This window comes from Micromys minutus, assembly GCF_963924665.1.
Source record: "Micromys minutus genome assembly, chromosome: 4".
NCBI lineage: Eukaryota > Metazoa > Chordata > Mammalia > Rodentia > Muridae > Micromys > Micromys minutus.
Window position 1 is genome coordinate 67,373,078 of NC_137973.1, and position 72,089 is coordinate 67,445,166.

Consider the following 72,089-nt stretch of genomic DNA (forward strand, 5'->3'; position numbering starts at 1 on the left):
GTCTCTTCCGCCCAGCTATTAGCTGTTGGCATCTTTATTTAACCAACACTTTTAATCAAGTAGCAAGGTCGCCTTGTACGATTCTCTCCTTCCTGGGAGCAACCAGACTTTGGGGGCCAGCAGTTATCATTACAAAATTTACCAAAAGAGCAGACCTCAGCAGGTGCTTGCTGCCAAGTCTGAAAACCTGAGTTCAATTCCCAGGACCCTCATGGTGGAAAGAACCCGCAGACTCCGAAAGTTGTTTCAACAACAGTGACTAAAGCATTGTTTCTTAATATGCAGTGCATCTGAGCATTTAACCCCCTACCCAGTGAGAGCATCCTTAACGAACAGTATACAAATGTATGCCTGCTAGTAATTGTACTGCATCTAAAGACTGCTTAGGCTTCTGCAAAAGATAAACTAGTTGACATGTTGAGTAAAATAAAGAATCAAGCAGTTAAACAAAGAAAGCAGCTACAAGGTATCCTCCCTAATCCAGTCTGGGTGCACCAGAGACAGGGAAGCAGTCACGGAACAGCTGCAAACGTGGCTTGGTAACAGGGCTTTCAATTGCCCCCTTAGCAGTGAACATCCTGCCTTCTCACATTACCTGATGCAAATTTATCATGAATTCTGACTTGTAGAATTTGATCACAGGGATGTCCCTAGGAGCTGTAGTGCCTTTCCTTTTCAATTCTCACTCCTTTTTGTTTGTTTTGCTATTTCTCTGGTCAGCAGTCACATTTTATTGCTTACCTGCCTCTGGATAGAATGTTCTTGATACAAGTGTTATGTTTAAGAATAGAAAACAGATAACCAAACTTACTGAAACTTGCTAAGAAGGAAAAATAAGTGAAGAAAGAAGGGGCTCAGGCCCTGGGCCACCTGAGCAGTTCCCAATCCCTAGGCCTTTTCATATTGGTGATGCAGCCCCTGGCGGATCTAAGTGAGTGAAATTAGTTAAACTTGTTGGGTAGGTACCAAATGCAACAGTCACCTGTTTTTGTTTTTGAGTGGCGCTTTGCAATAGTTTAGGAATACAGTCTGACATTTCTAATCAAAGACTATGAAAAAAATTATACAGATCAGCAGCTACCTTAATTGGCTTCCTATAAACTTATTAACAAATTAGGTTACAAAACACAAAAGCACCTCAGTGAATCATCAGGAGGCAGCAAACTCACAGGTGAGTTGTGACGTGCTTTCCACAACACAACTTAATTATCCACACAAGTGAGTCATTAGGCCAGCCACCTGCTAATGCCCCTGTGCTTCCTAGTTATTTTCTAAGGCTGGTGCTTGTTTGCTGAATAGGGAATGAGCAGCTCTTAAGTCAGCAGGTTAGGTGGCCCTCGTAAACGTGAGTCACATAAGAAAACTGTTTCTTGAAGGTTCTATCTAGAACACTCACATGGTTTATCCATTCATGTGTGTTTGGTTATTCGGTGTCTGGGTAAAATGCACATGATAGAACCCTTTGAATTTACAGATGATGGCAATTCTAATATGCTCATGAGAAAGCTTATTAAAACCCCAGCCTGCTACCAGACGTGGACTTCCGGGCATAATAACAGTATGTTTTAAAGTGGAAAATGTGGAGGGGAGGGAGCTACCTCCTTCTCAGGGGACTAGAATTACATTCAGAGAATTTTCACTTTTTTTACTGTTCTTATTTGACAAAATTAAAGGTTGACCATTTCATTTCAGACTACCAATTTCCAATAAGTTGCCTTCTGTGAAGCCCCGAGTATGGCAGCAACTAGAACATTTTTTCAGATTGCTGCCGTGAATTGCAGCAATGGTTCTGCAGAGAAGCAGAATGACTGCAAACAAGGCATCCGTTCTTGTGCTGAGGACGTGAACACCTGTGGGAAGTACCTGGTTAATCTGAGAGTGAAGGCGCGCAGGGGCACCCAAGGGTCTCTGACCTCCTCATGGCCACAGAACTAGGCTCTACTTCTCCCCCTAACTCCACAGGAAGAAGAGTTAGGAGTTGGGAGCGCAGACCTTGTAAATCTCCCCCCGCACGGATACTTTCCAACTCTAATTTCAGATCTTGCCGTTGGTCACGGGAAAGGTAAAAATCACAGTAGAATTCCCTGAGTTTAGATATTTATGATCCCCGTACCATGCTTGGTGTAATATATGATATACATACTCTGTAATTCTTAGCTTTATTACCATAAAGATGGAATGTTTCGTATACCTACATGGGAAGACTGTGGGTGCTAGAGATGGACAGCTCACGAGAACCTGAGTTCTGGTCCTTGGCACTCACTCACTGGAGTGCATAACTGTGCCCTGAGTGCCGCAGAGGCAGAGACATGCTCTGGGGCTCACTAGGGGTCAGCCTAGTTCAATCTGAGCTCCAGAGTCAGTATGATGGCTTGGCCCAGGGTGTGGCACTATTAGGTGTGGCCCTGTTGGAGTAGGTGTGTCACTTCGGGTGTGGGCTTTAAAACCCTCACCCTAGCTGCCTAGAAGTCAGTATTGTGCTAGTGCCTTCAGCTGCAGATGTAGAACTCTCAGCTCCTGCACCATGCCTGCCTGGATGCTGCCATGCTCCCACCTTGATGATAATGGACTGAACCTCTGAACCTGTAAGACAGTCCCGATTAAATGTTGTCCTTATAAGAGCTGCCTTGGTCATGGTGTCTGTTCACAGCAGTAAACCCTAACAAAGACAGTGAAAGAAAGACTGAGGAAGACACTGCACACTGACCTCTGACTCTGCACCCTGACCTCTGACACTGTACGCTGACCTCTGGGGTCTCCATGCTCCCATCTGCAAACCCATGTGTATATACACATACATAAATAAAAAAGAAAACATCATGAACCAAGTGGATTGTATCTTTAATATTTTAAGGATAGCTATTACATGAGACTTGTAAAATAAAACTAGAGACTCCTGATAGTAGGCTAAAATTACAAATAATTCAAAAATTCCAGTAAACCTATATGGAAAACTTTCTTGTATTTTATTTATTTATACTGTTAAAAAGATACAACGTAAGACAGAGCTCAGTGTAAAGGGCTCTGGCCAGAATGTGAGGCCCTGGGTTCCATCCTTAGTACCGTGAGAGTAAATGTGCAAACACACACAACTTTGTACCACCTTTACCTTTCATAATATTACGACTCCTTCCGCATTTCAGTTGCTACTTTAAACCAATCACAACCTCTTTTATTAAAAGTTTTACAGGGTTAGAGAGATGGCTCAGTTGTTAATGGCACTGGATGTTCTTGTAGAAGACCAGGGTTCGGTTCAGTTCCCAGCACCCACATGGTGGCTCACAAATGTCTGTTAATTCCAGTTCCAGGGGATCTAGCATTCTCTCTGGCTTCCTCAGGCAACAGGCATGTGCACAGTGCACACACATTCATACGTACATACATTCATACAGACAAGCATTCATACACATAAGTCTAAAACACGTCTGTTCTAACATTATTTACACGTCACAATACACTAAGACTATACAAACTGTGTCAGTGTAACTGAGTTATGTGACAAGCTGACTTTTTAGCTTGCCATCACTGGTCTTTCTCGAACTGCTAGATAGGAAAGCTAAAGAAAAAAACAAACAGAATGCCCATGAAGATGGTCCATCTATCCCAGCACACTTGACAAATGAGTGTCCCCAAATTTCACTGTCTTGCTGTTACCTTGCTTCTGTGGCAGAGCTGAAGTACTTACTTAAATCTCACCTTCTTTATATATCCTATTTTGCCCTTGACGTATCATTTCACTTAGAAGACAGAAAGTGAAACAAGTGTTAGGGTTTTTTTTTTTTTTTCTTTTCAGGATTTGTCATGTGACACATGCATGGCTTCCTTTCCTGCCATGTAACAAATGTGTGGCTTCCTTTCCTTGCACAGCCACTGTCTAATCCAGCTGTGATGATGTTTCTTGTAATGCTGACCCCACCCTACCTTTAGAGTCAATCAAAGGTCTTATCATATGGACCTAAAGAGCTTACATGTGCTATGACAGTTTTATTCAAAGCCAGGATAAAAAAAATTAAAATTAAAAGTACATAAATGTTTGTTGGGGGGAAATGAGAGAAGTGGAAAGTAAAAGTAATAACCTTGCTAAGTCCTTGTCCTTATCTATGTGGGCAGATTATGCAGTGTCCTAGGTCCTTCCAGACTTTTTTCTGTCATTATGCATACCCAAGTGTTTTATCTATATTCTGTCAAGTTAAAAGAATATAATAAAGGAATTATCTCTTTTAAAAAAGATCAAAATATTTCCCCTCAGTATGTACAAATTCAATACATTAGAGTACAAGTAACTCACTAGCCTGTTGCCTTTTCTCTATAATTAACTACAAAAAGATAAGCCATAAATTTGAGCAATGAACTATGCAGCACTTTAATGCAGATTCAGACATACTTTATATCTTATTGATCTTTAAACTGTAGCTCATAAGGGCTCTTGCCACCCAGCAGTCACCAAATTAAGCATCTCACACACACACACACACACACGTACGAACACACGCACGCATGCACACAGAACAGGGCTTTTGTAAGGTGAATCTTCTATGATGAAAATAATTGTTTCTCATTGGAAATTTTTATATCTGATTTACTTTTTAGAAATATGGATAATCATGATAATAAGATAAAATATCTATAAAACAAGAGGTTTTATTGCCTCAGAGAATTCTTAATGGCAATATTTTTCAAAGTTCTAAAAGCAGCAGAGTTCCACAAAAGGCCAAAAAATGGCAAATGACTTCAAATGAGCAGAACAAGATGATATGAAGATACATTTAACAGAACAAGGGAAAATTTTTTAAAAATATACATTCTGTTGAAATACTGATATACAAAGAAATAATTTTGGCCCACAGTCAAACTTTAAATTCCCAATTATTTAAAATCTGAAGTGCTGACTTTGATTTCAGAATGAGACTTGACCATCTGATTTCTGTACAAATGACCGAATAAAGTACCAAATACAAGCAGCAGTGCAGCAAGAAAACAGCGTGGCAGGAATCGTTATCCAACCGGTACCGAGAGTTAGACTCCAAAGGTTTTTCTACGCACAGCAAAGGCAGAAATGTTCCGTCAGAGTTTCATCTTAACTGGCTACACTTCTTTCTTCTTCAGGATGAGTGGGCCCACGTTATCGCCCGTCAGTTCATTATGTTTATTATGGGACCCATCACAGGCAGGAAACTGAAAGAAAAACAGAATTGCAAATGTTATTTTACAGCAGGATTCATGAACAAGAGACATCTGTGAAGTACTCATGAAGCCAGAGTGCCACCACAAAAGTTCATCAGAGATATTCCCCACAGACCACACCCACCACACCATGCAGCAGACAATGTGAGGAGGGTCAGGAGGCAGAGGCAGAGGCTGGCAGATCTACAGAGATCCTTCTCGGTGACTACAAAACTTTAAAAAGAGCTCAAAATAAGCTTTCAGTTTCTATGAAGCTCTACATTTTGAGCTACTTTCTCTTTTAAAATGTACATGTGTACATGCAAAGTAAATTTTATAATGTTATAAAACTCACACTGTAAAATATGTGAAAATATTAAAAAGTGTGTTATAAATACTCACTCCATCTGATTATAGTTATAATTAGTATTTTATTACATGTTTTCCAATGAATTTATTGTGGCATTCTTTTTTTTTCCAAAGATTTATTTAGTTGTTTTATGTGAGTACACTGTTGCCATCTTCAGACACACCAGAAGAGGGCATCAGATTCCAATACAGATGGTTGTGAACCACCATGTATTGCTGGGAATTGAACTCAGAACTTCTGGAAGAGAAGGTGGTATTTTTAACTGCTGAGCAATCTCTCTAGCCCCGTGGCATTCATTTTTAAACAGTAAAATTACAATCTTATTGTAATATGTTTTTCTTGTATTAAAGCAGGACCTCATGTCATTACATGTTTGGGCGCCTGAACATAGAGTGTGTGTGCTCACGGGTGGGGGGGGGGTCACATGTGGTGCATAGAGTGTGTGTGCTCATGGGGGGGGGGAGGGTCACATGTGGTGCATAGAGTGTGTGTGTGTGCTCACCAGGGGGAGCACATGTGGAAGCCAGAAATTGACATAGTAATCAATGTCTTCTTCAATTGCTTCTTCGCCTTAATTTTTAAGGGAGGACCTCTCATTGAACCTGCAATGTCACTGCTGTCTTGCCTCCACATCCCCCACCCCTTGTCCCCAGGAGCCCACCACCATGCTGGGCTTTTATAGGTACTCTGAGACCAGAATGCAGGTCCTTATACCTGTGCAGCAAAACTTAATCTACAGAGCCATCTTCCCAGTAAACATTTCACTGAAAGCATGATTTATATCCAGTCCCCAATATCCCATGAGTTGCAGTTTCCTGTACGATAACTGAGGCCTAGTACACTGTTTCTAAAATTTTCCTGTCACAAAGAATATAACAAAACATCGTACTTAAAGTTTCAAATAACTGTCTTCAAACACAAGAAAACAGATTTTTATCAAGTAAATTACTTATCACCCCCAATTCATTTCCCTCATTAAAACTTACGTTATTATGGCTACATTTACTAGCTTAGTCTATGTAAGGTATTTTATATGTATCATTTCACTAAATCTTCAAAAACATCTGCAATACCTATAGAGAACATTGAAAAACAAAATAAACAAAAGCAAAAACAAAACAGCAAAAAAAAAAAAAAACAACAACAACAAAAAAAAAAAAACCTTCCATAAACCACAGATGAGATGAGACCCTGGTGTGTGAGAAAGGAAGGGAACAGGGAGAGGAAGGGAGAGAAGCAGATATACAGAGAGAGAGAGAGAAAGAGAGAGGGAGAGACAGAGACAGAAAGAGAAAGGCCCAATCCAAATCAAAATGGTAACTGGCTTAACCTGCCCAAGTGACAGATTACCATCAAATTTTAGTAATTATTTAGACATCAAAGTTTAGGCCCCTTTACATTAAATCTTAAATTTCCTCTCCCTCCTTCCCACACACTTCTCCCTACTCTCTCTCTCTCTCTCTCTCTCTCTCTCTCTCACACACACACACACACACACACACACACTATTTAAAATACGCTGCTCTGGACAAAGGCAAACAGCTGAAGACCAGCAGCGTCCAATGCTCTGTTTTCTACTCCAGGAACTATCCAGTAAAACAGGGCAAACCTCAACATGGGACTATCAGCTTTGAATATTAAACAGTATAGAAAAATTCCTAATCAAAATCTCAAAATCGGGCACTGAAGGGGCAAAACCATGGTAACCCCACAACATTTTATCATATGCATAAATAAATATCTTACCGTCTTGGAACGCCAACACCTACAATAAGCTGCTTTTGTAAGACACAGATCTTCAATGTTTATTTCGTTCACCACTTTGGGATTTTCCTTCTGTATTTTAAGATTAATCAAGCTATCCTTCTGTTGTTTCTTCTTCGGGAAGAATGGACGAACTGCAAGGTAGCCAAGAAGCGCTAGGACACCAAGGAAGGGCAGTAAGCGGAGCCATTCTGAAACTAAACAGAGCGCAGATGTCAGGATCCACAGTGCTCCTGGAAAGAGCGGATGGTCCAGCTCAGCAGTGTGCGTTTCCTGTGCTCCTCACCTCCTACCTCCTCACTGGTAAGCTATGTACACCACAGACCCAGACCAGCTAGGATCATCTAATTTTAGCTGTAGGCTAACTCCACTTGTGAAACTGAAATTTTTGGAAACTAATACTATTTTAAATATCCTATCTCATTAGATCTGCTAAATATCTAAAACCACATAACGGAATTTCCACAAAAATTTTACTACTGATTTATACTTTCAGACCAACACAGCCACAAATGTTTAAACTTACTTTTCTTTATTGAAAATAGATTCTTCTCTCCTACAATACATACTGATCAGTCAGCTTTCTTTCTAAGTAAAAAAAGACAATCCTTTAAAAAAGTACTATTTTAATTAACTGAATCCTTTATACACTGAATATTCCCATTTTAAGTGGCTTATTAAATACCTTTTAGAACATCCAGTCAGTCTTTTGAACACATGAAATAGAAACAATGCAAATGAAATACCTCTCCAATGTCTGGAAGTGCTCGAATTTATCTCTGGGCACCCTCTGACTGCCTGGAAGCCTGCTGGGCACTGCAGCCTAGCTAAGAAAAAACTGTCAGAGGATGCTAACAAATGCTCAGGGTAAATGACGGACTGTTCTTCAGAATGCAACTGAGCCAACTCCTCAAACCCTGTTAGCTTTGAGAACTGAATGTTATCATACATGTAGATTAAATGTAGTTCAGCAGGACTAGTAGGTCATCAGCCTAAATCTAAAGCCTGTTCTACGGCACAACATGTCAAATTCTACAGATCTAAAATGAAATGCTTTTCTCTTAATGGAACTATTCTAAAGACATACTGCCACCTAACCATTAAAACCCACCGGCTTACAGATACTCTTCAAGCATGTAGCTCAGTGGTAGTGTGGGCCTACCAAAATGCAAAGAAAATTGTTTTGATTCAACAGTGTCTGAGAGAGAAATGAAATAACTTATTTATGTAAGCAAAAAATTGCTGAATATAGAAAAATATTAAGTATTACTCAATTTAGTATTTAAAAATCACTAAAATTTTAAATATGGGGCACTCTCCTAAAATCCTAGCTCTTGGGATTTCTGTGGTCTATGTGTAAGTTGTGCACTCAAAGCCAAAATAAACTGGGTATCTTCCTCTCTTGCTGTCTAACTTATTGCCCTGAGACAGGGTCTCACTGAACTGAAAACTTCTTTTTGCTAGGCTGACTGTGCCTGGCAAGCCTCAGGGTCTGCCTATCGCTGGCCCCTCACAATAGACTTTTCAGATTGACGATGAGCCCCAAATTCTGGTTCTCACACTGGCAAAGGGAAGTCTTAGTACCCAGCCACCTGCTCCTAAATAATATTCCTAAGTATGCATTATTTATTTTATTGTTATTGTTTTGTAAAGTAACCTCATCAGGGAACAAATGCCTCTACCTTCTGTTGATAGGATTATAGGTGTATACCAAATTGATTTATACAGTACTAGGCACTGCATGCTAGTCAAGCACTTTTCAAACTGAGCTGTATCTCCAGTCCTTCAGAAACTGACCTTATGAAGAATTAATTTCTTGGTAATCTATTGCTCTACAATAATATGGGTTATTGTCGACTCCTATAACAAACTAACAACATATAAAATCACTAAGTACATTTTTAGGATGTTTTAAGTCAAATATTTTATAAAGTTAAATCAATACAATCTATAAAGCTCAATTTAAATTGCCCTAAGTATATTTAATAAGATAGTCTTTCTTTGTTTCCTTTTCAAACCTTATTGAGACAGGATTTTTCTGTGTAGCCCAGAGTGTCCTAGACTAGACCAGGCTCTGTAGACCAGGGTGGCTACTAACTCAGAGATTCAGTTGCCTCTGCCTCCCAAGTACTGAGAATACAGGCTTGGGCCACCACAACCTGGCTAAAATGATTTTTCTTAAAGAATATAAAATACAAAAAATTCAAACAAATAAAAAACCTTGTAAGATAAGCTATTTGCCTTGAACATTTTTTATACAGACTAGTTACTCTGGTATCATCACTAATTATAAACAGTACACACACTAATTTGAAGAAATGTACTCTTTATAATACATATTTTAAATTTTATTGTTTTAGAATTATAAAACATGGATAGCATGCAAATATAATTTAGAAAAAATAAAGTTATTAAAAAATTATACTAGTAAGAATTGGCAACACTTTGTTATACTTTTATTATCTATACAGTCTGGATCCTACATTATAATATGTATGATTATTTTTACCATTTTTCCAACTCCAGAATAACATTTGGAAAAGTTTCTATTAAGAATTAAAAAAAAAAATTATGCATATGGCTGTTTTGTTTACCACCCGAATGTGTGGTGCCTACGGAAGCCAGAAGAGGGTGCCAGATCTCAGTCACAGATGGTTGTGAGCCCCAGTGTGAGAATCAAACCTGGGTCCTCTGGAAGAACAACCAGTGGTCTTAACTGCTGAGCATCTCTCCAGGCCCTAAAAGCATGAGTTTTACTGGCTTCTTCCACACTTCCCAAGTGTCCTACTTACATTCATTTATTATTAGTGTGTATGATGTTTGGGAATTTACTGCCGGACACATGTAGTCAGGGAACAGACTATTCAGACTTAGTTATCTTCTTCCTCTGTGAAATAAGCAGGTCTAATTCAGGCTGTCAGGTCTGTGCAGCAAGTGTTTTTTTTACCACATGAGCCATTTCACCAGTCCACTTCTGTTTACTGATTTAAGGGCAGGGGTTTAGGGGATGGCTCAGTCTGTTAAAATGCTTGCCCTATAATCGTGAAAACCCAAGTCCAATCCCCAGAACCCACATTTAAAAAGCCAGGCATGGTGGCGGGTACTTGTAATTAGGCAGACAAGAGAATCCCCAAGGCTCAGTGGCCAGCCAGTCTAGCCTAAGTGATGAGTTCCAGACCAATGAGACGATGTGTCCCAGAGTAGGCGGACCACATTCTAAGGATGACACTCAAGGTTGTTGTCTAGGTTTGCATGCATGTGCATACTGTGCATCCACACATATCCATGTGAGCATGCATACATGCATAAAAATGTAAGTGCATAATGAGTGCCTCCAAATAAAATCTCATGAACTTCCTCTTGTAAATCAATACACTTCCATTCTTTTCTGTCTACGTAGTACCCACTTTGTGGAGAAACTGTGAAGTATAAAAACAGTAGCTGCCTGCTGTTTCTTTCCTTCTTTTTAAGTATTTTTGCATAAAACTATATGAATATATTTTTGTCAGTACTTGAGTTTTTTAAAGGTTTGATAGTATGCATTAAAATCTTACTAGTTACAATGAGCATAAAGTACATGTAAAACAAAATGTAACCTGGAAATAGTCAAAGTTTTCTTGGTGTGTAAAGATTAAACATAATGATTTTTAAATACCAAGAATTGCCACAAGCCTGCATTCTTAGCTCTTGAGTTGTTAATGATTTAAGGTCTAGGTGCACCTACGAATGTGGTGCACAGTGCAGGGCCTGGGGCAGCAGAGGAATGCACCAAACAACTTAATCACTGTTTATCTTTAGTCTAAGTCCGGGTTTCATTTGTCTGTAAAACAGGAATAGTAACCATTCATTCTTTTAATCAACACCATTTACTAAGCACCCTATATTCCAGTTACTGCATTCGGAACGGGGTGCTCACTGATGGAGAATGAGGGGAGAAGGCAGACAATCAGGAAGCAGAACACAGATCATATAGTCACGGCTTTACTAAGAGCCATGAAGCAAACAAACAAGGTGACGTAAAATTAACAAAACAAATCAAGCAAGCAAGCAGCAAGCAAGCAAGCAAGCAACAGCCTGGTGGCATGGTAAGGTGAGAGTCAGGAAGCTAGGCAGAGACCTGATGTGTGAAGCCAAACAGAGTTAAGTCTTCAGGACAGAGAACACATTAAAACCTCCCAGCCTTTGTCATTCAGCAAGTACTGTGCAACACTACTTGAAAGGAATCTATTGACACATTCTACCACAAAGCTCCCGTTTTGTAAATGTCCATCCCCTCTCCAAGAGATTCCAACCCCCTGTCCTTCACTAGACTTATATAAACTAATAGTACAATAAATTCCAGTTAAGTTGAGCTTAGTCTTCATCAAGTTGACATTTAGATCGTTCCCACTGGGTCTGTTTACTTTTCTCCCACAGCTTACAAAATGAAGATAGAGAAAGGCTTTAAGATGTTTCATAAATATGCTTCTAAAACTAACAAACCCTCTTTAACATGTTAGCAAAATGATATATTTTCATAATATCAAATTTATAGACAAATGAAGTGCCACAAAAGAATTCCTATTTGTATAGAATAGAGACATAAGAAACGATTACAATACTGTAAACTATGGGCAACTATCTACCAGCAGTGTAGAAGAGACGTGATAATTCATTGCTGAGATGCACGAAACCTTCAGCTTTGACACTTGTAATGGACCTTTAAATGATGAGTAAGAGAAACAGCTCTCATACAACTAAGGGAGGCGCTGTATCCCCGGCAGAGCTAACTGCAGGCGAGGTGCACACAGGATAAATGCCTGGGCAACTCAGTGCCATGGTATCTATGGGATACAGAGGAAGAAGTATTAAAGACGTGAGAAATTCTGATGTGCGGTAGCTAAGTAGGAATCTGCCCTGGGCATGATAGGTAAACACTGAGGTATGTAAACGTGCTTAGAGAATTACCTGTTTACAAAGTCAAGCTAGAGTCTTGTGAAGATGGATTAGAGGAGGGTCATGAGTTAGATCAAGAAGGATGAGGCTTAGAGAACGCCACTGGTATGGCGGTGCAGGCTACAACCCAGCACGCAGGGGACTGAGGTAGGACCTGACCAGCATATGCTACAGATGACTCAAAAAAATAAAATCCACAAAGACTAGTCCAACAGAAATTAATCCCATGTGAGCCTAAAGTAGCAGATTGTCAAGACAGAGAAAGAGAAAATTCTGAGAGATAATCCATCTCGGGGGGGGGGGGGGGGGGGGGGAGGTCTGTAAAACTTGATCAACAGCCTGTGGCCATTTGCTGAGACCTTTGAATAACTCCCAACCTCTTTTAAAAACAAAACACTGTGATCTGACCCAGGCACTGACTCTGAAAGGCAGGCCGGGCTGAAACTTGCTATGTACTGTGTTGTTATGTGACTTCTAGGCTGCTATCAACCTTCCTGCCTCAGCCTCCCGAGTGGCCGGGACACACCAGACTGGTTCTCTGGATATGTGACAACCATCGGTTTACAGAGTGAGATCAGGAGGTTATGGTGGTCGGTTAGTTACTGGACATGCTGAAGAAGGGACGCTTTCTCTTCATTTTAGACTCCTGGTTTTATTTTATATGTGGAAGGGAGACTCTGGTACATGAGATGATCCTTCTTCCCCAATAAAAGGTACAAAGGGGCAGCTGAGTAGTGGGGTCAGCACTACTCCAGAATGTGGTGGAGAGTAAGGCAGACAACAGCAGCACTGGTTAGACTGTAGCAACGCACAGCACAGGTTTTAGAGGAAGACAGAATGGAAGGGGCTGTGCAGGCCAGAAATATCCACTTCTCTCTGTTTCACTCATCCCAGACAACAAGGAAAGGTAAAAAGGAATGCTACACTGAGGGGCTCTCTGCAGAGGACACTTTGTTTTTTTTTTGTTTTTTTTTTTTTTTTTTTTTTTTTTTTATGGGGTGGAGACACCTTTGTAAGAAATATCACCGGCTAGGAAACAAGCCAGGATTGAAGATGGAAGTCTAAAGATGGAGGTGGGAGAATGCACTTCGACTATAACTAAGTTACCCTCTAACAGACTGAGTGACAAGCAGCTATTTGTTGTTGTTGTTGTTTCTAATTTAAGTCAAAGAAAAAATTTCTATTTAGGGATGTACTCAGAACATACTTAGACTGTTACTGAGCAGGGTCCTAAAAGTTATATGACTTTTATAACCAGCAATCATGATAACCAGTAAGATTAAGACAGAAGAACTGGCATCACCAGAGAAACAAAATAAAGCAGGAAATAAACATGGAAAACAAGTCATGTTACATTAAGAAAGAAAGGAAGGGAGGGAGGGAGGGAAGAAGGAAGGAAGGAATGAAGGAAGAGAAAGAAAGAAAGAAGAAAAGGAAAGGAAAGAAAAGAAAAGAAAAGGAAGGAGGTCAAAGTAGCTCCTTAAGGAAAAATAATTAGGTTTACTATGATGTTGCTGATCATAATACAGAATTATTCCTTTCTTTGTAGGACTGGAGTTTGAACTCTAAAACTCACCCAGTAAGCACATACTCTATCACGGAGTTATACTCTCAACCCTAACCAACCACTCACTGTAAAGCCATTTCAAGTATAAAGTACACACTGATCTCAGGAAGGAATGGGTGTATGTATGTGTGTATGTGGAAAAGGCAGCTTTATATCTCAGGCTGGTCTTGAACTTCTAACCCACCTGTCTGTACAGTGTGAATGCTGAGACCACAGGCATGTGCCACCATGCCAGGTTTATGTGGTAGTGAAGATTTAACCAGGGCGTTGTGATACTAGGTATTACCAACTTACCTATACCTCCAGTCCAAGGTCAAATATTCTAAGAAACAAGGTCAGGCCCTCTTCACAGCCACCTCCTCCTCCTCCTCCTTCCCCACTGACATCACTATCAGGTTCCTGACTGGATTTACTTTGGGCAATGTGATTGGAATGTATCTGGCTCAGAACTATGGCTAAACCTGGCTAAAAAACTTGAGGAGATTAAAAAGGACTTTGAAGTCAAAAGGAACGCCCCGTTCCGATGCCCGAGTCAGCACAGAACCCTGACCCCCTGACTCCCTCTAGAGGCCACACCCCAAAGCCACATCCTTTACAGCCACATCCCAAAGCCTTGTGTTCCCCTTTAGTCTTAGACACTGTGTGTTGCCTCAGAAACAATATGGGCCAGAAGACTCACACTACATATTTCCAGCTGCCTTCCCTCTTCTTGTATCTTCTGTCCAGCTATTTGGGAGGTCCTAAGACTGGAATTATAGCAAACACAACCTTTCCTCAGTACCTTCTACCACCTGTTGTCAAAAGAAAAAGCAGTGAGCGGATCAGATACAAGGAATGGCAACGTCACTGACAGGCACTTATGACAAAAACTTGCTAGGTGTTTATTACTAAATTTTGTCGTCAAAGGAATTAAAATTACTACCCCCAATCCAGATTCTGGTGAATTATCTACTTAGTTCCATAACTGATAATTCAACCAACAAATTATTTGCTATTATTAAAATGAAAAGAACAACTAGGACCCTTTTCTCTTTTCAAGTTTACAAAAAGTTACATCTAATGCCATAAAAACCCTGGTTACTGTTTTCTTTATGAATTTTTTAATGCATTATTTATAGCAAAGATACATTAAAAACATTCTGTTGCTGGGTATGGTGGGCCATGACCTGAGGCAAAAGGACAGCTTGTGAATGTGAGAATAGCCTGGGCCGCCAGTTCCAAGTCACTCTCGGCTACAGTGACCACAACAAGAAGAAAGGGCTATAAAGCCGGCTCGTCTCGGAGGCCCAAGGACTGGCTGCTCTTCCTGAGGATCTAAATTCAATTCCCAGAATCCACATGGTGGCTCACAACTGTTTGTAATTCCAGTTTCAGGGGACCCAGTGCCCTCTTGTGTCCTCCACACACACCAGGCACACATGTATGGTTCACAGACACACATGTAGGTGAAACACATACAAACTTTTTTTTTTTTTAAAGAGAGGGAGGGAGAGAATAAAAGAAAAGGAGGAAAGGGAAAAGATGACAGGGCGGGATATTACAGAGGTTCCTATTACACAGACCTAGAACTCAATTCATATAACCCGTCTAGTCTTAAAGTACCAATCCTGTCTCAATCTCCCTAGTGCTGGAGAAAGTTAGTAATATCATTGAATAACTTTACTGTTATTACTTAAAGCCTCATATTAACTATCTCAAGATTGAAGGGCCAATAAATTTAATAAGCTTCCAAAAATTTTCCCCATTCTATGATGAACGAAATATCCTAGTACCTAGAAAGTTACATGGCCTATCGCAGGTACTCAATAAGTACGTGATGACTTGAGGAAATTTAAATTTTGAAACAGCTATATGGCAGAACATTTCTGAGTCCCAAACACTGTCCACAGAGGCTAAGTAGTTAACTCTTACACACACACACACACACACACACACACACACACACACGTATATAATTTATCTTACTTATATGTACATTAGTGTTTTGCCTGCCTGTATATCTGTGTGAGGGTGTCTGATCTTGGAGTTATAGACACTTGTGAGATGCCATGTAGTTGCTGGGAATCGAACCTGGGTCCTCTGGAAGAGCACTCAGTGCTCTTAATCATTGAGCCATCTCTCCAGCCCTCTAAGTTAAATCTCAATTACACTGGCTTTTTAAAGGAAAATTTATAATCTGAAAATATCTATATATTTCCCCAAAATCTCAAAAAGATTTCTAAAGTCAAATTCTTATCTTTTAGAGATTTACATGTTAATAAAAACAACTCCCTTTTATTTTTATTCCTGCTTTCTTATTGAGAAAACTCACCTTTGTCCCACTTTTTAAAAACTGAGGTGTAATTTAGAGTAAAATAAACACATTAAGCAGTTAATTCTGTCTTGTGACAAGTGTTGGTACCCACATAGCCACCACTAGACTATTCTGTAAATATGTGTTTACCGAAGGACATCCTTTTCCAAATCTTTCAAGAATATTCCTCTACTGTAGACTTCTGTAATCAAATGTTCTTTTACACAATGTAAAGCTGTTAAGATTCATCCAGTGGATTAGTGATTCACTTTTTAAAATTGCTGACCAATGTACTACTTTATAAACAAAACTGGTTTTCCTGTTGGTAGGTAGGTATTTGGGTTGTTTCCAGTTTGAAAGAACATTATAAGAGCAATACAAATACATGAGGAAGGCCTTATTTGGATGTATGTTTTCAATCTCATCCTCCTTCTAAATTATAGGCTTAAAACTTGTCCCTTTGGGCAAAAGTAATGGGACGACCTTACTGCAGGCTCATGTGCTTGTATTGCCCTGAGAAATATTTTTTTTTTTTTTTTTTTTTTTTTTTTGAGACAGGATTTCCCTGTGTAGTCCTGTCTATCCTGGAACTCACCATAGAGACAAGGCTGACCTCGAACTCAGATCCAGCTGCCTTGGCCTCCCAAGTGTTGGGATCAAAGGTATGTACCACCATACCAGTGAAAAAAGCATATTAAAGTCTCACACTTGCTGGTTTTAAGTTAAGTTTTTTGTCAAGTTTCAAAGAATTGAACAAGTTCTTGTGACCAAAATTTCCAGGCTAATTTATGAACCTAGAAATAAACTGTTTTCTGACTTTTCTACAGGAACATTTTTCTTCCTACATTTTTATTTTTAAAGCTTTATAAGATGATAGAAAATAGTTTTTAAGATCAGTGTATTATATTTCTAAAGAGCAAAATTATACCAGTTTACCTTAGACATTATTCTTGAGAATCTGACAGAAAGAAAGATGGTTTCTAACAGATCAAAACTGTCAGTATTTAAATCCTGTGTGGTAATTTAGAACTGACATGTTTTCTAAGAATGCAGACTCATCATGAGAGAACTGTGGGTTGGGGATGGGGAAGAGGTACATGAACTACAACCTTTTTTTGGCTGATACACAAGGAAGAAAATAATACATTTGGTCTTCTAAGCATGTAAATAAACTTCCTTCTAAGCTTTTACTTCAGTGAAAGTCTATATCAAAGATTCTTCAAATAGAAAGAAAACACAACATCATACTATTACAATGTCCACTGAAGAGAGACCAAGTGAGGAGTAGCTTGGAGGTTTCCGCCAATCCTTCAGAACAGACTGGACTGTTACTGTCAGACTCCAAGCAATGTTTTCAGAAATGTTTCCACTACTACTGCACACAAGCTCACGTTCCTTGGACAAGTTAGCAATTCAGATTATGATAACTACATTTGTAGACGCTGTGTTGGGGCTTAAAAGGCTACAATTAAACTGCCACACACATTTAACCAGACCTATAACAGGGAGGCGAAGGCAGAAGGATCAGGAGTTCGAGATCATCCTCAGTTACAGTCGGAAGCCAGCCTGCATTACAGGAGACCCTGACTGAAAACAAAAAATGACATCAGGGTGGTTGTTGTTTTTAAGAAACACTGCTAACATTAAATATTTCACCAATTTTAAAGAGAAAGCTACTGTACACTATTGATCGAGGAAGGGGAAAGTTATGGCTGAATTTCCTTAATGTCTTTACTAAGGATTAACTGTTTACTTACAGAATAGACCTATAAAGAAAAATGCTTATAAGGTTTTCTAGCCACTAAACAAAGAGTCCCACTGTCTAACCTGTTTCAAGAACATTTCAACCATAAAAAAATTGAAACTAACACAAATGCAGCCACAGTCATAACCAACACATGTAAGATGCCCTTCAGTGGGGTGAGAAAAAATGGTTTCCTTCATTGACTGTCAAAAACTTAATTAATATGTATTATTAGAATAGATTGGCAATGCAATACAATGCCACAAAATGGCTATGCCCCTTTGGCTTTGCATTACCAGTTTAGTGAATACATTCAAGACTATACAATTCGAAAGAGAAAAAAGAAAAACTGGCTTATGCATATTTAACATTAAACTACGACAACTCACTTATTTAAAATAAAAAACTCCAAATTTCAAGCCATAAAGGGCCGCAAAGGCAGAGAACAAGATCAGTACTTGTTAGAACTGCAGGGGGATTGTGTTAAAATAGTGCGGAGGTAAAGAAATGGGGAGGGGGGAGTCAAGCCTTCACATACTTGCTACAGTTTTTAAAAAATGAGGGCAGAGAACAGAGAGATTGTGACATTTATAGAGAACTGACCATTTGGATTTGTCACTTTTATGTTACTTTGGGTGTCTACATGTTTCCTTGGTGTGTACTAGTTAATACAGTGCTTTCTAATCTATTTCATACACTCTACTGGATCTCCTGACCTTTAAACACACTAAAAGCTTAATATCTACTTGTAAGCAGAGCAGCTGTCACGTACAATAAAAAAAAAAACAAAACTAAGTTTATTAAAGTCTGTATGATATAAGTTTATCTAAATACATGAGTCTGTTTTCACTTTTTATCCCTCGGAGGGACTAACATCAAATCTTGAGGGACGCACTCAAGTAAAACCAAACAGCAAACCAGATAATTTCCTTGGAATGGAGCTGACACCCATCTCCAAATACTCCTCATCCACTTGTTATGGATTCCGTCTTCCGGTACACAGGGTTACTTTATTTTTCTTCCAGATCTCCCAATTATTATATTTTAAGTCAGATGTCTCTAGAATGCTGCAGGCCAATCAAGCCTACTCACTTCAGAGTTATCTAAATTTATGTTTGCACTTGCTGATACTGGGGGCCTCAGGTTCTGCTGATTTTGTTACATCTTATACAGTCTGGATCATATGCTTTAGGAAATTTTAACCCATTGTCATGCTCCAAACTCCAATCTTTCATATACTGAGTGCCTTCTGTCGACTTTTATTGTCAAGATATTTATTACTCAGTTGTGGGAAACTTTTTATACACTAAACTTCATGTCCCAAAATCATTGCAGCCTTGGAATACATCTGGTTACTGTTTCTCCACCTCAACTTGCTCCAGGACCTGTAGTTATGGAGGTGACCTCAAATGCCTCCATGATAGGTGACTTCAAGCCTCCAAGTGCTGTCGGGAATGGAGGTCACTGGTGGTTTCGTTAATATATGCATCATACGCGCATTGCGTGGAGGCAGTACCCACCCTACGCGCTGGCACCAGAGACAGCAAGTAGTTTATAAACTGCACGCGGCAGTGAGTGGAGGAAGGAGACCGGCTTCTCCTAACTCAGCATCTTCCCTGCTTTAACCTGCTGGGTCTCCTGGGAAAGAAACCGAGGCCGCCCCGCGCCGCGCAGGCGCACACGGTCACGGGTCACGTGCTAAGGCCTGGCGCCCCGCCCTGCGTCGGACTCTCCGCAACTCCCCCCACGGGGCGGCGCGCGTGGATGGGACGGCTGCGGGAGGGTTACCTGTGAGGCGGGCGAACCCGGTAATGCTGTCGGGGACCGGGAGCTGCTTGAGGTAGGCGGGCAGCTGCACCTTCACGATGCGGGCCACGCTGTCCAGGACCATCCTGCCGGCGGCGTCCGCTGTCCGGCTGCTGCGCTTGCGTGAGAGCGGAAGCGGCCGGCCGGCTCGCGGGCTCGGGCGGGAGGTGGCCCGCCAGGCCGCGATTGGCGCACGGCGAGTGACGTGCGCGCTGCGGAGCGGAGCCCGGCCTGCCCTCCGCTCCGGTGCGGAGATGGGCGCCCGCTTTAGACCCTTGACGTCTGCAGAAGCCGGTGGCCCGCACTGCGCTGGGCTGAGGCGAGTGAGCTTTCTCACCGGAAGCCGCCTTTCACAAGTGAATTTGTCCAGGTCCCCTCAGCTCTGTGCGGTCCCTTTCCTCCCGGGTGCGGGCCCCCGGCCTTGCATCCTGCGTAGTGCCGTTCCATGGCCTCACCTTCCCTATAAGTCGGGTTTTAGAAGAAATTAAAAGCTTACTTCTAATTTTTTTTCTCCGCAACTTTAGTCAGTTCTGCTAAAAACTAGCATTCTAAGGCTTTTTTTTTTTTTTTTTAAGAAGGAGGAAAAATGAGTCGTGCCCCCCCACCCCGCTTTTTATAAACAGTCATGTAACCCAGGCTGAGCTGGCGTTCAGGAGGCCGAGAACTATGAGTAGCTTCATCATCAAAATGCTGGGATAACCACGCTTGTCTTGTGGAGTCTCTTTGATACAGGGCTTACTTCTTGTAAAATTTTAAAATATTTGAGTAGGTTTACTTATCTTGGCTGAGGTTAGAATAGCCAGGGTAATGCACTCGCTGTGGGATTTAAGGGCTTCTTTGGACCCAGCAGCCTGTTAGGTAAGCAGGCTTGAGATCACTGAGGATGGACCCCTGTCCCCCCAGCTCAGTCTGCAGCTTACAATACTAGGAACTGAAACTGCAACTCTGATTATCTGATTACTGGTCACAAAAAAAAATGTGACCTAAATCACATCTCTGGCTTTGATAAAAACGTAACATTCTAAGCTAGCCAAAGATCTTAAGTTTGCTATCTGATGCTGAGGAGGACTTTCTGGAATAAAGATATAAATAAAGAATAAAGATATAACCATTGTTCTCCCCCCACTTAAGAGTTCATCCAAATGAGTCTGTCAAAGAAATAGGAAAGTTGTCTATTCAAGAAACTTAAATAGTACAAAGCCTACTTAAAAAACATGCCACAACACCATAGTTTAGCTGTTGTCCACTGTCACCTCATGAAATTGTTCACTTCTATAGTGTTCCTTTGGTCACTGCCTACATTCACCTTTTGTTAGTACCCTACTTAATAAACTCTTGTTATCTTCACTATCCTGTGTCTTGTCTAAATTTTTTCGACCGATCACATGGACTAGAGCTGAGGGAAGGCCAGAGCAAGTACTTGGTAAACGTATCCGGAAACTTCATGTCAGTGTTCTGTAACATACAGCATTTGGTATGCCATGTAACATCAAGTTGTAATCAGCTTTATTTTTTATTGATATTTTGAAGTTTGGAAAAGTAAACTGTCCTTTGAACCATTTAAATTTAACTCTGATCATTTTTTCACTAAAAAGAAAAGTGGTAAGTAATGAAAAGTTATTAAAAATTACTTTCTATCATTTTTAGCCAGATCAGATTGTCCAAGTACAGTTGGGGAAGTGAAGGTATTTGGATATAGAACATGCTCATGAACTATGGTATAGCGATATAAATGATAAAAAGTGATGATTTAAAAGATCAGTGTTTCTACTATGATTTCCATATTTCCATTCCTTTTGGGAGCTTCATTTTTTGTTTTTGTTGTTTGTTTTTGTCTGGAGGAAAAAGAAGACCCAAAGTTGTCTTAAAAAGAATAAAATTTAAGCATTCTTACCTCTGGAGTGTATCTAACTGCTAATCAGGTATACCACCTGTGGAAATGATTGAACATAGGGTACATTAAAGAATGTTTGAGAAAGGACATTGGATATTTTAATTCATCCTGACAAGGAAAAAATATGCTATGTTGAATGACATTCTTAAGACCTCTACAGATTTTCATTTGGGATAAAAAGTTGAAACCTCTTAGAAACACAGTAAGATGTTCAAGTGGCAGATTACCATTCAGAGGACCCAGTACTCTTGTCAACATATAGGATATGTCTAATACCCAGAGAGACTATTCTTTATAGCACATTTGGCAACACCACCACTGCAATAGTTAGTTGTTTTGCTTTGTATGTTTTTGAATTTTATATGAAAAAAATTTGTGTGTGTGTGAGGGAGTGATTAGAAGTATTTGTAGATACTGGTTTGATATTTTTAATGGAAGCTTATTTCCCTAAAACGTTTTTGCCTTGAAATTTAGAAAAGTGTGGATCATAAATTAGCTGTTATTGTTAAATAGTAAGAACTATGCTAAAATCTTAGAGTCCCTTTGAAATTCATATCCTATTTCGCCTTTTAGAATATTTTTTAGTACGTTCATATTTTGCCTACATGTATGTCTTGTGTCCATGACTGATAGTTATGAAGTCCAGAAAAGGGCATCAGATTCCTAGGGGTTGGAGTCTCAGACTGGTGTGAACCCCTGTGTAGATGCTGGAGATCAAACCCAGGTCTTCTGGTGTACTTAGTCATTGACAGTTCACCCTCTTCTATTTTTTTTTTTTAAATTGTTGCAGATAGTCCAATATAATCTTGCATGCACACCCGGTACATTTCCAGTGTTTTTCACTTCAATAGTCCTACTTTTTTGGGTGTGATGGCTATTTCTTCGTTGTCAGCTGGACTATATCTGAAATTAACTAAAACCCAAGCAGCTGGGTACACCTGTGAGGGTTTTTTTTTTTTAATTAAATAATTTGAAGTGGGAAGGCTCAACTTTAATCCAAATCTTTGAGTAGGAAGATCTACCTTTAATCTGGGCCACACCTTCTGCTGGTAACCTATATAAAGGACATGGAGGAAGGGAACTTTTTGCCTGTTTGCGCTCCCTCTCTCTGGCAAGTCCATTCCTTTACTGGCTTTATAGCCCACTTCTTTGGGATTCAGGTGTATATTGGAGACACCCAGTTTCATAGACTGAATAGCTACTGGATTGTTGGACCATCCATTGGTAGACAGCCATTGTTGGACTAGCTGCACTATAGCCTTAAAATAATACCCTACTTAGAGACAGACTGAGGAGAAAGATGGGTGATAGCAATATAGATGGGTGGACTGATGGACAAAACATATTTATTCTGTAAGTCTGTTCCTTTACTAAATTCTAAAACATTGGGTATTCATAAAACACACAACTGAAAATATGTTCTTAAGAGAAGTGACATGCTTATCTGTGTTATGACACAGTATGCAACAAATTCTGGTTTTATTGGCTCTGAAATGTCACCTTAAAAAAAAAAAAATCCCCAAGAACGAGTTGGAGAGATGGCTCAGAAGTTAAAAGCACTGACCATTCTTTCTGAGGTCCTGAGCTCAATTCCCAGCAACCACATGGTAACTCCTAGCCATCTGTAATGGGATCCAAAGACCTCTTCTAGTGTGTCTGAAGACAGTGACAGTGTACTCACATACATAAAATAAATCTTAAAAAGAAACTATTTAAGAATGTAGCCCAAGCTGATTTCAAAATCACGAGAGCTACCTTTACCTCCTAAGTGCTAGAATTTTATGTACATACCAGCTTTTCTTCTGATTTTCACATAGACAATTGGCAGTCTGATTATTATAATCCACATGTCAATACTTGGTATATCTATTGGGCACTCAAGATTTTGGTAAGTATAAAATTCTTAAAGAATCCCCATGCAAATATCAAGAAATATTTGTATCTTCCATCTCTCCAGCCCTTAGATCTACTAGTTCTTAACCTTTATGTAAATTAAATTATACATAGTACATTTTGTGTCTGGCTTTACACAATTTAACATTGTGAGATTTATTCATCTTAGTACTTGTAGCAGCTGTACATTTGTTTCACTGTTGTACACTATTCCATCGGTACACCACAATTTATTTTATTCTTAGTGGGTATTGGATATATTTTTATTATTTAGTTGAAGGCATCCTTATAGGAATGAGAAATTCTCATACATATTATTCTTAGTGTGCCCCTATTTGCATTTTGTTGGTGGTTCTCTTAGACCTAATAAGTCACTGGTAGAATTTTTAGGTTCTTGTAACTCTGGAGGTCAAATATGAAAGTGAGGAATGCTTCCTATGAAGCCTGGCCTTAACATATTTACTGGCAACTTTGGGCTCTATGTGTGTTATATATACATGTTCCTGTGAATATGTTCCTCTCTGTGTTATGTGTGTGGTGTGGTACATGTAGAAGTCAGAAATCAACTTTGGGTGTCTCCCCAATCCCTCTTCATCTTATTTTTGAGACAAAGTCTCTTACTGAACCTAGAGCTCATGGATTTGGATAGGACTGCTGTGCAATGAGCTTTAGGAATCTGGATCTCAGCACTGGGTCACAGATACATACCCAGTAAATGGGTCTTGTACTTATCAGTTGAACCATCTTTTGAGCTTCAAGTTTGGGCTTCTTACAACAGGAACACTCAACTGGCAGGAGTGGGGGGATCCCAATTAACATAAGAAACCTGAATTGCTACTATTCAGTGGAATGAATGATATTGGGATGTAGGACTTTTAACCAAGATTCCTCTTTATATTCTCTGGCCCAGGCTCACTAATACATAGGCATGTGGGGGAGGGGAATAGAGTAATCTCTTGAGGGCCTTGACTATCACCTAGATCATACAGCAATGCATGTTTCAGTCAACCTACCTTAATAAAAAATTCTATTTAACTTAGCTGGCAGAGAGAGAGTGCTGGTATATGCAGTAAACAAAAGCAACTATGCTTCTAAGTCTAGACAAATGACGAGTTGAAAAACAGGATCTAGAAAACCGTGATTGGCAGGGTGTGGTGGCCCAAACCTTTAGTACTAGCACTCAGGAAACAAAGGCAGTTGGATCTCTTTGAATTAAGTGGGCAGCCTGGTCTACACAGGGAGACCCTGTGTCTGGAGAGATGGTTCAGTGGTTGGGAGCACTGACTGCTCTTCCAGAGGTTCTGAGTTCAAATCCCAGCAATCACTTGGTGGCTCACAATCATCTGTAGTGGGATCTGATGCCCTCTTCTGGTGTGTCTGAAGACAGCTACAGTGTACTTTATAAGTACTTATATATAATAAGTAAATCAATGTTAAAAAAAAGAATAACGAGATTATTTTGTTTTTCTTTACCATGTGTGAGGCTAAACTAAAGCCATTAGCACACTGTGCCCACCAGAATTTAGTTGGGGCTTAAGATGATTCAGGCCCTAAAAGCTCTGGTCTATTTTTGACTATAATAATGGACCAAATAGGAGTTGATGAGAGTCATCATAGAGAATGAAAAGAATGCTGATGTTAGAGTCACAGGGCTGATAATTATACAGATCTGTCACCTCTGGTAAGTCATTTAGCCTGTCTGATGCTGCTTCCTTATTTACAACTAGTCACCTCATAGGTCCTCAATAAATATTTGGATAAAATATTAATTCTAGTTAACCTATAGAATTGTCATATTAGTGATAAAAGTACATAATAAAATTTAAAATGCAGTATATACTAGAGATTGATGAGGGAGAAATATGAAAGACAGAGATTAATATATTGAGTCTTGGTGACTAGAAATGTGTATTCACCTTAGTCCAGCTTAGGATGGGTAAGATAGGAAATGATTTTTGTAAACCAAGATGATGTTTAAAAACCAGTTTCATTTTAATTGAAGAAATTCCAACAGGCAATTGACAGCACAATAATGTATTCTTAAGTAGTTTTACTGAGATTAATCTTCAGAAATTTTTAAGTTCTCAAAAAAGATAATTACCTCTAAGAGGACCTATAGTCTCATTGAAAAACAATAAAAGTTCACACAAACTACTGAGATCAATCTGTTTTGTAAAATTGATTGGTAAAGTTATATAGGGCATTAATAAATATTTGCTAGAAGATGATGAAGGGGATGTGTTGAATGGTCTGAGTGGAAGTGTATATATCAACATACATTGAATATGTTTGAGTTGTCAAAAACATTTCGAAAAAAATACTTCCTAGGTTCTTCCCATTAATACTAGGCTGCTATTGATGATATAATGTTAGTTGTCACCATAATAACTTAGGGTACTTATATCTCAGAAGCTGGGTTTGGAATTTAGGTAAGACTCACACAGATGACTTCTGTTCTTTGTGCCAGTGTTTTGAGGCTCTCCAGTGGTACTCAGTGATGGTGTTGGCTTGAGACCCCATTCATTCACCTGTCTGATAGGTCAGCAGAGTAGTCTCTTCAGCATGGTGAGACTATCCTGGCCTCTCTGGCTAAGGGGCAGGAAGGGCAGGCTTGTAATGATTTAATGTCTGGTTGTAGACATGGAAATGCATCATTTTTACCATATTCTGCAGGTCATAATCATTACAGAGACTATCTCAACTCAAGGGGAAAAGACAGGTCCCATGAGAAATAGAAACAAACTTGCTTTCTCACATTTGGAGAGGAAAGGCTTCAGTCAGTCACTGTTTCAACTTGTATAATCAGTTTACCCATGGCTTCCATACATGATCTCCTGAAAGCAAAACACTGTTTACCTGCATGTTACCAGCCTTATTTCTTAGAATCACTGTTTGAATGTGTCCTCCAAAGTTCTTGTGTTGAAAGCAATCCCTAATGCAGTTATTGAAGGATAGGGTCTAATAGGTGGTGATTAGGTAGTGAAGTCTTTGCCTTCAGGAATGGATTGAAGGATTCACTAAGTGGGCTGGTTCTCTATAGAGGAAGTTTATAGTCTGTACCTTTTCTCCTGGTCTTACGTGTGTTTGCTTACATACTATGATAAAGAAGGAAGGAATTCACCAGATGTGACCTTGTGATCTTGGATTTCCTATCTTTGAGAAACAAGATCTATGAATAAACCTGTTTATAATTTTAAAAAATCATATATGTTTCTTTTAAATGTGTATACATTTAGACACAAAATATAAAATAGTTCTGTCCCTCTTTAAAAAATTAAGTTTATCTTGGCATTTTCAAAACTTATAATAGACAAGCCACCCTAATTCTATCCCTGTCTTTGTGGTCATATATAGGTTGCCATAGCATTTCACTGACTGGTTGGTGATAACTTTGGGTAGCAGCAATTAATACATTAAAAACAAATCTCAAAAAAAAATTCCTTATGTATCTTTGGCTCTTGTTAATTTGAAACAGCAGGATCTCTTGTCATCTAGGCTAGTTTCAAACCAAAACCAGCTTTGAATTCCTGATCCTCCTACCTCCCAAATGCTGGGACCAGAGCAGGTCCAGCTCTGTCCTTATCTTGATTTCCTTCAAATGAATACAATTTTGGTTGTACAGAATTCTGTTTTACATAAATATTTTTCTATTTTGTTTTCACACGCAGCACAAGTTTATGAAGAACATCCTTTCTACTTCTACCCTAAATAAACATCTTATGCTTTTGCTTCAATTCCCGAAAATGAGTTAGCTTTCCTCTTATTTAGTAGTAAGACTTGAGTTTCTCAACTTTAGGGAACCTTGAGAAACAAAAGTCAATATTGTAAACTTTATTCTGTGCAGTTTTAGTTGTTTCTGTAAATTAGTGGAGTTTGGAGAGCTCTGTTATCATAGAAAAATCTTGCCCTTTTCCTCGTTGCGCGTCTGAAGACAAGGTGGGTCACCAGCAGCTTTACTGGAGTCACCCACGGAAGTTTGGCCAGGGCTCTCGCTCTTGCCGCGTCTGCTCTAACCGTAATGGTCTGATCCGTAATACGGGCTGAAAACGTGCCGTCAGTGCTTCCGGCAGAACTCGAAGGACACAGGCTTCATCAAGTTGGACTAAGCCATCTTGAATGGATTATTCGACTGACTGTCTACCCAGTGAAACCGGATCATGCTAGTCTTTGTGCACAAAGAATAAAAAAGTGAAGACTTAAAAATCTCAAAATTATGCTATGTGAAAGAAACCAGAAAGTGTGCAACTTAAATAAAACTGTAGGAAATGAAAAGTAAGGCTGACACGATGACTTATCAGGTGAAAGTGATTGCCACCAAGTCTGACAATCTAAACTCAATTTCCAGGACCTACCATGAGAGAGAGAGAACTTACTCCTGAAAATTGTCATCTGACTTTGGCACATATGCCTACACAGGTAAAACACAGAACAAATATTTTAAGACATGAAGAATACTTTAAAAAGGAAATGCAAACTAATTTACAAAAAGAAAACAGGTAAGTGGTATCCCTTGGATAGGGAAATGTGAAAAAAGCACAAAGGAACTTGCTTTTTTAGTTTGAGTGGTACGTTCACTGGTATATAAAAATGCAAGTTACTAAGTTGTATGCTTTAAGCATACAATGTTTGTTACATGCCATTTATGCTTTAATAAAGCTGTAAAAAAATAGCTATGGCATATTTGAAAAGGAAAACAAGCAGTCCCTTTATTCTAAACTAACAATTTTCTCCCCCCTTACCAGAACTATCAAAGTTCCAATACCTTGACAGAATCAACTTAAAGAAGAAAAGGTTTATTTGGCTTACAAGTCCAGGTTATATTTAACGTTGTAAACATACAGGTTAAAAGAAAGGTACTTATAAAAAACATGTATCTGAAAACATGGTGTGGGCTTCTCAAAGACTCTCCTCCCCTCACACTTCCATATATACTCTTCATGGCTATCATAGGCATATTTTATGAATGAAATGCAATAAAGCCTTTTTTCATTAAAAAGAAGTTGTTCCATCTCAACCACTTCAGAAAAGGGTCTCAAGATTTAGTCACACACTTCAGTCTTGTCTCAGTAGTGCATGGTCATGAATGCATATATAGGCACACACAGCCAAAGTACTGTTGCTTCCCAAATTAACTAGGTCATCTTGAGACTTTCAATGTTTTTTCTATCTCCTATGAGCTTTGTTTGCTTTTGTTTTCAGCTCTGTCTTACTTTCTCACTTAATAACTTCTTTTCTCACAGACATATTCTCTGATCAGCTCCCTTGGGTTAAGCCTAGCATTAGTAGTACACACCTTCAATCCCAGTGCTAGGGAGGTAAAGCCAGGCAGATCTTTGTGATTTGAGACCAGACTGGTCTATATAATTCCACTGATGGCCATTTGTAAAAATCATGTCTTCAAAAAAAAGTCAGCTACATTAATACAGTTCTGGTTAGAAACATTTGGTCTAAGCCTGGTATGATGATACATCCCTATAGTCTCAGCACTCCAGAAGCTGATGCAGAAAATTCATAACTTTGAGGTCAGCTTGAGCTACATAGTAAGACCTAATCTTAAAGGAAACAGAACCAAAAAACCACAAGAAAACATTTATTTCAAGAACCCCATGCAACCTATTCAAATGTATAAAGATGGTCATTGGGCAACAACTAGATAGGCACTTAACCTATTAGATCCCACATCAAAAGCCATCTTGGATTACAAGTGGATTTGGTGTAATTTTTTTATGGGCATGGGTATTTTGTGTATGTGCCTGTGTATGTTTGTACACTATATGCATTCTGGTGTCTGTGGTAGCCAATAGAGGGCATTTGAACCCATGGGTCTCGAGTTACAGATGGTTGTGAACCATAGTATGGATGCTGGGAATAGAACCGAGGCCCTTTGGAGGAGAGGCCAGTGCTTTACACTACTGAATGGTTATTTTTAAAACAACCTCTGAGCTCGTTTTTAAAAACTATACTTGTAAATAATTGTTGAAAGGCAGAATACCTTTAAATATAGGAACAATGTTACAGTGGCAATATTCCAAGCTAACAAATACAAAATCATTAAGTTTTATGAACCTAAGTGAGTATAACTGTAAGACTGGATTCTGTATCATAAGGAAATTGTCTAGTCATACTTGAGCAAAGAGGAACACATTAATTAGAGTTTTTTAAAGAAACCGTGGAATTGGCTCTTACACTATCACAGATCAGTATGAAATATGCTGCTTAATGATGAGCAAGTGGTAGAATTCAGCCTTAGTCTGAAGGCCTGGAGGGAGAGGGGAGAATGCAAAAGCTTCACTGTGAATCCAAAAGTCAGAAAACCAGAAGTACTGGTGTCCAACTGAGCATCAGAGAATGTGTGTATGAGAAACACATTTCTCTTCCTCTGCCAGCTTATTTTACTCAAAATCTAAATGGATTGAAATTTTCTTGTTTGCATTGAGGGCAGTCTTCTTTGGTCTCAGTTCATTGATTCAAAGGATAAACTCTTCCAAGAATACACCATGGATAACAATGTTTTACCAACCATCTGGGCATCCCTCTACCCAGTCAAGCTGATACATCTGAATGCTCCAACATTAGGCATCATATTATTTTTCATATAGCTTTGAGAGCACTGTCCCTTCCTCAGACAAGGTCTTTGAATAATGCTTACTTTTCTTCTAACCTGAATGCTATGTAAAATTAACAATAGTTAAAATACTGATGACATGCTAATAAGCATTATATAACATGACAGAGTAAAAAATGTAATTGCTTAATAATTGTTTGACATGTTTGCATAAGAAAGTATATTCTTGCCAAGGAAGAAAAAAAAAAGCTTTCCTGCTTACTTTTAGTATGCTGGGTTCCTTCAAGAGTAGTTTAAATGCGCTTGTAATGTTTTCTTTTCCACTTATTTCTGCAAACCTCATCTAAGTTGGCCTGGAACTCAATAGCCCAGGCTGTCCTTAACTCATGATCCTCCTTTGCTCCTAGGATCACAAGTGTGTACTACTATATCCCAGTATTCTGTTCTTTGTAGTGCAGTTCTGTTCCATTGATAAATTGAATGTATCTGGGTTACTTGTTTTTTAATGTCATGACTACCTACTATGAACATTTGTATATATGTTTTATGTGGAAAAAAAAACACACTAATTTTTATTGCAAAGATTTGTGCATGGCTCATTACAACCTGAACCCTACCAATTTAATGTCAAAATAATGTTCTCAATATGAAAGCCCCGGTTCTGTTTTAAACAATACCATTATATAGCCAAGGTTGGCCTCCAGGTGGAACTCTCCTTCCTCTGGCTCCCCAGTGCTAGATTACTACAATTACAGGAGTGTGATTCCATCCCAGCCAAAATAGTTTCCTAAAACAAAATTCATTTAACCTTACAAAAATGATACTGCAAACTAGAGAGTGAACATTTAGTTGGATTTTTGTCAAAGCCATATATTTGTTTCACTTAGGTTTCAAAATCACCTTTTTGCAGAATATGCAAATGAGCTTTGGATATAAATTCTTGTTAATACTTTATTCTATGTACGGTATATACTGAGTAAGGCCACTTTTTTTTCTGAGACAGTCTAGTCACATATGCTGGCCTCAAACTTTATGGTATGTTTTACCAGTGTGTGTGTGTGTGTGTGTGTGTATTTTATATGTATTTATCTTACATGCATACCTGGTGCCTATGGAGACCAGAAGGCATCAGATCCACTGGAACTGTGAGTCACCATGAAGATGCTGGGCACTGAACCTGGTTCTCTGGAAGAGCAACAGGGTTCTTAACTCCTGATCAATCTCTCCAGCTCCTTTCATCAAACTCTTACATTCTGCCTCTACTTTCAAAGGTTCTAGGACTTCCATTATATGCCCAGCTAAAATTCTGTATCTTATCTTTCCCTAATCACTTCACAAAAATTTGCATGTCTTCAATTAATAAAGTAGGAGATAAACAGCAGCATTAGCCAAACCTGCTTTTCAAACTGTGTAAGTTGGTTGTCATCACGTTACAATTCTAATAAATACTGGGAATATCATTTACTTTCATCATCATTTCCAAGTTTGGGTCTCTATTAACCTACTAGACATTACTGTGTTTTATTTCTTGAGTTAGGGTCTAACATATCTCAAGTAGACCTTGAGCTTGATACAAGGTAAGGATGGACTCACCACCTCCACTCTGCTCCACCTCCAGGAACTGGGATTATAGATACGCTGCTACCATACCAGTTTATAGTGCTAGGAACTGAACCTTGGGCTTCATGATGATAAATAGACACCGTACAACTGAGCTATATCCCTAGTCCTGATCATGGTGTCTATAAAAATTACTCATACCATGTTTGCTTTCGTTAAAACTGATTACTTCAAATGTGCTCCACAGAATGAATTTCAATATATGTCAATATATATGCTTGTATTGTATTCATATATGAAACATTATTTTAAGCATGGTCAACAGCTTTTCTGAACTGCCTACATACTTTTATATTTAAGAACTCTGACCACAAATTTGTCCCAGTTTGCTGTGCTTTATTGCATAGCAGTGAAGTTCCGATGTACTTCTTTGTTGAAAGTTGTTATAGAATTGGTTTCTTTGATGTTTTCTTCATTGTCCTCCCTGTATGTTGAGTTTCTGGTTGGTAGGTTCCAGTGTTACCCACTAATCAGAGTACCCTGGCTTCTCAAAGTACAAAACAAAGGGAAAAAGAAGTCAAACAAATTCATACAGATGTCAATTTAGAACACAAATATAATACTTCTTGTTTTATAAACCTCCATCCAGTAAGTACTCTGAAGTTAAATACTTGCATTCAAACTCCACTTCTCCCACTTAATAACTCTGTCCCCTTGGTTAATAGCAGTCTGTGCCTGGTTTCTTCATTTGTTAAAAAAAAAAAAGTGTTGTGCCCCATACATAATTTTCATAAATTTTATCTATTTTATAATCTATATGTAAATTACCCAAAGTGTTTCACATTCACACTGGCCAGTTAATTATCTGAGTTGTGACTGATACCAAGAAGCAGCAGCAGCGTGTGTAGGGGTAACAAGAACAAAGTGTGACATATACAAGACACTGTCACAGGGAAACCCATTATTTGTATGCTACCATAAAACAGTAGGCATTGATATAGCCAGTAACAGCCTACAGTGTCCTTTCACATTATGACATTTAAAACACAGCAACTCTGACAAAGGGCAGGCATTATTACATCTAACTTGTCGGTGAAGAAACAAACCTATAATATTCGGAACCAGACTAGTATCATAAATAGAAAGCAGTAAGCAACAACTCACATCTAGGGTTCTTCCACACCCATGCTTAACTGTTTGCTTCTACTTTTAACTGGCTAGCCAGGAGAGAACAATGGGCTGTTCTGGGAAGAAGTGTCAGAGGTGTCCAATAGGGCAGGAGGTAAGTTCTGAGGGTTTTACTAACGCAGAAAATGGTTCTGATAAAATAATCTCTATCACTTGGGTGCTTGTAAATGTATAATCTCGGGCCTTTACTTGGGCCTACTAAATAAAAATCAGCATTTTAAACAAAACTACAGGTGATTCCTATGGATAGCAGTTGCGTCAGCTGTATTCCATTAATTGCCCTAGTAACATTATATGTGGTATACACTGCCACTCTTAGGCTATACATTGATTTTTTTTTTATCATTTTAATTGGGGAATACTGCCCGCAACAGGTTCTCAAATAGTTCTGGAGACCCTCCACTTTAAGAGGGGTCATTCACGGATGCTAGAAAACCCTAAGCACGTTGATCTTTTTTAATGCTTCTCAAAAGTTGGTCTTACTTTTTACCTAAAGAGTTCTCTCGATGACAGATGGCCCTCTACGTTTTACGCTTCGCAGATTAAAACAGGGCAGTGGTACACGTGCAGATCTCATCCACTGGATTTAATCCAGACCGATTCCCTTATATTTTGCCACTTTGAGGCTCAAAAACTGAAACGGCAAAAGGAAAAGACGATTCTGGGGTATTCCTCTTGCTGTTCCACACCTAACTTTGCCTGACGTCGGGAGATCAAGGCTCTACCCAATCCGATCACAATTAAACTGCATTGTTAAGGCTATGCTAACGCAGAACCTTCCAGGCCGCTGCTCTCAGATTGGCCCCTCAGGGTTAACAACGCGCATCTATCCGCACGTGGTGGTGCGATCAGCACTCAGCCTGGATGTTTTAAATTACCGTTCCTAATTTGAGGGGAGCCTCCTCCCGCTGCTCAGCCCTCCCGGTGGAGCACGGGAAGAAATCTCCATCACCTGGGCCACCGGAAACCAGAAACCGGCTCCACCTTGACTAAGGCATCTAGTCACCCCGCGGCCCCTCCCACAGCACATTCCGGATTGGACGTCCGAGGGACCGCCCTGTCAGCGCGCGCCGGGCAGCCTGAGGAATTCCATTTCCTCTCCCGCCCACCAGCACAAGCACTTAGGGGCGGTGCTTCCTGCGCAAGGTCCGCCCAGTGAGCGCCCGTGGGGGGGGTGGGTATTGCCTGTGCATCTCGCGATAACTTGCGGATTTAGGGGCGGGTCCCAAGCCAGGAAGAGAGCACAAAACTGCCCTTAAGTCATTGCAGACCGGAGCGCCGGTAAGCCAGCCACGAGGTTCTCGCGAGATCCGCCGCTTCCATCCCAAGTGAGGAAACGGGGGGCCACTGTAGGGAGGGGCGTGGGGCCTCAACCGCGCAGCTGCCGTTTCCATTACCTTCCTCCTAAGGTCTTCTTCCGGTTCTCGATGCTTCTCTGAGTCTAAGGGTTTCCGCCACTCGTCTACCCTCCCCCTCAGCCCATGACCCGCCTCCGTCCCCCGCCCTCACGGTCCGACCTCCGATCGGTTTAGTAACAAGGTGCTGTTCCGACAGGGAGACCGCAAGAGGGTGGCGCGTCCACTCGGCCTGGACGAGGGAGGCAAACCGCTCCCCTTCAGCCCTCAGCTCGCCCTGCGCTCGCGACGGCGGCGTTGGCGGACGGATACGCGGCGGTGAATAGGCAGGGGGGGAGGGGCGGAGCGTGGCAGCTGGCTGTAGTTCCGTCAGAGCGGACATCTTGTGGCTGTGCCGTGCGCGTGAGCCCCGTAGGGCCGGGGAGGCACCAGCTGCCGCGCGGGGAGGAGGCCGAGGCCGCAGCTCGAGGGAGGCCCCGGCCCTCTGTACGCGTGGGTGTGGACAGCTAAGGGAAAGGGGAGGGAGACGGGCCGGGGCCGACGCGGCGCCCGGGGCTGTGGGCGGCCCGAGTGGGCAGCCCTCGGGGCTGGGTGGGGTAGGGTGGGGAGGCCGGTGAAGCCGGGGCCCGGCCGAAGGGGGAGGGGGCATGGGCGCGTCCTCGCGCCGGAGCTCCGCGGCCGCCGGGCGCGTGGAGAGGTGGCTAGGCGCGCGCACGCAGGAGCGCGCTGTGAGGCGGAGAGTACGGTGGTGTCAGGGGCGACCCAGAACAGCTCTAGCTGTGGGCACAGCAGCACACACGAGTCCCTTGCCTTCTGCTGGCTTGCCGACCCTTGGAGCGGAAACCGAAAGGAGCCCGGCGTCGGTCCGGAGCCTCCCGCTCCCCTCCCCCTTGCCTTTCTTTGCCCTAGTGACGCCGGCCTAGCGCCGACTAGGCCCGGGCTCCTCCTCTGCCCGGCTCTGGACCCTGCCCCGCACCCACCCCTTTCTCCTCCGCCTCTTCCTCTCCCACCCGGGGTTCTTCCTTTCAAGAGGCCGGGAAGTTAAACTTGTAACCACCTCTCGGCTCTTCCCGTCACCCTCGCCCTCTCTGGGCGAAGCGCGGATATAAGTAGCTGGTGGCTCTGCCACCCCATCCTGCCCGGATCGCGACGGTTTTCGGGGTTCTGGAATCAGCAGGGTTTCTCCGAGGCCTTGGCGAGTGGCTGATCTGCTCCGTTTTTGCAAAAGGCGCCTGTGTCTGGCAGAGCCGGTGTGAGAAGAAGAGACAATCCTTCCCTGCCGCCGGGATAATCCAAGAGTTTTGGCCGGACCTTTGAGTACACATAGGGATAGTGAGGAGCCCGGCGAAAAGCACAGACTATGGCGCTGAAACGGATTAATAAGGTAAATTGTTGGGACTAAACACGGGAAGAAAGGAGGCTCGGGGCCCAGAGAGGATCATGGGGTATTGGATACAATTTTGATGATGCCCATTCTTCGGTTAAGGGAAGGCAGGTTTTGAAATGAGCTTTTTAAGATAGGGAATGGAATAGTTTGGGCAAGCGAAATGTTAGTTTAATTAGAATCTGCAAGTATGGATGAGTGAGTAGTGTAGCTTTTAGTCTGTTTTTTTGCCTAAGAGTCAGGTTTGGGAAGTAGAATTGTGTACAAGCCCTCGGCAGATGTCATGGTACTGCTTCCTGTTCTTGGTTCTTAAAACTTATTTTATCTACTACGTCTATAGGCATTCAAAAGAAAGAAATGTAACAGATGAAAAACGTTTTGTTCCAAACTTGGTTGAGAGTTGGGTATGACAAACATACCTCAATTTGCTAAAATGTGACGAAGTCTGTTTAGAAGCTTAACCAAATCTGGGCAGTTACACAAGAAGAGTAAGTGGGGTTGGGAGGAGGTGGACCGACACTGTTGCCACTTCCTGTGTTATGTGGTCGCTGCTTTCACCCGAAGCTATTTATCTGAGGCACCGGGAACCAATGTACAAGCTTTCTGAAAGATATTGGGGTGGGAGTGTTTGGCAAGGAAACTGGATGGAGGCCTGATGATTTTGCTTAGAATCCTTCCTTAAGGAGGCTTGTTGGAGCAATTCAATGTAGTTTGATAAGTTGTCAAATTAATTTGGAAAGAACTAGGATTTTTTTTCGGAAATACAATGTGAGTGGAACCATCTCTCCGGTGGTTTTTGTCCCATTTTCTTGCTCGTTATAACTTCTATCCTGCACTTTAAGATGGCCGCTGCTTTAATTGACTCTGGTTCTTCCCGGCATCTCCTTTTCTAACAATATAAGATAATGGTCTCTGTGAAGTGTTAAACACTTTTTATCCGGTTGTAGGGAGCTCTTAGAACCTCTCTGCCCCTGAGACTTAACCTAAATTCAAACTCTCGGACTGTTTCTGTGTATCAGATCTGTGTGTGTACACTCGTGTGTTGTATTTAGTTCTTTCACAATCGAGAGGGTGGAGTATTTACAGCTAACTGGAAAAAAATGTTGTGGAATAAACTCAGTCTTAATAGAAAAGGCAAAATGGGAAGGTTTGGTATTAGAAACTTTTGACCTAGCAGTTTTAAAGAGTTCTGTGGAAAGGAAAAGACTTAGATTATGGTAAGATTTAATACTACTTTATAGTTAATATGTATAAATTGATCAGTTTGTTTAGAAAAGCTATAGTTTAAAGAAAGTTAAGTCTTACCTGAATATATTGATGTTGAATCCTGAATTCTTAGGACATTGCTGGGTATTAATTGTGGTTTTATACAAAACACTCTTAACTGTATAATGCAAAGAGAAGAAAATCTTAGTATTCAAGAGTTTGAATACATTAGAAATGCATTATTATTCTGCTTTGCAGCATAATTAATTCAGAAACTATAACATTCATTGCTAATCAAATTTCAGATCCATAGTTTCGTGTAAGTGTGAAGCAACATTTTAAAGGGAGATCTTATTGATTTTTTTTCTTTTACAGGTGATACCCAGCTGTTCTGGCCCCATTTTAATGATTTTAATGGTTAAGTGTAAACATTTGTAGTAAAAAACATGAGCTAGAATCAGGCTCTAAGCAAGTTTATCCATTTGCCTAATCTATACCAGGAATTTTTCTAGATTGTGGGATGGCAAGAGAAAACAAGATTTTTACAAGTTTAAAGGATTAAGTATTGATAGTACAGAGGTAAATTTTTTATTTTCAAAAACTTTATATGCCAAATGACTGATTCAATCTGTAGAATATTCCAGCATATCAGGTTTTTTAAGACATTTCCCTAAAGATAAGGGGCTAATTAACTACTGTCATGAAGTTTTTTGTATTGTTCCCTGTTTAGAATTTATTCCAGTTCCCCCTAAACAAATATTAACAAATAACAAGCCATTAGTGTAAAATGCTTATATTTAACACTGAGCTTTGGTGATAACCGGTATAAGTTGATATTTTTTCTTACATTTTTATTTTTCTTTTGTGTGTTTGCTTGACTATTTCTTAACTGCCCAAATAACCATACATGTATTGTTTTGGACCAAAATGTAGTATGGTGCCGTTATTAAGTGGGTATTTTAGCAGCTGAATTTCACATCTGTTTTTGGAGCTTTAAGAAAATTACTGCTACAAAGTAAAATGATTTATCTTAAAGTATTTGTAATGTTTCATAACTCTAGGTGGTTTTTATTTATAAAAGACATCCAGGTGTTGATGATGTAGCCAAGTTGGGATTAGAACCCAGGCCTTCAAATTCCGAGTCATTCTAACTGTATGCCAATTCTTAGGGTTTCTGTGATAGTTGAGTGCTAGCATAGGCTCTAGTGTGTAATAGGCCTCAAGTCGACCACATGAAATAGTCCCTGAATGTAACAGAAGTTGACTTTTGATCAGTCACACACTAGTAATAGGTTTCTAAATATCTCCAAAAAGGGGGGAGAAAAAACCCTGTATTTTGGACCATTAAAATTTCTACTAAATGAATGTGGGTTTTCTATTTTTTTAGTTCTTTCTGAAATATGCTGTCTTCTACCTCATATATAAATATAAGGCTCATTTTAATGTTACAACTAGCTTATAAATGCAGACAAATGGAATATAATTCTTGGGTAGTTTAAGGGCTAGAAACTGCTGTTAAGGGCTGGAATCTTTTTAAAGTAAAATAAGTATTTCAAGATTTGTAAGCTAATAGGCTTTTCCTGTGGTTCTGACTTTGTTGTTAATTGGTCCCCAAGGTTTATTTCTACTGTAAAGAATACTTAGGTGAGCAAGGGCTGCGATCGTCCAGTGATCCCAGTTTTGAGCTTGATAAAAGCAGTTGTGGCACACTGTCCTTCTTTCCTCACCATGCTTATCTGCTGTGTCAAATCCAGTGTTGTGCACAGAAAGGTTAAGTTGAATACTTAACCTTCATAGCATTGGTGGAAGCTACTTGTATAACTGTATTGTCAAATTTTACTTGTTGCTTCCTTGATTTGAATTCAAATCAATTCTCAAAAGGATTTTTCTTTATTGGGTTCATGAAGGGGGCGCTATTGGTTGGCCAGGAGCACTTTGCATGGTTGTGGAGTTCAGAGGACATCTGTAGTCAGATCCCTACTTTTACAGGCTTCTGGAGATTGAGCTCAGACTGACATCTGGACAAGTACCTTTACAAACTATGAGCCCTCTCATCAGCAGTAAGGTTGATGAGGTAAAGGTTCAGATTAAATCTTGAGGCAGAGTGTCACATAAAAGCTGGCCTTGGAACCCCTGTCTCATCCTTCTCAGCCTGGAAAAGGAGGATTACAGGACTGGCAAGTTGTATTCTTCCTGATACGCTTTTATTTATCTGTTGGTTTAATTTATTTTTGCACTTTTTTGAGGTGGGTTTTGACTATATAGTCAAAAGCATTGGCCTTGAATTTAGAGCGATTCTGCCTCCCATCTTGGATTACAGGAATGTGCCACCAAACCCAGCTGCTTTGTGGTTCATAATAGAAATTTCTTGTACTGCTGCTTAGGTAGGTTTTTGGCATTGCTACATTTTTACTTCAGAAGATTCTAGGGTTTTTAAGGATTACAACAATGTTTGGTCTTATAAATCATCTCTAGAAACAGGCATAACTCTGAAATTGTTCATTAGGGGATTCTGAACTTGTGCTTAGAAACTTCTGGTGGAGTTGGGTAGTGGTGCACACCTTTGATCCCAGGGTGACAGAGACATACATATCTCTGTAAATTCAATGCTAGCCTGGTCTACAGAGTAGTGAGTTCCAGGACAACAGAAAAGCTCTGTCTCAAAAAACAAGAAACTTCTTCAGGGTTAACTTCATCAGTATTTCACTAGAGTTATAGTTGTATAAAAAATCAAGTCTCTGCTTTAGTATGTGTTTGTTACCCTGTATTGAGATAGTTTTTCGAGCTTGCTATCATGATCTTAGTTAAAATTTCACTAGTGTTAATGAGCGCATTTAATCTTACTGTATAGCCAGTCTACCTTATAATACTGTATTCTTAAAACTCCTTGGGGTAAGTAGAGGGTGGTATATGCCTGCAACACTCTGGGGACTAAGGTATGGCAATATAAATTGGAGGTTACTTTGAGAACGTAGTTATATCCTGTCTTGAACACAAAACAACAAATTATCCTCAAGCTTGTTAATGTAGGGTAGAGATGGGCAAAAGTTTATATTTTATACCTTGTTTAGACATGTGAATTTATCATCTGGGGACCTTTTAGATAATTCTTCGTAGCTACATTTGTCCTAAAGTTCTTTGAGTTCTCTCAAGTGTGACTTAGTATTTCTTGTTTAGATGTTATAGGATGGAAATGCTTATACACAGTAATCCTAACAAATGAATATTAACTACAAATAGACAGCTGCTAAGTTTTTGTTTTTCATATCTGCTAAATGCCTGACTTGCTTTCATGGATTAACGCTTTCTTCTTGGTCTATTCTAAAACCACTCACAAAAAGATTTATCTGAGATAGAACTTCAGTAGGGCTAAATTTGCACGTCACCAGGCCTAGTTTTGAATGTTAAGTGACTTCAAGGATGATCCAAAGAAAGGTATTATTCACTCAGGCCATTCTTAGAACCTTCTCTAATAAACATTACTTGTCTCACCTATAATTAGAACTAAACAGGAAGCTAATGCCTTGTCAGTGATGTAAGGCAGCATATTGTACATCTTTTAACCTGTAGAGTAAAAGAAGCTATGGTTTCCTCTGAAAGGTTACAAACAAACTGGGTTGGAGGGGGGTGAGTTGTGGTTTGCATTTGGCTTCTTGGAGTGGGGTCTTTTTCTGGACTTGCTCAAACTTCATCCTCCTGTCTAGACTATGCCAGCAAAATAATTCCTTTTGAATCTTTATGTCTACAGTTCTGTAAAGTTTGTTCAGATCAGAATGTTATTGCCAAGTATCTTCTGGAATTCATTGCTAGCAACCACACATTTCTGAGACTTCTCAGAAATCAATTTCTGAGATGTAATTAATATCAATATAAATAACTATCAATTCTTTGAATTTGAATTGAAAGAAATTCAGTTGGTAATGCAGTTGCAATGGGCAGCTGAGGGTAATTTTTAATCTCAGCATTTTCTAGAGGTTTGGGTTTTTGTTTTGGTTTTTTTTGTTTGTTGGTTTTTAATTGCTGCCTCTTGTCTTAAGTAGTGTTAATCAGACTAGGTGCACAGCAAGGGCAGTCTTGATTCTAAGTCAACAAGTTTACTTCTTGAAAAGTGGACTCTTAAGTAAAATACAGGAAGTTAACTTTGAAAAATGGTAAAGATTCTGAGAAAAAATTTATTACCTTTTATTAGTTATATGCTGAAATATAAGTTGCCAGATTGGAACAACTGAAACTAGAACAGGGTGGATCAGTAGTAATGTACTGTGATCTGAAATTGGCTTTGTTGTAATGAATTAAAATTTGATAGGCCTTTCGAGTTATAGCCAAACTTTACAAAGTTGAATAGGTTTGTGAAGTTAGGCCTTAATTACGGAGTTACTAATAAGAGTCTTTGCCTTAATAAGTGCTTTTCTTTTGGCTATGCTGATATGACATAAGTAATGTTTGCCATTGAAAATAAGTTCATAGGTCTGAGATAAGCCATGATAGAGACATGGACTCTTAACATGAGGCTTAATGTAATCGTACAGCTTCATTATTCACAAATCTTATATTTCTATTTACTAAGTGTTCTAAATACACAGATCACATTTTTTTTCAGTTTTTTTTCTTTAGGTTTTTGAATGTTTTTAATAATTTGGTCAGTTTTGGGTTGGTTATCTTACTGATAGAACAACCCATCACCATCTAAGATACTGAGATAATAAGAGTGCAAAAAACCACAATATTGTGTATAGGTGTAGGTCTTGCTGTCAGCCATTTCCTATTTTCAACAATGAACTGTCAAAAATTCTCCTCCCCATAATGGTTGGAGTAAGGATCCTTTTAAACTCTTATGAGCTTTCTCTTAGAAATACCTCAAAAAAAATTTTTTTGAACAAGAAATTGGGGGTTAGAAAGCTCAGCAGTTCGGGGCACTTGCTGCTTTCTATAGAGAACCAGGATTATTCATTTCCAGTACCCACATTGCAGCTCACAACTATAGCTTAGTTCTTGGGCATCTAACTTTCTCTTCTTGGTTGCCTAGGGCAAACATGTATGCATGTGCATTTAGACAAAAATTCATGCACATTAAAATAAAAATCTTTTAAGAATATAATGGGTATACCTGATGCTCTTTTCAGTAATCTAGCTACTGATTGTTTCCTTTAGTATACAGAAACAAAGTTTTGTACAATGTAAGCAGAAGTTGTTCAAGAAATAGATCAGATATGTGGTGTTAATTGCAGAACTAAGTGACTTTTGTGAGGTTTTAACCTAATGAAGTGAATTAAACCATGTGAGAGCTTTTAGGATCTGGTCTGGATTGGTAAAGGGTAGGATGGCCTCCTTGGCTTCTTAGGTCTCTAGCTTGCCAGTAGGAAATGGGCTTAGTTTCTCCCTGTTAAACCACATGATTGCCAAGTTTCAAAAGAAGCACAGTCAGGGAAAGAATTCTTTCCAAATAGGTAGTACAGTTTCTTACAGGTTATTTTACACTCCTAAGAGGTGGCAGAACCTCTAGCAATTATTAATATCTGCCAGACAACTGCTTCTGATTTCATTGGTCTATATAATAATTGGCCAAGAACACACCTGGATGTTCTGTGTGTGAAACAGATCATTTTTTCAGTTAATTTTTCACTTAAGATTGGTACTGGAGAGGTGGCGGTCTGTTCTTGAAGACTTTGACTCTGCTTCCAGTATCTGTCTAGTAAATAGCTATAATCTTAATTATTTGTAAGTACATCTTTTTGAAGTTCTCTGTATCACTGCATTAAATATATTCGTAGATCACACTGATAGACATGATGTAGATTATCACCTTTGGTAGTATACTTTAGTGTATTTCAACAAATTCAGTTTATCATGCTTAAAACTCCAGTAACTCCTTACTTTTGGTATATGCTTAGGGGCTCTTAAAAGTCCTAATCAAAACTTTTTCTTAACTGATCTAATATATTAAACTATATTAGTGCTTGATCTAGGAAAATTTCTAAGCTGTGTGTACTTTGTCAATCCCTACCATCACCTGGGTTTTTCTATTTAATACCTAGCTTTCTCTTACTAGTTTGATAAATGCCTGCTTAATTACTCATCGATACCCTAAGAATTCAAATGCCACTATTATCTCAAAAGCATGATCTGATTATGATTGGTGGGTACCATATAAAACACAAGAAATAGTGGGATTAAAATAGCATTTCCCCATTTAATTTTGAGGCATATATCCCAATAAATGAGCATAATTCTTTGGTCTTTTGCCTACCAAATGATAGAATTAGGGATATACTGTTGCTTTCCTTTGTTATTAAAACTCTCAGCCTAAAGTTTGAGATTTTAGTATATGAACTTAACTGACTTTAAATATTGGATTATTGCTGCAGAGATGTTTTGGTCATGAAAATTTGGCATTTAGAAATTATTTGAAAGGGAAAGAAAATGATTTAAGTAACAAAAAGCCTGAAGTTAAGGAAATAAAAGGCTGAGCCTTCTGAAATTCTAAAGGAATGGTGCTCCTGGCTGGCAATGCTACATTTAAAGGCTTACTGATTCACAAATAGCATGTAGAAAACTAGTTTTCTTATACTAGCTATCAGATAGTATCTTGATGTATTATAGTTAGTTTTACAATTTTCTGGCATCTTATAAGAATTTTTAAATTGTTTATTGGATAAGCCAACAATTTTTTTGTATGAGTTTACATGTGTATGTGGGCTTCTTAAGAGACCAGAAGTCAACAGTGTGTATTCTCTTCTCTCTTCCTCTTATATTTTGACCCAAGTCTTCATCCAAGTGGAACTTGGATCTCATTGCTTAGGTTAGATGGGCTGACCAGCAAGTTTTAGAAATATTTTTCCTATCTTAATGCTAGGATTACCACCACAGGAGTGGTAGGTAATTCAGGTCCTCCTCACCAACCAACCAAGCTGTTTCCTATTTAAAATGTCATTTACATCTAAAACATTTTAACACTTACTTCAAAATATGAATTTCTAAAAAGATGCTTTAGACTGCTTAACAAAGATCCTGTCTGGAGATTTAAATGAGCTAGGGCTGTTTTATTTGGCATATTTATGAAGCAGTTTTGATTTTTGTTTGGTGAAAAAATGAATTAAGAATCTTTATCGAGCCTTGGCTTCAAGATGGATGGTTTTTCAAGTATGTTGTATGCCTGCTATTTTGTCATAGTGTTTTGAGTCTTTTTTTTTTTTCTCTCAAACTTCACATTTAAAAAGATAATGCTGTTTTAGAATTGAGGAAACAAGATAGGAAGTAACTAGGTTAGGTAGTTTAAAATTTAAACTGATAACATTAGAAAAAAGCACATATTCCCAGCCTTACTTTTAAATGGCTTTTGCCATTTGTATTGCACAGGTAAGATTTAAATATTTGAACATTCAGGTCGTTATTTTATGGGATAGGGGCATAGGGTTTTGGAGGTAGTATACAAATTTTGTTTCTTACCACCTTGAGTCTTGAACAGTGAGTATTTAATAGAGGTAATAGTTTGCTGTAATTGGCAGTAATAAAAGTTTGGGTTTTCCTGGGACTGATGAGCTTTTTCTATGAGACTTGTTAACTTTTTGTTTGAGATACAGGGTCTTTCTATTATGTTGCCCTGACAGTCTAGGACTCATTTTTTATAAACCAGGCTGGCCTCAAACTCAGATTCATTTACAGAGATTGCTTGCTTTTCCTGGGGATTAAAGGCATGCACCACTATACCCAGCTTGAAATATGATTCATTTTAAAAAGTTATTTGCTTAATACTAAACAGTTAACCAATTTAAAAATGACAAAGTTCAGTTCTTAAAAGGAGGTTGAATACTTGAAAAAAGCCCGTGCAAAATTCTCAACTTAGGGAGAACACACCTTAAGTTATAGGTTGTAAACCCAGCAAGTGTCTTTGGTATAGCTGGTATTTACAAAATAACACCTGAATTCTGTGCTTAGACTTAGGCCTCACAATTTCTTCTGCTTATATACAGTTGTTTCAAAATTATGTATATATGAAGGCTGAGACATTTCTTGTCTCAAATATTTCTATAAAATAACTCACTTGTTTGAGGTAATTAACATTATTTTTACCTAGTGTGTGTGTGTTTTCTTTTTAAGGTTTTAGGTTGAGTACGTGAGCACCTTGCCTTCCAAGGCCAGAAAAGGGCATTAGGTTCCCCGTATCTGGAGTTAGTTATGAGCTGCCTGGTGGTGAGTGCTAGGAACTACTAGGCCACCTCTGTAGCCTCTAATATTTTCCACCAATGCAACATTTTATTAAAACTAATCAGAGGTTTAAATGTTTAAGGTGAATTTTATCCTATTGAATATGTTGAATAGTATGGCATATATGTTCATGGCAAAGTGCATGAAAGGGTTTTAAGATTATAGATTAAGGGATCTTTTGCTTTTGATTACTATATAAGCAGCTGGCCCTATGTTTCAGAAGCAGAATGGCAAAAGTATATAAGGATGATTTTGTCTTGTTGAGTTGACTTGTTAGCGTAGTTCCTGAGCAATACATGTTTCATTCTTACAGTATTTAATGGTCAAGTTTACTTAATTGGTACTAGCATTAAAGTTCAGTTGCTGCTTTTTTTTTTTTTCTTGAAGTTCTTTAGTCACTTTGAGGGTACCCAATCTCTTCTTAATGTTGGTTATTTCAGAGTACATTCTCTCTGATTTTATCATTAAATGCCAACCAATCCTAGTCTTGGGATGTCCTCCCCAACCAAGACTTTCATATCCTTGATTAACTCAACTGAGTGAGATCTACCTACTTGCCTGCTAAGCCCAGATGTTAACTAAATTTAACTTTTTTTGTACCGGTTGATTGGCTGTTTTTAAAGATTTGTAATAGACTGAAGGAAATTAAAAAAAAAATTTTAGAGAACTCAATTCCATGTCAGTATGAATCTTTGTCACTTTGCATGTAAGCTTCTGAAACTCTGAGGCGACAAACAGTATTGCTTGTGGATATTCTGTTTAGTGTGTGTGTGTGTGTGTGTACATCACACATGCACACAGAGACCAGAAGAGGGTGTCACGTGCTGGAACTGAACCTGAGTCCTCCACAACAGCCAGTCAGTCCTCTTTACTGCTGAGCCATCTCTAGCTCTTTCACATTTTTGTTGGGATATAATATAGATCACAACAGTTTAAAGGTGCTTCTGAAATTGCTTCATTTAAAAGAATATTGTTGGTCACTAGAGATGGCTTTGTTGTTAAGAGCACTTAGACAAGGCCTAGGATCCATTGCCAGCCCCCATATCAGTTGTCTCACAACAGCCTGTTAATGCCATTTCAGAGAATCTATTGCCCTCGTGCTTTAGAGGCCTAGCTGACTGTGGTATATATACATCAACTCATGCAGATACACATACATGCACAGAAACAAATAAGTTTTTTTTTTCATACTCTTAAATGGTGTGTGTTTGGGATGAAAATAAAGCTCATGGTAAACTGCAAGAAGAGACAGTAGAACCACTAGTATTATAAAAATTGTATAATAAAGAGATAAAAGATTATTGTGCTGTCATGCCTTACACATCATTTCTAAATTCTTAGTCTTGAGGCTATTGCCATAGCATACCTGGTTGGTACAAACCATGCAGCCAACAAAAATAGGAAAGTAAATTTCACATAGATTGGAGGATAAGGTTGACTAGTAAGGCTCTCCTCTGTATCATTGGGCTTTGTATGTAGTAGGGGGCTGTTTGTGTGAAAAGGATTAGGAAATGAGGTTTGCCAGTCTTAAGAGTTAATCATATATTAGAAAATTCTGTTAACTGCATGTGCTTTTTAGTAGATGAAACCAGGCAGGGCAGCATCTACTAAGTATGCAAAGTAAAGGTCCTCTAATCCCATTCTGACACTGAGCTTTGTGAGACACTCTCTTATGTGTTCCAGGCTGGCCTCACACATCTGCCTGATTCTGCCTCCTGAGTGCTAGGATTAACTATTGTGCCTGTTGGTTCTGGCATATTTAATTCAGTAAATTTAGTTTAATAAATACCTTAAATGGGAGGAGGCCTAAACTTGACCATGAATTATGATAGGTAAAGTATGTAGGGATTTAATAGGCAAACAGAGCCTAGTGGTCATTTTAGAAATTTGAATTTACTGAAGCATAAGTTTTTGTTTTTTTTTTAATGGTGCAGGCCATAAATGAGACTTTAAGTTGTATAATTGCTTTTTTCAATCAAGGGGCATGAGTGGGAGTAATAGCATACACCTATAATTCCAGCACTTGGGAAGCAGAGGCAAAGGGATAAGAAACTATATATCGTCTTAGGTGTAAATGTTCCCTAGTCTGTCTTAAATCAATTTTCTTCCCAATTTTGTTTATTAGCTTTATTGCTACTACTTTATTTTGTTCAGAGATCATCTTTTATATGGTAAAAATATGTTGAGTAAAAATAGGGTTAAAAAATAACTGTACAAACACAAATGTGTGCGCAGGTGATTGTTTCAGTGTGTGTCTGCTAAACAAGTGATGCATAGCATCTTTCTGTATTTCAGGAGCTGGATTTACGATTACTTATGTTTTTTTCTTCCCTCAGGCATATATTGTCCTCATTACAGTGGTTTTTATGCCCCTAAAAATGGGATTTTAAAAGTTTGTTATTTAATTGCATATCTTTTTATAAATTTTAGATTACATAACTGACCATTTTCTGTCTGGTTTAGGAACTTAGTGATTTGGCCCGTGACCCTCCAGCACAATGTTCTGCAGGTCCAGTTGGAGATGACAGTAAGTAACTTAGTTTCTTTTTAATGACAAACTTCAGAAGATTGTATGTTTTTGGGATAATGAAGTTTTCGTTTTGTTCTCCCTCCTCTTTCTAGTGTTTCATTGGCAAGCCACAATTATGGGACCTGTAAGTATTCTCTTTTTTTTTTTTTTTTTTTTTTTAGTTTTGCTTTTCATTGGAAATCCAGCATTCTCTTTATCAGCAATTTTAGTCGTTAGCATTAATATATAGTTACTGTATTTATGAAATGTTCTTTAAATGGGTATCTCTGATATCTTGGGTACCATCTCTGCATCCACAAAATTCCTTGTTTTGCCTCAGTCTTAGTTTTCTGAAGGGCAGTGAAAAGCAATTAATGAGCTTCTGTGGAAGGAAGGACTCTACTGTGGGTTTTCTCAAAGCATCAAAACTGCCAAGAATGAGTCTACAATAATCATGTGCTTTTGGTAAATTCTTTTTATAGACCTAGAGATTTGTACAAAATTTTGATCTATTTAGGTAGAACTTGATATTTTGAATGTATTAAAATTCCTTTCTCTCCTGGGTAAATAAACTGTATGCTGGATAACTGAATATTTTGGATTATGAATAACCATCTAAGAATTTCAGAGAATTAGACTGATCTAAAACATCCTTGAGTAAGACTATTAAAAAAAAAAAAAAGGCTTTAGAGGGTGTTTTTAGGATCTGTAAGTTATGTGTATATCTTTAATAAGTTTGGGGGGGCATAATGTAAATAATGTCTGGGAAGGAAAAAATAGTCATTAGGAAAAGAAAATATTTTTGGAAGAGTTTGACCTAGATGGGTTAGATCAACAAATATTTTCCAGGTTTAAATTGACTTTAAAAAAAAAAATGCAGTGTGTTTTATTGTGCATGTGCACACAGATCAGGTGATCACTTGGAAAAGTCAGCTTTATACTTCCATGTAGGTCATAGGGATTGAACTTGTTGTCAGACTTAGTGGCAAGTACCCTTCCTTAATGGAGATCATTTCAGACGCCCTGGATTAACCTTCCTTGGGACAACAGTTTTGGGTTTGTCTTGAATTCTTTCCTCAGCCTTTTGATTACCCATATTTCAAGATTGAACATTCAGATTTCTTGATTTTTTTTTTTTTTTTTTTTTTTTTTTTTTTTTTTTAGTTACTGGCTTACTTGGTATGTTTTTGTTTTATACAAAATTGTAATGCTGTAATCCAGGGTGGCCTCATTTTTCAGCTCCCCTCCCACCTCAGGAACCTGAAAGCTAGAATTAACAAACATGAGTCACCTTGCCTGGTTTTTAATGACCTTAGTCATTTTCTAGCTCAATGAAAGCAAGCATCTGCTGTGTGTGGTGAGGATAAAGGTCTCTTTCAGCCTTCTGGAGCTTTAATATTGGAAGTTGGTAATTGACATATTAGAGTGTAAGGTACTCAAGCAATAAACTGCATAGTAGGAGGAACTCAATGACTCTCACAGCAGTTCAAGAGTAATTGAAATGTTAGAATTAAAAGTAGACTAAAATTCAAATCATCATAGCAGGCTGGTATTGGTTTATTTATCTTTAACCACAAAGGCCATGGGTCTTTGTTTTTAGTCTTGATTTGATGGTGCCTTGTTTTAGTCACAGTTGAATATATTAACAGTTAAGTGTTGACTTGTATACTGAGACTATTTGACATTTTTTAATGTGCTGCTTAAAAACTTGCCCCTCTAATTAGGTGTTCACTGCACAGACATAATGACTTAGGAATGGGACAACAGCTAATGTCTCCTTTTTAGTGGCTTTATATACCTGTTGTATACTGTACTGTGCCCATTTCATTTATACATTTTAACTATAGTAACAAAAAGAACTCATGCTTTGGCTTATAAGCATGTCTTTGTGAAATGCAGTTGTGAACTAAAACAGTGGGGCAGTGATGACATCACATAAGTTGCAAAATGTCCATTACATCTGGATAGTAAGAAAATGTTTTTTTTTTTTTTGGAGTGTACTGTCTTAGGTCAGGTTGTGTGTAGAGGTTCCTGGTTTGTTTTAATTTTTCTTTAGATTTCAGTAAAGGGGAAACTTGAATGAATTTTAATTAAGTTATACTTAAATGCCTCTGAATCAGTTGGACATTCATACAAATACCTGAAGTTACTGTGGCATGCGCTGGTTTTTTATTTCTGAAGAAATTGGAACTACAGAGTTGGTAAATAATAGTAAAAGTGTTAGTTATCTAATTTAAATGTGGGAAAGGAGGGTCATTGCATTATAAACTGTTCCATTAATGCTTTATGTCATCAGAAATAAGTTACTTGTCTCTCATGTGGTTAGCTTTAATTTGAAAGGTAGTTAACAGAAAAGATTTGGAAACAATAACTTTCTCCTTAGTCTGTGGCTTTATATATTATTGTTAGTAGTAAATAGAGGATAATCAACTATAAGTGAGGAAATGTAAGATGAAACTATCAGTTTATAAGGGTTATTGATCCAACTTCACATTTTTGTTATTTCATACTATCACAGTTAATTCGATGTGTGAAACTTTCTTTTTTAAAGCTAAATAGCAATGGCCAAAAAAACAGCTAGCTGAAGAAATTAAGGTTTGTGTTTGTAGACAGACTTCACTTTACTATGTAACCAAGGCTGGGCAACCTGATATACCTCAAGCTGCCTTCAAACTCATAGCAACTCTCTTGCCTCAGCTTCAAAATGCCTAGATGACAGGCATAAGAAGCTACTATGCCTAACAATCTGAGTTCTTTAGGACTGTGAATTAAATGAAGATAAAAGAATCAAGAATGAGACCCCTATTTTCTGTTTTCTCTTATGCTTTGGGAAGAATGGGATTGACGCAGAAGTTTGAGATTTGAATGCATCTCAAGTAGACAAGTATATTTAGTAGGATTGAAAATGTGCCCAGAAGTAAATAGACAGTATAGAACATGGAAACTAAAACATGAGGGGTCGGAGGATAATGAGAAGGGATCTGTAAACATATGCAAAATTATTGAATGCCATAGAGAACAAATACTTGAGGGAACCAAAGCCAATAGTAACAAAACTAAGATAGAGGTTCTAAATCTATTAAAATCTAAGATTTAAAATTTTGATGACAATCAAATTTTGCTCAAAATATCCATTATTTTTGTTCCCTTTGGGGTTTGGTCTTAATAAGGTGGGATTTTAGTGTCTTGAGATTTTACCCTTTAAGTGTTGTTGGGTTTTTTTTTTTTTTTTTTTTTTTTTTTTTGCTTTGCCTATAAATTTCAGTGGATATTTTTGATGAATTTTTATTTATGTGTGTGAGTATGGATGTGCCATGATGCCTATGTGAAAGTCAGATAACCTCTCCCTTTGAACCATTACTTTCCATGTGGAATCTTTGAACTCAGGTCAACTGGTATATTAGCAATGCAGCCTTTACCAGCTGAGCCATCTAAACCACCAGCCCTATAAATTGTTATCCAGAAGTTCTTGAATTAACGTGTGGTTGTGGGAAACTTAGAAATGAAAACTTAAATATATATAATAAATATATTCATCTCAAACTCAGGTCACATTTTGGTACCTCTACCCCCCACCTTCACCCCAATGTAGTTTTTATGTGTTGACAGTGTTAGGTGGAATTTGTCCTTTTTATGAGCATTTTGCAGAGAGCACTAATGGCATATGCCTGACGAGCCTGGGGTAGCAAGATCTTGACCAAGAAAACAAATTGTTTTAATGTATGGGCATAGTGACTGTGCCTACATAGCATGGACATAGCCTAATGTTGAGCCCCCAGTACAATAAAAGCAAAGCAAAAAAAAGACAGGTCTTGGGGCCTCAAAGGAGGGATGAATTACTGATTATAAGAGCACTGGCTGCTCTTCTAGAGGAATGGTTGAAGCTTGATTCCCATCACAACCACTATTAACTCTATTCCAGGGGTCTCTATTGCCCTTTCCTGGCCTTTGCAGGCACTTCATCCATTTAGTACTTAGACCCCCTCCCCATACACCTAAAGAGGGAAAAACTAAAATTGTAGGATTCAAGTAGTTTTTCCTTGTCTGAGTTGTATGTTTTGCTCAGTCCTGTGTATTTTTAATTTTTTAAAAAGATTTATTTATTTTATGTATGTCACTCTCTTCAGACACCAGAGGAGGGGATAGGATTCCATGACAGATGGTTGTGAGTCACCATGTGCTTACTGGGAATTGAAAATTTATTCTAAATAAATTTTAGAATATCTCTAGATAAATTCTTGTGAACTTCAGAGGCAAAACTCCAGTTTACAATTTACCATTTGTACACTGTAATGGGCTATATCTTTTGGTCCATTTTATTGCATAGAATGGAAATAATGGTGTCTGTTTTTGTTTTCATTAAAACTCACAAAGTAGTTTCAACTCTTTGTATTAGCATAGTTAAATACTTTGTGGACAAAAGAACACTAGTAACTTTGCTTTCTGTTGACTTTCAAAAGGGTATGATACATTGTGTTACGTTTAGAAGAAAACTTTTATGGTTTTATGAAAGAATTTTAATGTGCCAATTGAAAAGTAACCTTTGTCAGATATGTTCTGCCTCTTGAAGGTACTTTTATTACTTGAAATAGGTACTCATTTTGTGGGTTTGGGTATGTTCACATTATGATGTGAATAGAATTCACAGAACAACACTGAAGTCAGTTCTTTCCTGCCATCTTTTACATGGGTTCTGGGGGTGGAGCTCTTGTGTAGCAAGTGCGTTTATCAGTTTAGCCATCTTTTTTTAAGGAATTATCTTGACATATTAAGCCTGTTTTTCTCTTCACAGAATGACAGCCCATATCAAGGTGGTGTATTCTTTTTGACAATTCACTTTCCTACAGACTACCCCTTCAAACCACCTAAGGCAAGTATTGTCCTTTCAAATTTTGTTAGTTTATGGATTGTTTTAGAAGAATAGAATGTTCATAAAAATTTAGGTTTCTGTATAATTGAGGCTTAAGCCTTGTGTGTGTTGAATAAAAATAAGTAATACATAGAGAAATGAAATTGGAGGGCTCAAGTATTTCTATGCCTATGTTGAGTGTTGGAATCTAGTAAGAGATTCAACTTCTGTGTTACCAAATGTTCCACTTGCTTAATTAATGCACTTACGAGACTAGAGTTAAAAGCTAAATCGCTGGATCCATAATGCAACAACACTTTTGGTCCTGGTATTTTGTAGAATAAAGTAGTAGAGTAGTTCAGAGTGTATAGTCCTTGATTTTTTTTTTTTTTTTTCTCAACTACTAGTTCAAATTCATGGTATATAACTAACTAGAGAATAATGTGCATTAAATTATGCTGTTTTTTCTAACCATTTTTAGTCATGTTAAAAGTACAGTGCAATAGTTTCTTTTGATAGTTAAGCTATACTATTAGAGTAAACTTTCAGAGCTAAGTTAATGACATTTTCCCCCCTGAGGCTGATGTTGGCTTTTTAAAATTGGCTTTTATTACCTAAAATTGATTTTGTTAAAATTGCTTTGATCACATTCTCCTGTCCCCTTATATTCTCTCATTACAACCACTGGTAAGAGTATTTTAAGCCTTGCTTTTTTAAAGTACAGGGTACTTGTTTTTATTTGTAAATGCCATTTAAAGGTTGTGTCATGTTGTTTGCTTTTTAGGTTGCATTTACAACAAGAATTTATCATCCAAATATTAACAGTAATGGCAGCATTTGTCTCGATATTCTAAGATCACAGTGGTCTCCTGCTTTAACTATTTCTAAAGGTAAACTGATAGTTTCCGTGTAATAGTTTTCAGTTACTCTGACTTTCTAATGGGGCTTTAGACTTCTGCTTGGATAACAAACATTTTTGTTAAGTCAACATTTTAATTGAAAGCTGCTTGCAAGATTGGGGATATAGCTCAGTATAACATGCTTGCCCAGCATGCACAAAGCAAGCCCACTGTTTAATCCTCTCCCATTCCACACACATACCCCAGTGCTCTATAAATCAGGTGTGACACATGCCTAAACAATAGCACTTCTGGAAGTAGGGCAAGAAGATCTGAAGTCAAGATGATCCTTGGTTGCTTAGTGAATCTGAGGCCGAGTTGGGATCTTAAAAAAAAAAAAAAAGTTAGTGGGTTTGGGTGTTTGGGATGGTTGTTACTTCATCAGTAAAAATAAATTTTAAAGGAATTTCTTTTCAAGAGTTAAAATTATGTTGGTAGGGCATTTGCCTAGTAAATTTTTTTTACATAATGACAAATTTTATTTTTAGTGTGTATCTGGTGCATACAGAAGCCAGAGGTGTCTACCTCTTTTCTACTTTTATTTCATTTGGATAGGTTCTGTCATTAGACCAGAAGTTCGCAGTAACTCTATTGTCTGCCTGTCTCTACCCACCAATGGTAGGGTACGAGTATACATAGCTAGCTGTTCCCAGCTATTTTACATGAATGGTGGAATTTGAACTCTGGTCTTTGTGTAGCCTGAGCTCTTACCTACTGGACTATTGCCTCAGCCCCAAAATTAATTTTAATAAACTGTTCTTTTGGTTCCAAACTATTGTGGATGGTAATGTGCAAATGAATGCAGATGTCTTAGAGTCCAGAAGAGAATGCCAGATCCCCAGGAGCTGTAGTTAAACATGCAGTTGTGAGGGCATCAAGAGTGGGAATTGGGAAACCAAAATGCAGTAACTGTTGGGCCATCTTTTTAGCGTGAATAGGAAAATATAGCCAGGCATTGGTATATACACTGTTTAAATCTTTACAGCTTTCTACTCTAACAAACATCTGGTGTAGATTTTCTGTATCTGTTTTTTGAACCTGTCTTTAGTTGGGTGTTAACTATTATAGTTCTGTGTCTAATAATTGTGGAATAAATGGGAAATTTGGGGAAAGATTGTTAATATAAAGAGTGATCTTGTGCTTTAGTCTGTTAATGCCTACTACATTGTAGATCTCTAGGTATATCCCAGATGGAGAAAGTACTTCCTTGTTCCCTTCTGGATTCTGAATGACAAGTGTTTTTTGGCATTCCACTCTGCAAATTAAATGATACACAAGACATTTTAAGGATGAGATTGCCTTTAATTTATAGGTTTGGGTGCTTAGAGTCATGTTTTTAATGCTAGTGATTATAATCTTAGGGGTATTTGATGTGTTAACTATTTTCAGGTTCAATCCTGTAATGCAATATTTTTAAAACTTGGAATGGTTGTCAGCTTTTTTAGCAAAATGTTTTATGAGTTTGGTAAATACAGAGTGAAGTAAGTATGTTCTGTTTACAGGCATCACACCACACAGGCCTTTCTCCATATGCTTGTTAAATATGCTTTTGAATCTTTACATGGATTTGGCAGTATTTTTCAATTTTTATTATCTTTACAGTTTACAGTTCTGTGACTAATTTTTTAACTCTTTGGGTTTTTAGTCTTTTTTTAATATTTATTTATATATAAGTATACTGTAGCTGTTTTCAGACACCCCAGAAGAGGGTATCAGATCTTATTGCAGATGGTTGTGAGCCACCATGTGGTTGCTGGGATTTGAACTCAGGACCTCTGGAAGAGCAGTCAGTGCTCTTAACCCCTGAGCCATCTCTCCAGCCCAGGTTTTTAATCTTTTTTCATATCTTTCATAATCTAAATGCCAGGTTCCCGTTTCCCACCCCCTACTGTGATGTACTCTTAATTCTGAATTGTATTTCTACAGATGCAGACTGAATTGATGGAGGTTTTGTTCTTAAAAGTTAACTTGCTTTTTGACAGTTTTTTAGTTGGCAAGTCAAACACTGACCTTTTCTTAGTTACTGTATTATACACTTATACTTAGCCAACTCATTTAAATTTGACATTGTGTTTGCAGCTATGACACTTAATTTTCATTTTATGCTGTTGGGTTTTGTTGATATAGGCGCCTAGAGTGTGCAACGGGCATTCAAAAAATTTGTATTGTACAATGCTTGGCATTTTCTAAGTCTGTATATAGAACAGGCCAGAGTCAGAGTTAGAACTGAAGCTTCACCCTGTACTACAGAAACACTGTCGTTTGTACTCTAGGGACAATGGTTTTCACTTCTGAGTCAAGGAAATAAAGCAGGTCTCAGGGTTTTGTTTTGTTTTGTTTTTGAGAAACCTTTTCTAAGATAGAGCAAAAAATGCTAGGTCTCTTTCTGTTTTTTCCTTATGTGGTTTCAGTGATTATATTTTCTAAGCCTTGACTCTGTTACTGTTATAGTACTAGACTTTTGTATCCCCTGAAAGTAAATCCTTAAATCCTCATGCCTTGCATAGGTTTCCCCTCTTTTTAAGAACCAAACTGATAGGATGTCATTTGACTACTACCTTAAAAACTTCATTTGACTGAATCATTACTGACTTTGGTGCCCTCAAAGCTTTTATTTCTAATACTATTATAGAAACTTATTTCTGAAGAACTCTATGGAGATAATGCAGAGTAATAAAATTATGAGGTCTAGAGTACATTTTTAAGTTCTACCATTTGCTTATTCAAACACCTGAAATTGAATTTTTCCCCCTTGTAGTTCTTTTATCCATTTGTTCACTGCTATGTGATCCAAACCCAGATGACCCCCTAGTGCCAGAGATTGCACGGATCTATAAAACAGACAGAGATAAGTAAGTATGCAATTGTTTAATGAATGACTATAAAATTTATTGAATGAGTTGAACTTATTTCTGCTAAAATTTGTGACAGTACTTCTTTGTTTCTGATAAGCTAGTTACTAAAACATAGTTAAAAGCAGTAAGGGCCAGCAAAATGGCTGAGGCTGCAGCATTAGTGGTTTTAAAGCTAGTCTAGACTACCTAATGAGACCCTGCCAAATAAATGATCACAACATCTATGACAGTGAGTAGCTCCTTTGAAATGTTTGTTTTCTAATGTGTTGAAACCTTGCTTAATTATTCAGTTTGGGGAAATAAACTTGAGTGTGTTTTTCTCCAAGAAAGTAAGAAAAATACTAATGTAAAAATGTTGGTATAAATCTATCAAATATTTGATACATCTTTTTGTTCAGCTTAACCATTTAACTTTCATATGTTTAATTAATGCTAAGTGTGCTTATTCAATTAGGTACAATAGGTTAGCAAGAGAGTGGACAGAGAAATACGCTATGTTGTAGGGTAAGAGGATCTGCACTCTGGTGCGCTTATTTATGGTACTGCCAGCACTTGAGTGCCGCATGCTTTAAAGCACTGCACTAACCACCCAAAGGTAACAAGGTATGGCAGTTTTCTGAAAACTACTTACTGCTTGATCTGTTTTGAAAGTTATACTCAGACTTCACTACTGCTTGGGATTCTTGCATGGCAAAGCAGCTATATAGCTTTAGTAAGAAGTAGAAGTGTAAGAGTATCTTTATCCTTCATTAAATTACCATGATGTTTAAATTTAAATATTTTGTGTCAATACAATATGGAATGTGGTGGTTTTACTCAGGTTTTTACCAGGAAGGTAGTAGTAATAAAGGGAAACACTTAAACCTCACAAACTAAATGTTCAGTTACTGACTGACAAGCATGCATTATTGTTAGCTGTATTTTGTGGCTCTTTGTATGCTAAACCAAAACAAGTTTGTTTTAAAATGCTGGTTGTTTGAAGAGGGTTTTCTAAATGCCATAATTCTGAATTAGTAGTGTTTTTTTTTTTTTTTATGTTGAGCTGTTTCAAGTAGTTGAACTCTATTACTTGGTATGAGATGTAACTAGTGGTATTATTCCTTCTAAGTTTTCCCCTGTTATGTACTTTTTAAGTATTGCACTTCTTTGGTTCGGGTGAGGTGTCCTGTATAATAGTGTGCTGTAGTAGGGCGGGGTGCGGTGAGGATGGTATTCATCAGTACTGGTGTTTTTTCCTCAGTAATAACCTGTGTTACGGATGAATTATTTGTTGGTCTTTTTCAACAAAAAATGTGGTTGTAGTCCTAGAAATTCCCATTCTTAAGCAGGTTTCTGAGGATTAGTAGTAGCAATCACTGCTACAAAACTTTTATTTATAATAAAGCCCATTCCTTTAAAATTACTTTTTAAAAATTTTTTTCTAATGTATTACTCTTCTACCTAAGTTTAAGGCATTTTCTCTCAATACTTAACTAACTTCTTGATCTCTAAGTTTTTGATTTAATTTTCAGTAACAGTGTATGCATAGTTCTACCATTGTCCAATGTTTGTATTTATATAACATGTATATACATACTATTCAGACAGTATCAAACTGTACAGTAGGATTTTTCTTTTTAATGTAAAAATCTGTCAGCATGTGCGATCACCTTGAAAGCTTTGATAGAATACTACCTTAGTGAAGGTCTTTGTTAAGCCTCTCAGTCTCGGCACCACTTGTGTTTAAGATAACATTTCCATGGCTCTCATTTCTCCACTGCTTTGAATGCCAATGTTGCTATTTCTATCCCTTGTTGACTTTTTATTCTAACCATAGCTGTTACAGGTGTTGTAAAATGAATCCACAGGTAAAATAGAATTTCTTGCCTTTATGATACTAATCTTTATTTTAATTTTATTTTTTAAATAGCTTATTTGTTTGTTTTTAGGTACAACAGAATATCTCGGGAATGGACTCAGAAGTATGCCATGTGATGCTACCTTAAAGTCAGAATAACCTGCATTATAGCTGGAATAAACTTTAAATTACTGTTCCTTTTTTGATTTTCTTATCCGGCTGCTCCCCTATCAGACCTCATCTTTTTTAATTTTATTTTTTGTTTACCTCCCTCCATTCATTCACATGCTCATCTGAGAAGACTTAAGTTCTTCCAGCTTTGGACAATAACTGCTTTTAGAAACTGTAAAGTAGTTACAAGAGAACAGTTGCCCAAGATTCAGAAATTTTTTTAAAACTGGAGCATGTGTATTATGTGGCCAATGTCTTCACTCTAACTTGGTTATGAGACTAAACCAGTCCTCACTGCTCTAACATGCTGAAGAAGCCATCTGAGGGGGGTGGTGGATGCTCAGCTGTCACAGCGAAGGAAGCATTATTCTAGCAGCATCCACTCTTGTCTAACCTTCCACTGTTAGAGATTTGAGGTTACATGATATACTTTATGCTCATAACTAATGTGGCTGGAGAATTGGTATTGAATTATAGCATCAGCAGAACAGAAAATGTGATGTATTTTATGCATGTCAATAAAGGAATGACCTGTTCTTGTTCTACAGAGAATGGAAATTGGAAGTCAAACACCCTTTGTATTCCAAAATAGGGTCTCAAAACATTTTGTAATTTTCATTTAAATTGTTAGGAGGCTTGGAGCTATTAGTTAATCTATCTTCCAATACTGTTTAATATAGCACTGAATAAATGATGCGAGTTGTCAATGGATGAGTGATCAACTAATAGCTCTCCTAGTAATTGATTTATTTTTCTTCAATAAAGTTGCATAAACCAATGAGTTAGCTGCCTGGATTAATCAGTATGGGAAACAATCCTTTGTATAAATGCAAAGCTGTTTTTGTATATACTGTTGGGATTTGCTTCATTGTTTGACATCAAATGATGATGTAAAGTTCAAAAGAGTGAATATATTGCCATGTTCAGTTAAAGTGCACAGTCTGTTACAGGTTGACACATTGCTTGACCTGATTTATGCAGAATTAATAAGCTATTCAAATAGTGTAGCTTTAATACGCTGCACATGATTCTGGCAGCCCTAGAGTTCATAAATGAACTTGGGATTCAGCAGTTTTGAAACGTGTATATGGAGTTTAAGAAATTTATTTTCCAGGTGCATCCCCCTCTAACTAAAATTTTCTTCATCTTGTACACTTAACAGCTGAAAAAGATATATATATATATATAACTTGGGAGTAATAATGGGTCAAAATTTACAAAATAAAGTACTGTTTTGGTGTGGGAGTTGTCATGAGGCTGTGTTGAAGTGACTTAACTGTGGGATGTTGACTGTCCATTGAAGGGTTTGTTCAGCCATTTACATTAATGAGCATTTAAATGCTACATCATTTCGGGTGACTTAACATGAATGAATAAAAAAAGTCAATGCTATTGGATTGTTTGTTTGACAAGTGCTATCTGTGCCACTAGATCTTTTGTAGTAATAAGGGCATTACCATTCTTCAGTAGTTTTCACCTTTTTCTAGCTTTCATTTATCTATTGCTTTCTTTCTTAGTCTTGTATTTGATTTCTAGCACATGTGATGTCCACTAACGTATTTTTGCACTGCTTATATTTACGTGCAATCTTATTCCTTGTCTGCATACATATGTGGAAAGCTAGAAATAAATGTAAAAGCTTAATTTTTATAAACATTTAAATATGTAATTTGGACATGATTTGTTAAAGTTCTTCTCTAAACTGGAAGTGAAGTGCATGCCTTCTGAAGATATTCTGGCATTCTGTAATAAGTATTTACATTGGAAAACACCAATTCAGCTATACAATTTTTCCAATGAGTTTCTCCTCACACCCATTTTACCTTTTGCTTAAATTGTGGGTTCTTCTGGATAAATGTCACACTACTTAAAACTTTTTGGGTTCCAATCAAGTGTTCCCACAAGGTTAAGAACAGTATTCTTTGACTCTTAAATACTTTGAGATGTGTACTCAAAACCGTTTTATTAGACCTGTGTCTTGAAAGCCAGATATGACAAACGTTTTTATAAAGCAGTAGATCTCTGGTTGGCTTTCAAATTGCTCCCAACCACCATCTTTGGTATTTACAGAGCTGACTTCCTTAAACCATTGATTGTCAGAATTAATGGGTATGTCCAGTTCTCTTTTATCTTTTGACTTGATACTTTATACAACATTTCATATTTCGCTTCTAAGGGAATAAGCCATAGAGGCTTCTCCAGGTTTAAGAGAACAGAGTACCTGGAAAACCAACATTCTGAATGTATGGACACTGGACTTGGGGTCACCCATGATGAGGTTTTCAAAAGAATCCAAGAATTTGCTCTCTACCCTACCCAGTAGTGTGGCATCACTAGTATCAGGTTTAGGACAAAAGTATTAGGTTGAATATTGGTGTAGAGACTATTTGTCCTATACCACTTAATGCATAAATTCTTAAATTTGTCTTTTAGAGTCCAGTTGGCCTGTTAGTGGTGAATTTCCTTTTGACTTTCTTGGGCAGGTTTGCAATGTGATAATCAGATTTTTTTTTTTTTAAACTGCTTAGTTGTTTCCTTGTGTGGGTGTACTCACATTTAAAAGTATGAACCACAGTTAACTAGTGGTCTCAGGGGTAGTGAAACACTCACTTTTTATTTACTGGGTTAGTTGAATTATACTGATGATGCTGATCATGCTGTGTTCGTGATTTGGGGGGTGGGTAATACTAAAATTAGTCATGTTTTTTTGTTCACATAACAGAACTGTTCAATGACTGTTGGTTACACTTTTAAGTGAATTTGTCTTATTTTATGAGGAACCCAGTGCAAGTCACTAAATGTTGTCTAATAGTGACATCTGCGTAAGACTTGTAATAGCTAAAGTTAATTGAGCTTAAAGGAATTGTTACCATTAAAGTCTGTGTTTAAACACACTTTGGTCTTACTTGGTAATTCCAGCTGCCATTAAGTCTGCACTTAATACTGTAATGACCTCGTTTTGAATATTGAAGCAGGTGTCATAAATTGGTATAGGGAGGATTAGTATGGTGGTTTTTTTTTTTTTTTAATCAGAACCATTGTCATTTTGGATGTTTTAGAATACAAGCCAGTGGATCCTGCCCCAACAACACTTGATTGAGAAACTGAAGTGTAGAGCCTCGTAGCTTCTGTAAAGATCAATGAATAACTCAAGTTTGTAACTGCATATAGATAGGAGTTTGAACTATAGAGGTCTGATTATCAAACCATTTACCTCACTTCTCAAGGTTGAGCTTTGAAGAATGCTAGTGCTTTAAGTTAATTGTACTGTAAAGCAGTTTGCCCAGTGTAGTGAAAAATCAATGGTAAACATTTGGAAATGGCTTTTGGCAGCAGCAAATGTTCTAAAGAGCAGTGTTTCTTAGACAAGGAAAGTGGGGGGGTCTGGCCACCACTTGTCCTGTTTCCTGCTACTTGGACTTTAGTTTTTAAGGGCATTCTTTAATAATTAACTCAAACATGCCATTTTTAATTCAATTTTTTTCTATTTATAATTTACCACAACCAAATTGGATCGTATCACATAGCTTTTTTCATGCCCTTGGCAAATGAAGGGCTATTACTCTATCACTTGGCTTCCTGTTACACACCTGTCTGTAGATTCTCAGACAAAACTGCCTCTTGGGCCTGACTGCACTGATGTGAAACAGGCATCCTGACTTCCTTTCTACTCAATGATTATTCTAAGTTCTGCCCTAAACCATTCGAGCTGTGATACAAAGTTCTATTCTAAATTTTTGAATTGTTGCAGTCTCCTCCTGTGCACAGCTTTGGCCAATGGTGCCATGCTATGGCTTTGTTGATTTGAGATACACCATCATGCTCATTCTAGTCATGGTTTTCCAGTGGCATCTGTAATACCACATAAATTTGAACAGGTACCTCTCTGATCCACCTTTATCACTGTTCTGGTTGAGTTCACCCTGGTCCCTGAAGACACATAATGGGCTTCCTCTATAGGACAGATGGTAGTTTTATACCGCATGCTATGTGGCTTTTTCCCTTGTATGTATATCTCTAATGTCAGAGTGGCATTTGAGCATTTTATTTTATTGTGTATCAACTCTAGAGTACATTGGGGCTATTCCCTGAGTAATGCATACTTAATGTTGGTTTGGCTCCATCCTGGAACATAAACTATGAAGGCAGCTTTTGTCTTACCCTTTTATTGAATGCTTTGGGTATTTTTAGGTAGTTTTATACACAGATAACAGTTTGATTACAATCTTTTAAATTTCTACACTAATGTAGAAGATTATGTCTAATCTTTACTGTCTTCAACAGGGCTTATTTTCACTCCAAGTATATGAGTATGTGGGTGAACAAACCAAACGTTCATTTAAATGTTCTTGGAAAATAAGTCATGTTTAGGTGTCTATTTTACATGAATCTTGCTTGGGTATTGTGATTACAAGATATAAAGCATCTTGTTTAAGTTAATTTCAAATCAGCAGTGAGAATGCTACCCATAAGTACAAGATAAATAATAGCATAGATTTAGGTTAGTTTCACAACTTGTTGGGAAATTTCTAATCTCAAGCTAAATTTCCTCATCAGTTTTTAAACAAATTAACAAGTAAAACCAATCTTAAAAATAAAACATTACAACACAATCTGACTTGAATACATGCTAAGTGGTGGTAAGAAAATTCTGAGTTCCTGTTTTTCTATGATGCTGTTTGAGATAGAAGTGGTCTAGGGTAACCTGTTTCTCTAAGAGTAAATAGACAGTAGATCAAAGTTTGTAATGTGTGCAGTGCACAGAGCCAGAGTGAAGTGCCTTAGAAGAGCACTCTGCCAGAAATACCCAGAGTCCCTTGCAGGCTTGACTCTGGATTGCTTTCTTCTGTTTGCTATGTTTTTGTAAATGTTTACTGTTGATCTTGCTTATGGTCCCCCCATACTTATGTGGGATTCTGATTCAGTTTAAGAGTCTCAGCTCTAGAGTACTGTAGATGAAGTCACAGCATAGACTAATTAGTATGAATAACTACCAGCTGGACAATTTTGTAAAACACTTTGGGAATAACTTGAAAATGTCAGTCATCTCTTCTTGAAAGAAGTGACTCAGTAGTACACACTTCTAAGTCTTAGCAGTTGGTAGGCAGAGGTAGGATCATTGCAAATTGGAAGGCAGCTTTGTTTACATAACAAGACCCTATGGGGCTCTAGAAGCATTCTCAAGGCCACGTTTTAAAACAGATCTAGCAGGAAACATACAAGACCCAGGTAAGGGTAAGTTTTCATGGTTTGACAACATAATTGTGTCCCATTGTCTCTATGAACTCATCCTTGATACAATTTAGTCCATTAATTTCAATTTTTCTGTTGTGCCCAAAACTCCCTTAGAGATAAAGAATTTGAAGTAAGGCTTAGGTGAATGTAGCTAAAATAGGTGGTCCTGTAAGCCCCAAGAGTATTTAAAGCTGTTCCAAACCAACTGAAAGTACCTTTCAGGAGTTTGGTGGCCAACAAAACTGAAAATAAAAGAGTAACATAGTGAGAAAAGCACAATTAGGTTGGAGAGCAAAAGTTTTATGACGAGAAATGTTAAAAGGTACAATGGCTTCAAAATTCTTGAGAATAAGTTATCAAAGGTGTGCAGGAATTACACACTGAAAATGGAAACAATGTATGAGTTAAGTACAAAGGTGGAAATCTTGTGTTTATATATTAGATGCAAACGAGTCAAACGTCACTTTTCTAGATTCACCAGAAGCTAACAAAGCTACACTAGCCAAAATGGTATACTGGAGGGGAAAGCATAGGCCTTGAAATGTTTGTTCGATTTTCACATTACAGCAAAACCATTCACGTGGGAAAGCACTCTGAATCACAAAAGTACTGAAACAACCAGTTAAATACATAGACACTTGGGCCTCTGCCTCACATCATCTTAGAACTGACACAGAATGGATTGAAGCCCACGCCAGGCATGCCGATGCACTCCTGTGATCGTGGCACTTTACAGGCACAAGCAGAAGAAACAGCAAATTTAAGGCCAGCAATTGTGCCAGAGGACACTGTAATAGTGAGAAATGTACAATATGAAAACCAGTTGCAAGTTTTATGTTGATCTAAAATCCAAAAGTATGAAAAATTAGTTTTAAAAAGTTCTCCAGAAAAGTGTGCAAATAGCAAGCAACCATATGAAACAAGATTGAACATCAGTGAAATGGCAGTGAAATCACAATGAGGAGTTACTTTATCCTGACTAGGGTAACTGCAGTTGGAGAGAATTCTCCCAGTTAAGAGCTGCTTGGAGGGAAATCAGGTTTGGTTCCTTGAACTGCACGCAACAGGCTATATAACTCTAGTCCCAGGGATCTGTTGCCTTCTGGTATCAAACCTTAATTCTGTGTGGCATACAAACATAACATTCTAACATTCACAAAAAATTTCAAGTGGAGAATAATGCAGTTTTTTTTTGGGGGGGGGGGGCGCTTTTCTGATAGGAACTGAAGAGGTTCAATGCCTGTGAAAGGAGTTTGGTGGTTTCTCAGAAACAGGCCTAGGATACAGCTTAAGTAACATGTACCAGCCTGTGTAACTCAGGAATCCATCCCTAAATATATATGCAAGGGTAATGAAAACAGGCATTTAAGCAAGTAGAAATCATATGTGTATTTTTTATAACAATTAAAAGGTAGAAACGAACAAATTTGAGTTATATTTTTAATAATGTTTTAGTCATAAGATACATACTAGAGTGTTGGTAGATCTTAAAATAGGAAAACAACTAAACATAAAGACACCATATTATATGAACAATCAGAATAGTTAAATCCACAAAAACAGCATGCTGATGTGAGCCCAGCACCATGAAGGAAGAATGAGATGTCACTGTCTACTGAGAATAGGGAGTCTTCTTTGTGCATAATGAAAATGTCCTAAGTAATGGCTTTGGAACATTTTAAATACACTAAAATATAACCTGTATAATCTTAAGTGGTTAATTTTATATCCATCTCCCTTTCAAAATATATCAGCACAAAGGATAGATAAACCATAATATTTTAGTTTCTAGGTTCTGTTATAAATTCAGTCTGTGGTCCCATTCAATTTCCTTTTATTACCATGTATTATCTTAGCTAATTTTTATATTATTCTCCAGTTTAACCCACTGTGTGATTCTTATTGGACTTAGACTCTTTTTTTTAAAAATGTGGGAATGAAGCAAAAGAAAGTTTTGAAATTTTAGAGAAAAGGGCTTTTTTTTTTTTTTTTCTAAAAACATCTATTTTATTTATATGAGCACACACACTGTAGCTGTCTTCAGACACCAGAAGAGGGCTTTGGATCCCATTACAGATGGTTGTGAGCCGCCATGTGGTTCCTGGGAATTGAACTCGGGACCTCTGAAAGAGCAGTCAGTGCTCTTAACTGCTGAGCCATCTCTCCAGCCCATGGCTTGTTTCTTTTAAAAAAAGAATTTATGCAAAATACAGATTAAGTAAATTAACTTAAAGCTCAGAGATAAAGGGAGAAAATTCAACACCTTGAGACATTGTACTGAATAGGAAGGAAAAAATTAAAGCAAATAGACAAAAACTAGTAAATTATCTAGAAAAAAAATGGCATGGGCATTCTCTTGTGGAGCATGCCACCAGAGGAGTTGTCATAGAACTGGTGAAATGGAGCATGTTTAAACCCCAGAAATCTCAAAACTTGTGAATGGCAGTAGAGAACTGGCTCCCTCCCTGTTTCCTCGACTGCCTTGGAGCATGCAACCCAGAGAGCACCAACCAGGTGGTCACAGGTCATGCAGTATAGCACCTGGAATTCTTCGAAAATGAGACATCTCAGTAGCCTTACCCTTCAGCCAGTGACTGTTTCCTGCCTTGGATATTCTCATGCTTTTCTCCAAAACTACATAACTCTTGGTTCACCCTGAAAAAGGTGTATGTGTTCAAACCAACCCCCAATAAAAAATATGATCAAGCTAAGATTGTCTTAGAGAGTTGTTTCATTAAGTATGACCAGAGCAGGCCTTCAGCTAAAAGGGCTGTAACACTAAGATCCTTGAAAAAGTGTCCCTGCCTTATATCCCACCAACACACACACACACACACGGACTTGGATCCTTGTTCTGGACTCTGCTTCACTCTCCCCAGCCTGGTGTACAGAGGTATCACATGCCCCAGGAGGACTGTGGATCCCATCAGTTCTGGACTTCAGAACTGTCCTCTCTGAGCCAATATATCAATCAGCCTCTGGACATGCTGAGAAGAGAAGTAGAACACAGAACCATATTCACATAAGAGCAAAACGTCTGGGGAAATAGCAAGTAAAGGCATTGAAATACAATGCTTTTACTAAAGGAAGTAGAAATTTGTATAATCAAAACTGAGGACTGGAGAGATGGCTCAGCAGTTTACAAACACTGACTGCTCTTCCAGAGGACCCAGGTCCAATTCCCAGCACGCACATGGTGGCTCGCAATGATCTATAACTTCAGTTTCAGGGTATTCTGACTTCTGAACTCAGAAGAAATGGCTAAGGGTGATGGGCCGCTATGCCTCTGCTCCTCACCAAAAATAAAACTAAAAATATGAAGATGAGAAAGTGAGAAATACACTAACTATGAAGCAGTATTTTCTCAGATTAAAAAAACAACTTACCATGCAACTCCATGCTTGTCTAACATTTTTAAAAATGCTAGAACTAAACAAAAAGGTATGAACTAAGGAGATGCATATGAAAGCAAAGAGTTTTAAGGCCATTTGGGAGGGGGCAAAGATGATAAATTCTATAACCCAGTAAGGTAGGCATGTTCTAATGCACTGTGTGGAAACTGAGAGTGTAGTTTAGTGACAGACACCTACCAGGTTTATATCAGGCTGTGTGTTAGATCCCTAGCAACACAGAGGAGAAAATAGCAGTTCAGGGACAGATTGTGCCCTTTTTTGGGGAATTCCGGTTAGTATATGAAGGATGGACGACGCAGCAGATTTGTCTCCAAAATAAAACACTGACTGCAGGAAAACTCTGCCCATGCAAGCTAAGTGTATGGGTGAATGTCTAACAGGAACAGGATATCCACATAGCTCAAACTATCACCCTATATCAATGTGTGTTACTTAAAAGCAGGAAACTGCAGCTTCCTCTGGGGAAGCCTGTCAGATACCACCTTAAACACATAGGCAAGGTAAATGACACATGTCTCCACAGTGTTCTGTATTGAAGAGCATCTCCTGACTTGTTTCCACTCACACAGGTGCACACACTCAATCTACTTATGTAAACCTTAGACAAACCCAGCTTGAAGGACATTCGGCAACAGAACTCCCAGCATTCCTCAAAACTGTTGAGTTATAAATGGAAATCTCGCAGATGGGAAGGAGACAGGAGCATGAGAACTAGAAAGGATATAAATTCTGGATTGAAAGCCCCCCCCCAACAATGTTGATGGAAAAAAGAAAGCCAGAATGTAAATGATTTGATAGTATTATATCAGTGTTAGCTTTTAGATTTGATTAGTCTTCTTGGGTTATATATGACATAGTAAATGAATCTGGCTGAATCAGAGGGATTCTTTGTAACAGTTTTATGATGCTTCTATAAGTCCAAATACATCTGGCAATAAAAAGGCTTTCATAGCGAGGGAGGGAAATAGGTTTGTGGTGTGTTTGTGAGTTCAAGCATACCTCTGTTTTCATGCATATGCAGAGGACAACCTTTAAGAGATGATTATTCCTTTCCACTGAACCATAACTTTTTTTTATCCACTGAGCCATCTATAGGACTCCAAAATGTATTTTTTTAACCTAAAAGGAGAAAAAAAATTAAGAAAATACAAACTGCATAATACCCACATTCTTAGAAAAGAGAAATGGACAGAGGGATCGTAGACCATCTTGAAACAGAAAAGCTTTCTGGGTTTGGAGGGATGGTTTTGCAAGGCACAGAGATGCCTTGGTATGTTTCCTATTCAGCGCTTTAGACAGTTCACACCCCTTTGCCTGACCCTCCAAGAAGTTGGCTACTAGCTGAAGATGGCTATTCTGTAGTTCTAGCAAATTTTTTTTCTCCTGTTGCCCTTTTGTTGCCTTTATGTAATGGTTTGAATATGCCTGCCCAGGGATTGGCACTCTTAGGAGGTGTGTCCTTGTTGGAGGTGTGTCCTTGTTGGAGTAGGTGTGTCCTTGTGGGTGTGAGCTTCAATACCCTTGTCCTAGCTGCGTGGAAGCCAATATTCTGTTAGCAGCCTTCAGATGAAGATGTAGAACTCTTGGCTGCTCCTGCACCATGCCTGCCTGAATACTACCATTCTTCTACCTTGATGATAATGGATTGAACCTCTAAACCTGTAAACCAGCCCCAATTAAATGTTGTTCTTATAAGAGTTGTCTTGGTCATGGTATCTGTTCACAGCAGTAAAACCCCAACTAAGACAGGCTCTTATACAACCATGTGCTTATTTTGTCAGCAAGAAGCCAGGGGAAGCAAGTCAGTAACATCCTTCCATGGCCTCTGCATCAGCTCCTGCTTCCAGACCTGCTTGAGTTCCAGTCATGACTTCCTCTGGTTATGAACAGCATTGTGGAAGCATAAGCTGAATAAACCCTTTCCTCCCCAACTTGCTTCTTAGTTGTGATGTTTTGTGCAGGAATAGAAACCCTGATTGTTTGATTGGGTACAATTTGATTAAGGTATGCCTAGATATAGTTGCTTCTTTGTTATCATTTTTGTTGCTCAGTGTATTCTGACCTTCATCTGTGATAGAATGCCTGATCTTGATTTAGGTGAAATTCTCAGTCATTACTGCCACAACATGTTGTGTGCTCTTGTCTTTTTCCTACAGCATCACTAATTCCTGTCTCTTAGTGCTCCCATAGCTGCCTCTGCACTCTTGGATATTCTGTCCAATTCTTTTCAATTTATTTGTCTTACTTGAATTTTTACTTTAGAAATTTTCTGTTGACATTTTCAAGCTCAGAAGTCTTTCTCTTGGCCAATATTATACCTACTGAATCATTTGCACTCAAAGGCTCTGTAGATGGTGGTAGTGTATAAATGTGTGTGTGTGTGTGAGTGTGTGTGTGAGTGTGAGTGTGTGTGTGTGTGTGTGAGTGTGTGTGAGTGTGTGTGTGTGTGTGAGTGTGTGTGTGTGTGTGAGTGTGTGTGTGTGTGTGAGTGTGTGTGTGTGTGTGTGAGTGTGTGTGTGTGTGTGTGTGTACATATGAACTGGTATGTGTATATCACAATGCATATATGGAAGCCAGAGAACAACCTTTGAGAATTGGTTCTCACCATCCATCCTATGGATCAGAGAATTAAATTCAGGTTGTCAGGCTTGGTGGCAAGCCCTCTGACCCACTGAGTCATCTCACTGGCCCTTGACTCGATTTAAAGTCACCTAGGACACAACCCTGCACAGTCTGAAAGGTAATTCCCAAGAAGCTTGAGGAAAACATCATTCCAAATGCTAGTGCTGCCATCAAAAGGACCTGAATGCTGCACTGAATAATAATAATGATAATAATAATAATAATAATAATAATAATAATAATAATAATAATAATAATAATAATAATGGCAGAAGCCAGGGAGCACCAACACTGCTTGCTCCCTGCTTTAGAATTCTTCTTGTTTTGATTTTAAGTGGGTATTTTGCCTGCATGTCTGCTGTCTGTACCATGTATGACTGGCACCTGAGGAGGGCATCGACTAGATCCTCTGGAACAGAACATTCTCAGGCAGTTTTGAGCCAACATATGGGTGCTAGGAATTGAGCTCATGCCTGTCCTCTGGAAGAACAGTTCCTGCCCTTAACTGCTGAGCCATTTCTGCTCCTCTGACTGCTTCTTGATGTAAGGAGTCCAAGGCACATGCTCCTGCTGCTGTGGACTGTACTGTCCCTTCTCCACAATCAACTGTGCCCTTTTAGACTTGGGGTCTTCAAGTTATTCCTTGCCAGATATCTGGTCCCAACACCAAGAAAAGTCATCACGCCTACCCCTAATATTCCAGATCAGAAACCGGAATGATTTCTTTTCTTTAAAAAACATTGATTTAATTAAATTTTGAAAAATGATTAAGATGTAAATTGTAATCTTTCTTGAATTAAATGTATTTATTTTTATTTTATGTATATGGGTATTTTACCTGCATGTATGTCTGTGCACTGCATGTGTGCCTTTTGTGCGTACGCCAGAAGAGGATGTCAGATTCCTGGAACTGGGGGCTGCAGATTGCTGTGAAAAGCCGGCAGTGCTGTTAGCCACCAGTGAATCTCCCCAGTCCCGTTTGTTTAGCCCATAGGTTTTATAAATTCGGTTTTACTGTTGCTTGCCTGCTTTGGCTTGGATGACACTGTGATAGAAACCCAAGGCCCAAGAGGTAGATGAGTATGTTCACACCAAGTCACATCCCTAGCACTCAGTTCGCTTTTTATTTTGAGACAAAATCTTACTAAGCTGCCCAGGTTAGCCTTGAACTTGCTCCAAAGCCGAAGTAGACCTTGTATTGTAACCCTCCCCTCCACTGGAGCTGAAATTCAGGTCTGCACCAGTAAAAAAGGGCATCTGCTTTTTAAGACTTGTTTATTTCATGTATGTGAGTTCACTGTCTCTGTCTTCAGACACACCAGAAGAGGGTATTGGACCCCATTACAGATGGTTGTGAGCCACCATGTGGTTGCTGGTGTTTGAACTCAGGACCTGTGGAAGAGCAGTCAGTGCTCTAACCACTGAGATATCTCTTCAGCCCAAAAAGGATAGGTTTTGTTGTTGTTTATTCATTTTGTTTTGTTTTGAGGTAGTGTCTCCTGATTTAGCTCAGGCTATCCTGGAACTCATTGTGTAGATCAGGCTGGCCTCGAACTCACAAAGATCCACTTGGCTCTACCTCTGGCGTACTTGCTTGCTTGAGTTTTTTATTTGGTTGGTTGGTTTTGTTTTTTTGTTTTGTTTTTATTACTGATGTTGAGTTTTCTTGCCTTATGTTCTGAGAACGATGTTTGCCACACAGGGTTGAGATTATCAACCTGATGAAATGTAGACTTAATGAAGAAAGAAGCCACTGGGTGTGTCTGAAAGGGGGGGTTCTAGGTTGGGTTAATTGGGATGGGAAGACAACCCGCCCCCCCAAAGGTGGGTCTCACCACTCTAAGGATGGGCTCCTGGAGTACATGACTGGAGAAAGCTGCCTGAGCAGAAACACTTGTTTCCCTTTGCTTCCTGTGACTGCAGGGAGACCTGCTCCCCCTGCTTCCTGTTACCTCCTCCTGATCCCTAGGAGCTGTCCCTCAGTCTGTGGGCGCAAACAAACCCGGCCTTCCTTATCATATCACAACAATGAGGAAGGTGACTAATATTCCCTTTCTTAGTTCTTTGGAGTCTGTTAGAATTTTCTCTGTCACTTAGTACAGTGTCATTTTTATTCCTTCCAGCGTAGCATGTGAATTAAAAGGCGCTCAGGCGCACTGAAGTCTTTCTGCTTAAGGGCATTTACTTGTGTTGCTTACTGCTTAAGCTCTGTGACCCGCTTCTCGGTCACTGGTCTTTACCTGCACCCCGAGCTAACTCAAGAGCAACAATAGTAAAGGTATTAACATTACCATGTTCACCCCTAGCTAACTCAAGAGCACCAATAGTAAGGTATTAACATTACCACGTATCTTTTCTCATCTGGGTCCCTTAGAGATAAACTTCCTTCATGTGACCTGCTAGGTTGGTTACATTGTAGCAAATATGTCCAGTGAAAGTTAGGAACCCTGAGGAATAGCCTATGATTTTGTAACCAGTTCATTGAAATTAAGTTTCTTAACTTCTGCCTTCAGTTGTACACAGATATCAGATGGTGTTCTCTGCCCCTCCTCTCTTCTTTCTTCCTTCTTCCTTTCGAGACAAGGTTTCTCCTAGTCCTAGGTATCCTGGACTCCTTCTGTAGACCAGACTAGCCTCAAAGTCACAGAGGTCCCCCTGCCTCTGCCTCCCGAGTGCTGTGATTAAAGGGCTGAGCCATCACACCTGGCCTCTGGTTCATTTCCCCCCCCCCCTCTTACCTTTAAGTATTACTTACTTCGGTGATAAAGTGTTGGCCAGAAGGCGCTTAGGGAGGAAAGGGTTCATCT

The 72,089-nt window shown here is 38.6% G+C and overlaps 2 protein-coding genes across 6 annotated transcripts; one reads left to right on the top strand and one right to left on the bottom strand.

The window, feature by feature from the left end:
* Positions 1-2,824: 2,824 nt before the first annotated feature.
* CISD2 (CDGSH iron sulfur domain 2) lies at positions 2,825-33,713 on the bottom strand. The gene is made up of 7 exons (XM_080915182.1): positions 33,621-33,713; positions 33,233-33,376; positions 31,097-31,179; positions 21,537-21,573; positions 19,625-20,102; positions 7,280-7,494; positions 2,825-5,175 (listed from the first exon to the last, which is right to left on the bottom strand). The coding sequence occupies exons 5-7, from the start codon at positions 19,725-19,727 to the stop codon at positions 5,086-5,088; spliced, it is 408 nt and encodes a 135-aa protein (XP_080771308.1). The 5' UTR covers positions 19,728-20,102; positions 21,537-21,573; positions 31,097-31,179; positions 33,233-33,376; positions 33,621-33,713; the 3' UTR covers positions 2,825-5,085.
* Positions 33,714-34,006: 293 nt separating this feature from the next.
* Positions 34,007-59,257, top strand: UBE2D3 (ubiquitin conjugating enzyme E2 D3). Of its 5 annotated transcripts, none has more exons than XM_080915739.1 (9): positions 34,007-34,070; positions 35,326-35,481; positions 47,356-47,419; positions 47,515-47,546; positions 52,194-52,271; positions 53,035-53,140; positions 55,908-56,001; positions 56,459-56,508; positions 57,933-59,257. In XM_080915739.1, the coding sequence occupies exons 2-8, from the start codon at positions 35,458-35,460 to the stop codon at positions 56,505-56,507; spliced, it is 447 nt and encodes a 148-aa protein (XP_080771865.1). In that variant the 5' UTR covers positions 34,007-34,070; positions 35,326-35,457; the 3' UTR covers position 56,508; positions 57,933-59,257. The 5 variants fall into 5 exon arrangements, with proteins under 5 accessions (XP_080771865.1, XP_080771864.1, XP_080771863.1 ...); XM_080915738.1 differs by lacking the exon at positions 34,007-34,070 and adding an exon at positions 34,142-34,281; XM_080915737.1 differs by lacking the exon at positions 34,007-34,070 and adding an exon at positions 34,275-34,415.
* Positions 59,258-72,089: the final 12,832 nt, after the last annotated feature.

Bases quoted from the DNA above. Each gene is read 5' to 3' on its own strand.
- CISD2 (XM_080915182.1), bottom strand. From the start codon at position 19,727: ATGGTCCTGGACAGCGTGGCCCGCATCGTGAAGGTGCAGCTGCCCGCC. The intron at 7,495-19,624 runs GTAACCCTCCCG...CGCTCTGTTTAG, and splicing joins CGGGTTCGCCCGCCTCACAG to TTTCAGAATGGCTCCGCTTA. The intron at 5,176-7,279 runs GTAAGATATTTA...TTTTTCTTTCAG, and splicing joins GGTGTTGGCGTTCCAAGACG to TTTCCTGCCTGTGATGGGTC.
- UBE2D3 (XM_080915739.1), top strand. From the start codon at position 35,458: ATGGCGCTGAAACGGATTAATAAG. The intron at 52,272-53,034 runs GCAAGTATTGTC...TTTGCTTTTTAG, and splicing joins ACCCCTTCAAACCACCTAAG to GTTGCATTTACAACAAGAAT. The intron at 56,002-56,458 runs GTAAGTATGCAA...TTATTCAATTAG, and splicing joins TATAAAACAGACAGAGATAA to GTACAATAGGTTAGCAAGAG.